Source organism: Dreissena polymorpha, chromosome 9 (assembly GCF_020536995.1).
Source record: "Dreissena polymorpha isolate Duluth1 chromosome 9, UMN_Dpol_1.0, whole genome shotgun sequence".
Taxonomy (NCBI): domain Eukaryota; kingdom Metazoa; phylum Mollusca; class Bivalvia; order Myida; family Dreissenidae; genus Dreissena; species Dreissena polymorpha.
The window spans coordinates 18,128,191-18,200,279 of record NC_068363.1 but is presented as its reverse complement, the minus strand read 5'-3'; the positions used below and the strand labels follow the sequence as shown (position 1 = coordinate 18,200,279).

At 33.8% G+C, this 72,089-nt stretch overlaps 3 protein-coding genes and 2 long non-coding RNA genes across 6 annotated transcripts in view; 3 read left to right on the top strand and 2 right to left on the bottom strand.

Moving 5' to 3' along the window:
• LOC127845890 (zonadhesin-like) overlaps positions 1–8,039 on the bottom strand; it is a 13,842-nt gene extending 5,803 nt beyond the window's left edge. Inside the window, exons 1-2 of the mRNA XM_052377066.1 lie at positions 7,948–8,039; positions 2,265–2,396 (exon numbers count right to left, since the gene is read on the bottom strand). Of these exons, the coding sequence (XP_052233026.1) occupies positions 2,265–2,396; positions 7,948–7,954 (139 nt within the window). The 5' untranslated portion in view covers positions 7,955–8,039. The remainder of the gene's footprint in view (positions 1–2,264; positions 2,397–7,947) is intronic.
• Positions 8,040–17,329: 9,290 nt separating this feature from the next.
• LOC127844134 (uncharacterized) lies at positions 17,330–18,310 on the top strand. The gene is made up of 2 exons (XM_052374151.1): positions 17,330–17,631; positions 17,856–18,310. The coding sequence occupies exons 1-2, from the start codon at positions 17,470–17,472 to the stop codon at positions 18,120–18,122; spliced, it is 429 nt and encodes a 142-aa protein (XP_052230111.1). The 5' UTR covers positions 17,330–17,469; the 3' UTR covers positions 18,123–18,310.
• A 13,709-nt stretch (positions 18,311–32,019) lies between these two features.
• LOC127844136 (uncharacterized) lies at positions 32,020–34,092 on the top strand. Its single transcript, XR_008032573.1, has 2 exons — positions 32,020–32,115; positions 33,559–34,092. It is a non-coding gene; the product is annotated as an uncharacterized LOC127844136 (long non-coding RNA).
• A 1,999-nt stretch (positions 34,093–36,091) lies between these two features.
• Positions 36,092–37,992, bottom strand: LOC127844138 (uncharacterized). 2 transcript variants are annotated; one of them, XR_008032576.1, is made up of 4 exons: positions 37,571–37,992; positions 37,111–37,269; positions 36,776–36,950; positions 36,092–36,385 (listed from the first exon to the last, which is right to left on the bottom strand). It is a non-coding gene; the product is annotated as an uncharacterized LOC127844138 (long non-coding RNA). The 2 variants fall into 2 exon arrangements; XR_008032575.1 differs by lacking the exon at positions 37,571–37,992 and having other exon boundaries at positions 37,111–37,336.
• Positions 37,993–39,150: 1,158 nt separating this feature from the next.
• LOC127844128 (syntaxin-16-like) lies at positions 39,151–60,916 on the top strand. The gene is made up of 8 exons (XM_052374142.1): positions 39,151–40,411; positions 45,327–45,421; positions 50,149–50,201; positions 51,248–51,354; positions 54,348–54,510; positions 55,115–55,215; positions 56,051–56,194; positions 57,989–60,916. The coding sequence occupies exons 1-8, from the start codon at positions 40,331–40,333 to the stop codon at positions 58,169–58,171; spliced, it is 927 nt and encodes a 308-aa protein (XP_052230102.1). The 5' UTR covers positions 39,151–40,330; the 3' UTR covers positions 58,172–60,916.
• The last annotated feature ends 11,173 nt before the right edge of the window (positions 60,917–72,089 follow it).

Below are 72,089 nucleotides of genomic sequence, written 5' to 3'. Positions count from 1 at the left end.
GTTCTTGGAGATATCGACGCAATCCTTTCGCGCGACCACACGGTCCCATGATGGTGAACAAATCAAAACCAAGTCAATTAAAAATCTAACAATAAATGAAATAGTTATGGTCCAGACAAACTTTGTGTTTAAAAGCACTAAGTGACCTTGTGACCTAGTTTTTTACCAGGCATGACCCATATTCAAAACTTGACCTAGACATCATCTAGATACAACTTGTGACCAAGTTTGGTGAAGATCGGATGAAATTTCGGGACAGACCGACAAAGTGACTTTTATATAGCCCCCCATTACACATAGGTAAGTGGGTATAATTACGCTTTATATTAATGCTAGCTTGTGTGATGTACTGCCTTTAGATATTGCATTTTTTGATACCATTTCGGTAAAAGAACTTAATTAATGAAAAGCTGGTCAGTGACCAAAATTCCCATTGAATAAATGAAGAAAAGCCACAATAATATAAAATAGTCAACAATGGCAACAAATTAGCAGAACAACACTAAACAGTATGACAATGAGGGCTAAATAGACAAAACAACAATAACATGAACTGGAGAGTTTCCACCTTGGCATGGACATTGGTTGTAGCACAAAACACACTCACAACAAGAGATGTGTTTGTAAGAAACACAATGCCCCTACTGTGCCGCTTTTTTTATTGACCTTTGACCTTGAAGGATGACATTGACCTTTCACCACTCAAAATGTGCAGGTCCATGAGATACGCATGTAATCCAAATATCAAGTTGCTGTTTTCAATATTTCAAAAGTTATGATCAAACGTTAAGTTTTGGTAAAAGTTTTGTACACACACACACACCTTGACACGCACACACATACAAAGAAGACAAGCCAAAAACCAATATACCCCCGTTCATTCGATCCAGGGGGCATAAAAAGCCATTAATGCAAAGCATACTAGTCAAGTCAACATCAGATATGGTCTTACTGTGGCTTGCCTGTTAAATTATTCTTTCTTTTAGCCCTCTTAGTTACAATATAGCATTTAGTTTTTCAAATATCTGTGTATGGAAAATTTAAAGATTTTTTATGAAATATATACCTTTGAGAGTTCCATGGTACTGGAAGACAACTGATAATATTCCTTGTGGGTCTTCACATCATGTCCCAGATGCTTTGCAAGCAATTTTAGTTCACCATGAGTCATGTCAAGAATCTATAAAGCATGTTAATTCTTGATTATATTCACAAATATGCAGTCATCATTCCAGTTTGCTGCCAATTTAACAAATTTGTTTTGCATCTTCTACAGAAAAGATGTACACAAGAAAGCTTTATCTGTATAGTTGTAGTCATTATGGTGCTCCAAATTCTTGTAATCACACCATGCATTACAGAGTCAAAAATTTTGTAATGTTTAATTCTGAAAAAGCCAACACGTGGTTTGGTATTTACATGATCCGCCATTTTGAAAATAGCTACTTCCTGTATATATGCCAAAATTTATGTTAAATATAACAATTGGGTCTAACAATTTAAAATCAATATTGGGTTCTCACAGATAACCATTTTCTGTCATACAAAAGCTGCCAAAATCAAAGGTCTCCATAAAAGTTTTTATTATAATTTATTCACAAATTGATGGCAAGCAAATTCAACATAATTACTTATTTCTGTATAAAGCCGAAGTATACATGTATGTATGTATGCCATTAACTGGAAGAGAATGTAGTATAATTGCTGAAAGTCTAAATAAATATTGTGCCATAATAAAGAAACCTTCAGGTCACAATATCTCATCTGTACAGGGATATGAAACAAAGACCATAATTCTTAAATGGCTTAAGCAATCCCATATTTGCACAACTAGACTTTAGAAGTAATTGTGAACGATTGTACCAGTTTGTAAAATAAAAAATACATACATATAAACAACACAACAATTTCTTGATTTAACAGCAAAGTTTAATATAAAATAACAATCTATGTATCAAAGACTAAAGTAAACAAAGGACTGCAATGGTCGCTCAAGGTATATTGACAGCAAGTAAGAAATGCTGAACCAATGATTGGCAAATCGCCATGACAAAGTAACCTTGGAACTTTTGAAGAATGTCTTATATGGTACCAGACAATATTTCTTACAATACTTCTTATATGAGACTCAACAGTATTTCTTATATGGGACCCAACAATATTACTTATATGAGACCCGAAAATTAGTGTAAACATGTTTATTTCTTATATGGGACCCTACGATGTTTATTACTTGTAAGAGGCCCAACAGATAACAGAAATACCATGGGTCAGACTGGCTGGCTCTTCACTTGGCTCCCTCCTATCATGGGTCAGACTGGCTGGCTCTTCACTTGGCTCCCTCCTATCATGGGTCAGACTGCCTGGCTCTTCACTGTCAGCAGTTGACATGGACTCTGAAAGAACCAAAGTGAAACCTGTAGATTGCATATGATCAGCACAGTCAACACTGGCATGTTGTATCATGAGAGGCTCTGACTCCTGTATAGATTCTAGACTGTGGGTGTCTTCAACAGTTGCCTCAATGACTGTAAACATATAATGTCAACAGTGGGGTCTTGTATGTCTATTATCCATTGGTGGGTCTTGCTGAAATCTATAGAAAATATATATTGGCTTGGATAACAGAAGGTTTTGCTATTATGTTTACGTGACATGGTTCAGAAAAAAAGGCCATATGAATGTGACAAAAATAAATTGAGTTTTTAAAATGTTCTTAAAGTTCGTTCTTTTCCTATTCAGATAATGTACACGTTTATATGATCAAATGAAAACTTGTTCAAACCTATAATTTTGAAGAGATGCTGTGTGAACTCTAAAAATGTTTTTATATCAATGCAACTATTTTGACGATATAATTTTGCAAGAAGTTTTGTCCGTTGTTTACTACTATACATGTAATATGGCCAATTTGTATTGTTACACGTTCTAAATTAAATGAATTAGCATAGTGATTAAATTTGTGTGATGTTTGTCTAAAATAATTTTTTAAACGTCGGAAAATAATGCATATCTTCACAACGTCATTTCTCCGTTATTTGACGTTCACACAAAAGGGGCCTTTTTCAGAAACGCGCCACATATATATAAGTATATAGTCAACAGTTGGGCCTTGATATTATTATCCATTGGTGGGTCTTACTGAAATCTACAGAAAAGTATATTGGACATTACAACTGAAGTTTTGCTGTTATGTATATCATAAGTTATAGTTTTTTGTTTACAGTGTATATTGGTTCCTCTACCCAAACAGTGCACGTATGACCAAGAAAAATTTGACGAGGAGTAATATGTGCACTGGAGGGGTAGAGGAACCCATATACACTGTGACAAAAACTTATAAACAATTTTATAATACTTCAAATTCTTTAAAACAGCCAAAAAATCCTTCATTTAACGGACAAAAATCCCTTTTTGCCATTCAAGATGTTAAAGACAATATCCACATGCCGCAACCCTTAATATGATGAGTAATAGAAGGGTGTCGTTTTTACGTACATATTATACGTGTATAAAAATGTATAACAACGGCAAATGCATTTCTGCAAAATATTTGAATGTCTGTGAACATGCCATAATTAGCTTTATGTTGTATTGTGTCATTGTATTCGTTGTGGATTCAGGGCTTTTTTTCCTTCTTTGCGATTGGCCATGGACGGACATTTCACAATTTTGACACGGCCAATTCACAATCCTTTCATGTCCGTGAATATTTACAAAAACGGCCGTTTTAAATCGTGAAAAACGGACTGTTCGTGCTCAAAACTGTGAAAAGAAGAAGAAGAAGATGTTTAAAGAAAAAGTTAACGCACGCATGGACACACGACGGACACAGGACCATGACATAAGCCCCGCTGGCCAGATGGAGCTAAAAATAAATATATATTTTTTTTTAGGTGGAATTTTTTTGACCAGAAAGGGGAAACAAACAGCCTAGTTCGGCGTCTGTTATAGAAGGTAAAAAACCCGTTTCTAAAATGGGACCCAGCAATACTTCTTATAGGACCCAACAATATTTCTTATATGGTACCTGACAATATTTCTTACAATGCTTATTATACATGGGACCCCAACAATGTTTCGTATATGGGACCCAACAATACTTCTAATATAGGACCCAACAATATTTCTTATAATACTTCTTATATGGGACTCAACAGTATTTCTTATATGGGACCCAACAATATTACTTATATGAGACCCGAAAATTAGTGTAAACATGTTATTTCTTATATGGGACCCTACGATGTTTATTACTTGTAAGAGGCCCAACAATTCTTATTACATGTATTTAGGCAGAAATATTGCAATAATAAAGCTTCAAACAAGGATACATCGTAAACAACCTAATAAATAAATATTCTGCCCATTGGGAATTGGCAAAAATGACTTCGCAAACTGGAAATCTGAAATTGGAAATTCTGCAATCTGGTACAAGATGGCGAAGATCACAGCTTAATTGCTTTATTCGTCCATTTAACAGATTTTAATGGCATAGAGGTTAAACGACTTTCGACAGCTCATTGGTGTTAATCTGTTGTGTAATGTCAATAAAGGTGTGAAAAACTCGCAAGTCATGTTTATAACATGTATTCCCTATCAGAGCAGTATGTGTAAGAAAAATAAATGAAATAATCCAGGCAATTTGTTTCATGCTTATGCAGTGCAACTGTTAACAGATATTCACTTTCATTTTAACCCATTATCAGAAAGTACCACTCAAAATGTGCAGCTCCATGAAAAACACATACATGCCAAATATGAAGTAGCTTTCTTCAATATAGCAAAAGTGATTGCAAAATGTTAAAGTTGGCAGAAACAGACCAACAGGGGAAAATCCATATGTCCCCCACTATAGTGAATGGGAACATAAAAAATAAAATGGGCTGGGTGGTGGTGGGGGGGGGGAGGGGGGTATAGTGTAAGGGTGTGGTGGTCATTTATAAGGTGGGGGGAGTCTATTGTGGTATGTCAGTTAAGAGTTGTTTTGTCAAATTATCAGTCAAATCTAATCATAAATAAAGAAGTTATGGCAATTTTAGCAAATTAAATAATTTGACCTTGAGAGTCAAGGTCATTCAAAGGTCAAGGTAAAATTCAACTTGCCAGGTACAGTACCCTCATGATAGCATGAAAGTATTTGAAGTTTAGAATCAATAACCTTGATACTTTAGAAGTAAAATGGATCTAAACACAAAATTCACATAACCAAATCTTCAATTTTCTAAGTATAAAGGGCCCATAATTCCGTCAGAATGCCAGTCAGAGTTGCATGACTTTGCCTGCACAGTCCCCTTATGATAGTTAATAAGTGTTGCAAGTATGAAAGCAATAGCTTTGATACTTACGGAATAAAGTGGACCTAAACACAAAACTTAACCAAATTTTCAATTTTCTAAGTATAAAAAGGGCACATAATTCTGTCAAAATGCACGCCAGAGTTATCTAACTTTGCCTGCCCAGTCCCCTCTTGATAGTTAGTAAGTGTACCAAGTTTGAATGCAAAAGCATTGATACTTAATGAGTAAAGTGGACCTAAATCAGGGGGTTTTCAGCACTGTCTGCGCCTCCGGAAAACGGAGGCACTCCCAAAGCAAACGGACCCGATCCCAAACCAAAATATTAAAAAAAAGTCCCAACTTCCAAAAAAAAAATTTTTTTTTTTCTTTAAAGAATGAAGTGTCTTATAACTTGTGTGACTAACCAGTGTTTGTTTTGGTAAAAAATATCTGCTATAAGGTTTTGACTGTTCAGTTCTTATCTCAGAGTGTAACTGTAACTAATAAACAAAAATGCAGTACTTGAATAAACGTTGAACACGCCCAATATTGCATCTGTTTATATAAAGAAGACAAAATAACAAATAAAAACAAATTTATTTGTTAAACTACTGAATTATTTAAGCATGATATATTCACTATTTTTTCCCAAATGAGCTGTTTAATCGAAGCAAAATTTCCCCAAATGGCCAATTGTGTCGATAAAAAATTCCCAATTTGGTCAGACTCCTTTTCCCAAAATAGACAGAAAAACCCCTGTAAATGCAAAACTTAATCGGACGCCTACGCCAAGGTGATGACAATAGCTCATAATTTTTTTTCAAAAAATAGATGAGCTAAAAATGAAATGATGCAAACTTACATGAAAATTAAATCTTAACAAGCAGGCTGTAATGATACCTTTGAATTTGATTTTGCCATTCACTGGATAATTCAAGTATCATATACATGTTTGCCCTAGGTGGCAGACCATTTAAAGCGGGGTATATACGATCTTGTCAAATATTTATTAATTAATATAAAATGTGCAAAAAACTTATTATACATATATTTCAAAATAAACTAAAATACAAGTAAAGAAGAACATTTGTCGGAAAATGCGAAATAAGCAGAATATTTAAAATTGAAATCGAAAAAGCCTGTACAGCCGAATTCGCCAGCATGTATATCATGCATGTAAGATGTGAATCTAAATTAGTTTAACGGTTCATTTTAAATTCCTGCAGCGATATTGATTCATACGACACACGAACACTTACTTAAAAGACGAATGCATCGGTTATTGTAGGAAAATATGTACGAATTATCTTCGTCACAATCAGCTTGGTGCGCAAGTTTGCATTTGCTGCATTTTATGAAATTCGTCTTAAATGTATCATTTTTCTTGCATATTGCGTGTTATTATAGCATATTTGTTTCAATATATTACAATTTAACGCATTTAAAAATCGAATATACCCGCTTAAAGTTATGTTGCTTTTTTCCTAAGAGATGTACATGAATATGTGTGCCAACTATCATTTGCATACTTTTGACAGTATTGAAATTATCATAACTATTTATCAGCCTTGAAAAAAACTGACAACCATGATGCGTAGTTGGCCATAAAAACTTATTTCTTTGAACGTTCTGCTAAATTGTATTTCACAAGATTGGCTTACTCAATAATTAGACAATTTAAACAAGAATATTTACCTACTTACTTCCCAATATTACCATTCAAAGTATCATTACATCCATTAAAAACTGTGAACTAAACATACCATTGGCTTTCTTTTCCTACAAATTATTGCAAAAGTAACTTAATATTGATTTTATAAAAGGTACCAGATAACACAAGACTAAACAAAAGGTCCAACAAGATGTGTTTGTGAAACACAATGTCCCCCTATATGACGTTTGACCTTGAAGGATGACCTTGACCCTTCACCACTCAAAATGTGCAGCTTCATGAGATACACATGCATGCCAAATATGAAGTTGCTATCTTCAATATAGCAAAAGTTATTGCAAAATGTTAAAGTTGGCGCAAACCAACCAGCAGACCAACCAACCAACCAACAGACCAACAGACAGGGCAAAAACAATATGTCCCCCACTACTATAGTGGGGGACATAAAAAAGCCCAATATTGCTCAACAGCTATAATAAAGATTGCTGAACTCTTATTGATTTGTGGGGTTGATTAACTTGGAACATAAGATGAATCTGATAGCTCATTAATTTTTGTAAAAGATGTGATCTCCAAGGAAGGAGCAAATTTTAACCAAAGGGGCATTATTTAAACAATCCTGATAGTGGACCAATTAGAGACGCTAGATACCAAATACAAATGTATAAATGCTCTTTCCTTTTTGTTACAGGGAAAAAATAAGAATGTGGCGTCTCATCAGGATCCAAACTGTTTGCTATTCTAATAATATTCTATGAAAAAAACTCGAAGAAAATGCTAATTTTTGAAATTCAGCAGATGAATTAGAGCAGGAGACACATTTCCCAGCATGCAAAGGGTTAACAGCTGTTTTTGAGGATACAATTATGTTAGCGAAAAGCCATAAGCTGTTTGATGACAAAAGTTATGTTAGTAGTTTGACATCCATTCATGTGTGCTTCTTCATGATAATGGCATCATCTATTTATTAAATATGATGTATATGATATAACTAACCTTCCATGGTAGATCAGACACACTATAGTCATAAAGAAGCTCCTCTCCTGTCTGAATGTCTCTTTGAGCAAATAAGCATAGGTATGGTTTTTGTGTGTTCATTTTCAGCACAAAATAATTGTAGATGTCACTATCTATTAATGTAGGAAAGTCCATTAAGTCACTACTCAAAAATACGTAATAGCCAATATGGCGGCGCCCTTATTATCGATTCTGGGATTGTCTATATTGCGGAGGATACTGGCAGTGGTCAATGTATAGTGATTGAGCATGCCTGTATTTACGTCATCGTCCAAGATGGTGGCAAGCAGAAAAGAAATTACGATGAACGGCAAAATGATAAATAACATTCGAATTAACAACGGATACCATATGGTTATAAGGAAATAATTTAATGGGTGTGTCAATTAACCCTCAAGACTAATTTTGAGATTAAAACAACACATATTTAGTAGAAATCTGCACAGTGAATGTGTGTCACTGAAACCAGTGTTAGAAAATTGCAGTTCAGTCTACTAGCAATACATTTTAATTATATGGGTCTCAACATTAGTCATTAAGTGTAAACATGTCTACTTCTAATAAAGGGCCAGGCCCAACAATTTTCATTACTTATATGGATACCTAAAGTGTTAATTATACATTTAATGTTAATTAAATTATAAGGGACCCTAGAATGTCAACTTGTATCTTTTATGTTGGACCCAACGATGCTTTTTACGTATATGGGACCCAACAATGTTTCTTATATGAGATCAAACAATATTTCTTACAATACTTTTTATATATGGGACCCAACAATGTTTCTTATATGGGACCCAACAATACTTCTTATATAGGACCCAACAATATTTCTTATATAATATGGTACCTGACAATATTTCTTGCAAAATTTCTTAAATATGGGACCCAACAATGTTTCTTATACGGGACCCAACAATACTTCTTATATAGGACCCAGCAATATTTCTTATATGGTACCTGACAATATACCTTATATGGGACCCCACAATATTACTTATATGGGACCCAACAGTATTTCATATATGAGACTCAACAATATGACTTATATGAAATCTGAAAATTAGTGTCAACATGTTTATTTCTTATATGGGACCCTACAATTTTTATAACTGATAAGAGGCCCAACAATGTTTATAACATGTATTTTGGCAGAGGAAGAAGTATTGCAATATTGCAATATCATCTGTTTACCACCACTGTTTCCCTTTGAAAGAAAGGAAGTATCTGAAGAGAAGGGGAATGGGAAGCTTGGTATTAGTTTATAGCCGTGTGGATACATAATTATGGCTGAATGTTACTGCTTCTGTTACTGATTATCATAAAAGCTTTAAAGCAACAATCAATATTCCATTAAAAATTTCCTCTGTATTTTGGCAAAGAAATATTAATCTTAGTCTTTTACAGATGACACAGAGGGAAAGTTTTGAAAAAAAATCGGTTAAAAATAATACAATATAAAGAAGTGAAACTCCAGCTGCTGGAGCAGTATTGAATTTTCATTAAAAACAATTAGTAGGTCCTTTATTTAAGGCAAGTGACCGATTGCCCAAACAGTACAAAACAGCACAATACAGCACAATACAAACCAACATAAACACAAAATATGAATAAAGCTGGGGTCACCGCCTTGGAACGGTCAATGCAAAGCATTGGGGGTTTAAACCTGGTTATAGAGCGCTCAACCTCACACTTGGCCCAGCAATATTCATAATACATTTAAGTGTAAATAAAATTTAACGTCATAGCATTGTTACTCAAGTTAAACAATAATAAAAGGGAATTAAAACGCATTCAATTTAATTGCTATTTAATTACTCAATTGCATTGAAGATACAAGAGTAACAGAATTACAACTTTTTGACGAACGATCAAATAAAACTATTAACAATTGTCAACTACATTCCTTCTTTATAGAAAAGATTTGAGAATACAGAATCATAGAGTTAATATCTCAGATAATCATCGCGCAAATACAGGAAGAAGCAGCAATAATGGGTGTAAAAATTCCATATTACATAGCTTGGTTGTTTATGTGACTGCTAAACAAATTACAAGGCATTTTTCCTGAACAATTCCAGGGAACAGTTAAGCATTTGAAACTTGAAATGTTTTATTTTATTCATAAACCCATGTGGGACAGACAGACACAGTGATTGCAGTATAGCTCCAATCACTTGTGGTAGGGGAAAGCCATATAAAAAGCTACAGCTTTTAAGTGGAGCAAATAATGGTTATTACATGTAATTAACCTTCGGTTTATGACAATTTATTGCAATTTTTCCCCAAAAGTGCCCGTCACATGGTATTTTCCCCTTTTGAAAGGTAAGGCCGTATCCCAGAGTCAATTGTTTGTTTGCTTAAAGGATTTGATGCCCATTTTATTTGTTCAAACATATAAAGGCAAAAACATGTAGTGCCAGCTGAAATTGAAATTAACAAACAAGATTAAATGACTTAAGGTCAAGGCTAAAAAGAGGAATCTTAAATGATGCACAGTACCAACTCCAGGGATTTTCTTAACTCTTTCAGTGCTGGAACCGAATTTTGAAGGCCTTTGCAAACAGTTTGGATCCAGATGAGACGCCACAGAATGTGGCGTCTCATCAGGATCCAAACTGTTTGCTATTCTTATAGTATTCTTTGAAAAAATTCAAAGAAAACGCTAATTTGAGAAATTCAGCAGACAACATTTTAGCAGACGACAAATTTCCCAGCATGCAAAGGTTTAAGAACTTGACTTCCACTTGCACAGATCCTAGGCCCAAGCGTTCTTGAGTTATCATCCGGAAACCACCTGGTGGACGGACCGACAGACCGACATGTGCAAAGCAATATACCCCCTCTTCTTTGAAGGGGGGCATAAAAATCAGTTACTTGTTTTATTTCTGCATAAACAAACTGTTGAGTGAAACATCTATCAGACATGAAAATCATGCAAGATTAATACATGGCTCTATATCTAACATAAATGATATTTAAATTTTCATAATATTTAATGATTAATCAAATAACTGTAGAGAATGAAATTTTGAAAGGCCTTATTACTCACTTAATGTCATAAAGACTAGTCACTTTAGGGAGAAGTTCTGCAAAATCTCAAACAGAAGAAGGAATAACGTTGGTCCAGTTCTTTAAGATTAATATTAAATTGTGTTTTGGAAACAGTCAATCTTTAGAAAATTGAAAACAGTTTAGACAAATGATCGTTGTTGGCAATGTTATTGAAACGACCATACTATTGACTGCTAGCCGCTGACAATCGAACTGGACGGGGCTTTATAATCAATAATCGAGGTGACTGCCAACAGCTGTTGTGTTGGAATGTATTTGAAACTCTGACCTTTGGGCAAAAGAATTTGGTTGAATTTAGATTGATCAGGTTTAATGCCTTCTTGAACCCAAATTAAGGTCATTTTGCAAGTGGTCAGGACATGAACCAGCTTTCCTACTTCTTGTGACCAGTATTAGCCAACCACAAGTGACCCACTTCTTCCCAACTTGATTCAGAGGTTGGGGAAGAATGACCTACAAATACAATGTTACAATGTTCGGGAACCAATCTCTATGAAGAAACTTTATCCTACCCCCAGATTCAAACCTAAAAATTGACAGTCTGGCGCTCTATCAACTGAGCCATCAACTCAGCTAGCTGGGCAGGCCCAAAACATTTTGGATTAAAAAAATCAATGCACAGAAAGCAGAAAGCATACTTCATTTTTAGCATATGATCATATAACCGGACATTACCTAACTTTTGGTTCCTAAACATCAGTAAATTACAGACTGCGCATTGCGATAAATAGTTGATATTTTAGATGATATTTAATATATAGCATCTTCAAGGTCTGTTCTTTAAAACGCACTGATTGAGTCGTAATGGGAAAGACTCTTTGTCAAACATTTCGGTATGTTTTGCTGACATTTATATACAATTTTGTTGATTTCTGTCTCGTTTCCAAATCGAGGTTAAACATTGTTCGCGGCCACATGCTAGTATAACTATGTTGGCAAGCAAGAAGTTTAAGCATTAATTTTAAGGCCATTTAGTAGTCCTGCCTGCAAAAGTCCATTTCAGTTTTGATTCGTGTTTAAAGATTTTGCAGCACCTTAAATGAAATAAAGAATAAGGACAATAACAGATCAAGCGTGATAATATGCGTATTGCTAATATATTATATTAAAATATATGAAAATCTTGTTGATTCTTACAATAAATGACATCAATCTTATAGTTTTATTTATGATCCATGTTTAATATCGATGATTATATATGATTCAAATAATTTCATGGTTTTTAACACGCCCATATCTTTCTGATCTATTTACGATTTTCATCAGATATTTCACACAAGAATACAAGATCACATATAGAAAACAATCAATAACAATAACAAAAACATGAATATTATTTATAACTGGCAATATAACTTGGTCCTTGTAAACAACAAAGTTCATGTTTCGACAGTTTAAATAATATGTTAAATGCCCCCCTCCTTGAGTGGTTTTGATCATGTGATCCGTTATAGCTACAACTGATCCGTTAATGCATGAATTCTGCGGCGAAAAAAAGGTAACACAAATACATTTTGGATTTGACAAGGCGGACAGTCGCTCCAACATTATTTTGCCAACCCGGCTAACATCTATAATTAACAGACAATTAAATTTGCCAACTTGTTAACAGAAAGCCAATTTAACATGAGCGGATCAATGTGATTTTAATAAATCAATTTACTTATTAAGAAACTATGTTACAGTTGGTCGATTCTTTAAATGTAATTTAGCAATCTGTGAAAACAATATGTATATATTGTAATGTCAATATTACGCCAATAATTTACTACCAACATGGAACTTCTAACAAACAAACGCAGTCAGTCTGTGCTATGCTTAGAGGGTCACTCGTACTCAAAGAAGCACATGTCTAAGTCAACCATATGATGGTTATGCAGTAAATCGAACATGTCTGTACAGTCGAATTTGCCTGCATGTTGCATTTTATGAATTTCGTCTTCAATGTATAATTTTTCTGGTATAACATTCTATCAATATATAACAATTTAATTCTTTGCTATTATATAAATATAATCGGTGATTATTGTGTATTTTGTGTATATATATGTTTATAAATGTCATATAAATGTCATATCATAAAAACAAATGAAATTAAGAACAACATATTTGCGGTTTTTATGTTTATCCCATTCGCAAAATGGCACTTACATGTATTCCAATAAATGTAATGTAGGAAATGTAATGTTTTGAATTGGCTAACTGTCAACAAGTTGGCAAAATTAATTGTCGGTTAATTATAGGTGTAAGTCTTTGATAGGCATATAGAACGTTTTGCCGTTGAATAAAAATAATGTAGGAGCGACTGTCCGGGTTGACAAAATAATGTAGAAGCGATTGTCCGAGTTGGCAAAATAATATAGGAGCTACTGTCCGCCCTATCAAAACATTGTAGGAGCGAATGTCCGCCCTGTCAAATTTAGCGTTAGCTAAAGAAACTTCAGCGTACAGTTTATATAGTATTGACATATCTGTACGCTGAAGTCAACCCTGTATCGAAAGTCAACCAGAGTGGTGACAGATTTATGTCACGCTATAAATCAAAGACAGTATGTTTTCTTGGATACATTCCTTCATATATTGGTGAATGAATATAAATTACTGCATCGGGGCATATTTTAAGATTCAAATGTTTCAAATGCATCTTACAATAGATGAAAATAACTCTCATCAGCCTGAAAGTCATAATTTTGCACCATTGTCGCTTTGTCATGTGACGAGTTTTCATTTGGATACTTTCGGATCGACCTTGACATTTTTTGCTGGAATTGTAAACATTACTTTCGTTTTCTGAAATCTATTATTTGTGATTAACAAGTTACGTCTGGTGGATTTAAACACTGATTTCAAAGTGAATTTGGTAATTTTGAATATTTTGTACATTGATTTTGTATTTACACTACAATTTGTTTACAAAACAAGCAAGAATAATTATAAAAAAAAAACGGGAAATGTCTTTCTGAATTTGTAAACAATTGAGCACATGGTTTGTTACTAAAAATAGAAATAACATCATATGACCGTGAAATCTCGGGAGATTCGCATTTCAATCATGTGTGTCACGTCACTGTTTTTCTCGATAGACCAGTTGAATGTTATTGTTTACATTCGGGATTTTCCGCGCATGCGCACTGGCTGGTTGGCAAAAAACACTGGTTACAGTAACGTAAAACATGTATACATGTCGTTTGTTTAGTCAATAAAACGATACAAAAATCCGAAATAAACATAAAAACTCTTAAATAATAGTGCAAAAATATAATATTTAGTACCAATAAATGTATTTTCATAAATATAATTACCTCTGTATAAAAATACATATTAATAATATTAATACATCAGACTAAAAACTGGCAATCCAACAAAACAAAACAATAAATATTCTTTCATATTTTTTGTGATTGTAAGATTTTGGTAAATTATATTTCAAAGATAATAACACATACATTAATTTGATTATAATTATAAGTGGTGCAGATATTGTTATTGTTCAAAAGCGAACGAAGGTGCAAGAGGGGCATTTAATCAATTATAAAACGAAGCCCTAAAAGCGGAATACATTACAATTAATAAACATTGTAGTAATTTTATTTTACATGGAATGAATTACCGTTTCGTTTCCATCGAATGACAATATCATAAAGTTTAGCATACATATGAAAAACAAGAACTGCATATTAAGCAAATTAAACTGTCTTTGCATGCACTCTCTTTACTGGTGGTAAGGAGTGATAACAATCTAGCATTTTATGATAAATATATCTATATATTAATTTATTTTACGCAAGTATTTTTTACCCTTTTGTTGTTTGCTTGTTTTCATGTCATTTCATACACTACAGAAACGTACAATCTTAACATGAATAGCCGAGTTTACATTTGCCGGTACTCGTTAAATACGTTAATTGTGTAGCAATGAAATTGCACAATATTTTTAATTTATAGTTATTAACACTCTATTATTATGATTAAACAGGCTAATATATACATACACTAATTCCTGTTAATCCATTTCGGACAAATATCTTCATTTTTTAATATGTTCAAATATTTTATTAAAGCAACTGTTTCGTATTTTGGCTTTACAATTTTGCTTAGATGATCGCTCAATATGCCAAGAGATGACATGGAGGTATCATAAATGATGTTTAATGACCAGACACTTGTATGCCACATGTGGTTTATGCAGTGGCCAAGAATAGGTCCCTGGATTTATCACACCATGTGTTCTTTGTAATTGTTTGGACAGTATCCGATCATAACGAGATAATCGCTTTATGATGAACAAAAGTGCAATAAAACACCGGGTTAAAAACGCTGAAACAAAGAGTGTCAAAATTGGTGTGAATAATTAAATAAAAACAATTACATTTATCAAGAGAATTTATTTAATGTGTAACAAGGCAAGTTTTTACAGGCATGTTCAAATCAGTTACTATATGTTGCGTACATAAAGTCGATCTATTTGCTGTTTGTTTACATCCTTATTTTTGTTCGTTCATTAAATTTGTTTTATTCTGAAAAAATTTCAATATCAGAGAATTTTTTATCTAAAAAATGGTCGCGAAGATGTGCCAAGTAGAGATTTTTATGGTAACTGCATACCGTGCTCGTATATTGTGTTCCACTCCAGATTTCGTTTATAGTAAAAACAAATAATAACAACAATATAATCGTTCCAAAAATGCATTTCCTTGCACGCTTATGTTTAATTCAGACATAGTTAGTAAAATTATATTTGATATAGTGCATGATTATCAATAAAAACGATTATTATTTCAACTTTCTCTATAAGCGCTTATATGAATTTCACCTCTTTTTGCCAACCAGTGGGCGGAGTGTAATATTTGCAGGTGCGCGTGACTTCACTGGTCAACTGGTCTATATGTTAGAGCAGAAAAGATAAATGTTAAATGTTTAAGATAGTATTTTGTAAAAAAACATATCAGTTAAATGTGAAAAATGTCAATCTTTCCAATAAAGACATAAAGTAGCTGATTTGGGCCAATAACTGCTTTTACAAGCTGTTTTGGAGCGGTCTTTGTTAACTGTCAACTTTTCGTATATTCCTGGTTGACTTTCCTACTGGGGTTGGTCCATAACTTTAATGTTGCGCCATTCAAAATTCATAGAAAGCGAATTTTAAAGTTATTGAAGCCAGAACTAATTTAGCGTAGGAGCGATTGTTTGTGGGAGCGTTTGTCTGGAAACCTTATCAAACTGATGTAAAAAAAGTCTTAAACCATTTATTGCTTTTCCCCAGAACAACTTTATTACGCTACTGATCCGGTAATAGTAACATGACTGTACCACTAAGGCTAGTCCAACTGTCTTGTGTGGTTAAAGATTCTGTTCTTTTATAATTTATTTCCCCAGTCTAACCATTGCAGTCAGCCTAAAACATATATTGAACTTGTATCGCATGGAAATGATCTGATGCTACAATCATGCTTGCTTTCATGAATGTCACTATATCTGCATTAAATGCAGATTATAGGTTACATTTGTTTGTTTGCGGTAACAAGGTTGTCACCTAAATTCGTGCCACGGCTTTACATGTTTGAAATATGTTTTCATTGTCAGCAAACGTTTCAGAAACTGTGTCCTAATTATTGGTTGCAGTTTCAGTTTAAATTCAGTCATTTGCAGAATAATTTTAATAACCAAAAATATAAATAAACCTAATAAATATTATCGCCACTTACCTTTTTAAGTTTAACCGCGAAAATTGGCAATTTTTATTACAGAGTTGTCGGGCGCCGAGTTGTCGTTCGTTGCTATGCTGGTTCCCGGTAAATCACTGCGCCGAGGTTGGTCAATCTCATACGCAGTGGCCTCCCTTATTCTAGAAAAAGACATTAATGATTGGCGAATGCCCAAGGGAAGTAACTGCTGTGTGGAGTTTGACCTAATGTGTGCTAATGGGAGATATAGGCCCGACAATTCGAGTAAAATTACACATGCAAATTTGAATTTAAAAATAGTCATGAGTATGTTAAGCAGCCTTTTTTTAAGTGGGTCTTCAACTGTCGGGTCCAAGTGCCCGATAATCGACTTTGGGACCCGACAATCGACTAAAGACCCAACAATACGGTCGTAAAATGGACGTTTGACCCACCATTTTACCCAATCTGAAACTATATATATATATATATATATATATATATATATATATATATATATATATATATGTGTCTGCAGGATGCCTTATTTCGTCGTTGTATTTGTACATATGGATGTATCATGGAATTTGGAATTTAAAACGATTTGTATACTTTTTAGGTGTAACACTTGCTCAGTACAACAGAATGGTGAAAGGCGTAATCGAACTCTCGTTTGTTTGTGTTCCATGTAGAGGACGGCCATCGATTGAGGTCATGGAAGTGTATCTCCGTGACGACAGTATCTCGGAATCCGAGTCCGACAATGAGTCTGTGCCCGTGTTCGATACATTGGTCGACCTGGCTTCAGAACACGTCATGCCGCTCATGGAGTATGTTCGTCGAACTTGGCTCGAGTCGGATGTGGGGCCCGTGCACAGTTGGTCTGTGTACGGACGCTCTGTCCGTACAAACAACGACGTCGAAGGTAAATATACATTTATTATTTCATTGTTAAAGATTAAATTCAATACACTTGAAAATTACAGCAGATCTTGAAATAACAGATGGATATAAACTGACGTTGTAAAATATAAAAGACGAATCCGTCATTGCGCAACCAATTTCAATTACTATGTACAAGATGGAGAAATATTATTATATTTTACTGCTTCTTTGATGTTATGACAATAGTTTGTTTCTTATTTTCAGGGTGGCTTCGACGCCTCAACCACGAGGCCAACGACAGTTCTATCTTCTGGCGAAGCTTTTGCACGATGGGGCCGTCACCGCTGTCAGAAACGCGGAGCTCGTTTCGGATATGAAACTTCGCCGATACCAAGATATGCGACTCCTCAGGGGAAGACTTTCGCCTTGAGGAAGAGATACAGAGAGGGCAACCAAACCTCCACGGGTCTGCTGAAGGCGTTCAGCTGCCTGTACAAGCCATCTGTGAGTGTCACAGACGCCGTCGAGTAATTGAACAATGTGTTGATCTGTGTGAACAAGTTTATGGTCTTTGAAAACAAGTGTTGGTTCTGTTTCTGTTTTAAATGTGAAACTTTGTTGCTGTACATAATCTATGTCGGTAGTTGTATTAAGTTTAATAAAAGTTCTTTTGTTTAATACATGTATGTAGTTTTTGTGTAAGATGGTTTGTTTGTTACCCTGTGTGAAATATAATGTTTTTTGTGTGTTATATGTGAATGTAGTATATGTTATTTGTGTGTTTTATAAATGCCAAAATAAAAACACAAGAGACAATAACTTGCATTCTTTTTATTTTAATGTTCAAATTATTCGAACATTATGACCGTTATTTCAAATTTACATGGAAATCTTATTATTTTATTGAAGAATGCTAAAACATCTAAATACTCATTAAATCCGTTTGTTTTACACAATAATCCTAATCTTTTTTAATTGATTGGTTAGTTGTTAGTTTGGATTCAAAGGTGTTCTTCGAAATTGACGATATTTTACTTATACTACTACTTTTTGCCGATGACATGGCTATTGTTGGTAAATCACCGAGGGAAATTCAGACTCAATTGGATAATTTATACGAGTATAGCAAAACTTGGGGGTTACAAGTAAACACAGACAAAACAAAGATTATGATTTTTCGTAAAAGAGGTGGACTATTGCGCTCCGAAAAATGGACATATAATGGCATACCAATAGAATCTGTAGATAACTTCAATTACCTTGGGCTGGTATTTAAATATACAGGAAACTTTAATCTAAATCAAGAGCATCTAGCCGGAAAGGCCCTTAAAGCGATGAACCTTTTATTACACAAATGTAAAATTTATGACCTAAAACCAAAAGTTCTATGTCAATTATCTGATGCATTCGTTGGTTCTATTTTAAGTTATGGGTCAGAGATATGGGGCTACACAAAAAGTAAAGAAATTGAAAGGATTCACTTAAAGTTTTGTAAGCGTTTACTAAATGTCCCCACAAATACATGCACTGCCGCAGTCTATGGAGAACTGGGTAGATACCCTCTGTTTATAAATCGCTACGTTCGCATTTTAAATTATTGGCTCAAGATTATTTCGACTGATAATATTATCTTAAAGCGTATCTATTCCCAGGCTGTAGCCGATTGTGACGATGGTAACCGAAATTGGGTACACAATATAAAAAATATGCTTAACGAATACGGACTTACTTTCTTATTTGATAATGCGCATTTTTTAGATGTAAATTCATGTGTATGTACCTTTAAAAACAGGGTAATAGATAGCTTCAAACAAGAATGGTCTCGTTCCCTTGAACGTAGCTCTGTGCTCGATATGTAGGCAGTTCAAAGTTACCTTAGAATATGAAACATAATTATTTAAATGAAGTCCCTAGTAGCCTACGATATTATTTTTGTAGATTGAGAATGTCTGCCAATCCTTTACTAATCCAGACTGGGAGACACATTAATAAACCTAGAAATGAAAGATATTGCTTGTACTGTTTAAATAACAACACATTTGATATAGAAGATGAATACCACTTTGTATGCATATGTCCTTGCTTTTCCGATTTAAGAAAAAAAGTATATAAATAAGAAATATCGTATACGACCATCAGTGTTTAAATATATACAGTTATTGAAAAGTGTAAATAGAATTGAACTTATCAAATTATCTTCATTAATAAAAGAAGCATTAGGTGTACGTTCTACCTTTTACAACAATATTGTGTAATTGTTCATCTCCACTGCCTATTGGCACTCATAAATAAACCGACTCTAATTAATTATTTTTACATGAATAATACCTACTTCTTTCTTACTCTTAATAAACTGTATGTTTATTCAATAACCATTGCCGCAATGTATTTCTTATACACCATTGGTGAAATGAAATGTTGTTAGTGTGTAAAATTCACGTTGTCACTTTGTAAACTATTTCTTGTGTTATAGACGATGTACCATGTACAAGACTGAAATAAACTATCTAACGACCCGTGTCAAGTAATGTGTTAATCAATATTTAACATAGGTGAAGATTAGGTAAATTACGATATTAACGACCCGTGTCACGTAGGTGTTAATAAGTATTTTAGGTGTTGATTAATTGATTAAATCATGGACTCAATTTTGAGACGAACCATAATTTGAGGCATATATATCAACAACAACATTTATTAACTAATACACAAGTGTAACGACATGTATGATAATTATTTTGCAATTTGGTAATATTTATAAAAATCATGCAATGGAAGAGGTTAACAAATATTTTACTGATCTATACCGTAAGATTTTTCTTTTAACATCTATAATGATAGTTGTTAATAAATATATATTTTGAAAGATAAATGATTTCTATATATTTCTTAGATAATATAATCTTTGTATTTTGGACATATTAATAAGAATAATATATATATATATACTTAGGTAATTACTTTAATTAGTTATATCGTACCCTGATAAAAAAAAACAATACAAGTTATGTTAGTCTATGCCAAAATATAACTTTAATTGGTCAACTCGTACCTGCATTAAACATAAAATACATCAAATGCATGCAAACACCCATCGCAATTTGTTTCCATAAAGAACAAATATTAAAAAGGTACGAGTTGACCAATCTGAAAAATGACTAAAGTACGAGTTGACCAATTCGGGTACGAGTTGACTAGGGTACAAGTTGACTTAGGTACGAGTTGACTGGCATTCTTTTTACCGGCTTTTTTCCAGTTGATGAGTGTTTCTCGCCAATTGTTAATGTCCAGTTTGTTTCAAACCTTAAAGAAAGACAACTAATTTATAGCACAGAAAAACGTTTTTCTACCTCATGCACACAGAAATTAAATAATAAAGTCATTGCAAGTGTCCATACAGAGAATTGTAATCTCTTGCACGACGGTTACATCACATTCACCTCTGTGATTTGTTCGGAAAGTAGTCCGTCCGAAGTCATGTGATTTTGAATCACATGATCAAAACATTCAAAATGGCGACGTCCATTAAAAAGTCAATACGGTCCGGCCATACAAGCAGTCGTGAATGAAGACGTAGTGGGACCTGTAAATAAACTCTGACTTAAAGCATTAGTATTGAACAAACCGACGATTTTATTGTCGAACTGTAGACTTCATCCACTAAATACATTATGTTCTTGAATAAGTCCGAAAGACGTCAGTGTGTACTGGCGACGAGTGAGAAGATGTGTAGATGTCTCTTCAACTAATAACACAGTGACTATTGCATGAACAATTTTCTTTTTAGAGAAGTTGATTTTTCGTTATAATTTGAATATTTTTCATTCAAAATGATGGTTTTACTAATAGACATCATAGCCACACGCTAACCACCTATGAAATAGAAAGGCATTTTTTATTCTGTATAATCAAACTGGTAACGTTGTGAGTTGTATATCCATGCCTTCGTATTTAAAAATTAATTATCATTCAAAGTGTCATTGACAATTGTCACATACTGACAATACAATTTATTTCACGATCTTAGTAGTGAGGAAAATACCATTGATGACAACGCGTCATTTTACTATAGCTCGATAAAAGAAATGTGATGTTTCCATTTCACTCTAGCTCGATTAAAGTGATGAGATGTTTCCATTTCAATATGTTTTGGAACACTTGTTTTTATTCTTTTTTTACAATAGGTGAATTACCTTATCGTCAAATTTAAAGTAAAATTCGACTTGTTAAACAAGATAAAACGAATCTTAGCGACAATGATTATTTAACTAAATCACTATTTCATATATTCTCTTCATCTTGCTAGGATAGAGAACATTCAAAAGCCAAACCTCCTTAATAATATGAAAATGATGTAACATAATTATAAACTAACGTTATGCAGCAATTACATGTTAAGCATGGTGAACGGACATTTGTCACTTCAGACATGATCCCTTTTCAAACTAAACAATAAAATAAAACCCTCCCTAAATAAAAAATCCTGTCTTTCAAATACAGACAAGACGCCTTTCCTCCATCAAACCTTTTAAATATAACACGATTTTCGTTTTTGCCAGCTCATCAGTGAATTTCATGTTAAACATTTCTGATACCACAATGGATATGACAATACAGTAATCAATATCTTTTTAGACAAACTTTTAGGTTCTGTCTAAGAATAGTTGAATTTGATAACTGTAATTACTCATTCAAACGTAGACAGTTGTCGTACATTACAAATGTTAATTTTACAAATAATATAAACCGCCTGATTAAATAATGCATGTTATGAATTTCACCGTGTTAACATGTCCTTGCAATTCATTTAAAACAATTTAAGTATCCAATAAATTTGAAAAATGCACTCACATATCATCATACATTCATAATTCAATAATCGTGTGATACAAAACAAGATATCCATGTTTAAGACATATCAGTGGTCAATAAAAAGCCTACTGCCGTACTGGCTATTTGCATTTGGCAATCTAATTAAACAGAAATAGCATTCATATGAGACCACGCACTTAAGAGAACTTAACAGATTTTGTATACAGGTAAATATGCAATAACATATAATACATTAAATAAAGAACATTGAAAAAAGCACGTAATTATATGTTTAAATCTGACATTATTTAAACAATCAAATTTAATTGTGTTGGTCTGAATTGTTATACGCCAACATCAAAACATAATTAATGAATGAATGATATACAACCTTGCATTGCTGCCACGAGTTGAATTTTTATTTAATGTGGAAAAAACAACACACTTTTAAGACGAAATTCACGTTTTCATGTTACTTTTATGTTACCACTTGAAAGTAAATCCTAAATGATTTATTGGTAAAATACACCGACTGTATTTAACGTGCGCTTTTGATTAGGGATGGCTTATTGCAGTCGCTGGTCGCTGCTTTTGACAAAGGTGAAGCAGTATTTGCTTCAAAATGTCACGTGCTCGTGTATTCACCAACATTTGGTGTATGTCCTCGCAAAACAGTGAAATGACGTCATCGCCCATAATGACGGGACTTCCTGTGAGCCACACTGGTAATTCACAACTGCTCAGAACAACGCAATTACTGCGTGCTCTTCTTTTTAAAACTTCTTGTACCATAGCAACCCTTTGTTCGAATTCTCTGGAAGTATTTCTATCTTTCAACGCAATAACGAAGTGCTTTGAAGAATTCATGACATCTGTTACTCCCTTAAATACAGTAAAGCCAGGCCGAACATCTGTTGAGTTTATGGTAACTGATATTCCGAGTAATTGTAAATGGTCTCGCAAATATCGGTAGTGATCTGTCAGCTTGTCGTCATTGTCATCGCACAACAGAAACACCTCGAATTCCTCGTGCATATCTTCACTGGCTATCTCATCTCTTCTATCCAAGCTGCTATCAGTTTTCTTCTCAATGAACCGCAAAGCGTTCTTGACTCTAACTTTGGCAACATCACATTCACCCTGTTCTAACGCTTGTAAGCAACCTTCTATATGTACCTCAATATATTCATTCTCCACAAGTTTTTGACGACCGTCGGGTAAACACGCTATCAAATTGAATGCAAGAATTGAACCGTCATAATCGCCTTGTTTGACCTGGGTTGATATCATTCTCAGAATTACATCCACTTTTTCCCTCGGTTCTTCTAAAATATTCAAAAGATCCTGGTAAACTTTAAAAGACTTGTCATAGGTTTGCAATTTGTCATAGAGAAATGCTAGATTATATTGTCTTTGTTTTGTTTGAGCCTCGCGTGTTAGTAAGCTTTTTAGTGTTGGGGCCGTTGTCCAGCACGATTCAAGAGACGGCATTTTCGCAACCAAGTCTGGAGATATTTCTAATGATCGTTTGAGGTAATGAAACATTTCCTCTTTATAATGCTCATTACTTTCGAATTCCATAATGCAGTTTGCTGCTTGTTCGTATGCATTTGCTAAATGCATTACGGAACACTTTCCATCGTTTTTGTCAAAGATAAGTTTTTTAAATGTGTCATATGCTTCTTTTATATCCCCGATTTGTCGCAAAAATAATCCTTTATTGTACAAAGCAGATCTATTTGGTGATTTCAATGCCTCGTTGAAATGATGAAAGATATCTTTTATAAGTCGTTTAAATTTTATTTTGTCAATTTGAAGCACCTCTTTCGGGCATTTAACAATGTGTAAATGATCATTTTTTGACTTACTGTCGTGAACCCGATTCTTGCTCTTTGTTTCTGATAATATGTCATTTTCTATTGTTCTTTTTAACAATAGAGCAATTTGCTCGTGTGCCGAAGAAGTCTGATTAAATTTCAACGCTTTCTTGTAAAGTTCGACTGCCCTATCGATGTCGTTGATATATCGAAAATATTTTCCACATTTTAACAAAACGTATGCGTCATTATCACATACCTTAAGGGCCAGTTCAATATAAGTGCGTGACGTGTAATTGAATTCTATCTCAGATTCTGGCAAAATGTCGTTTGGTCCATTCGGAAATTCTTTTTCATTTGTCTCCACAAATAAGGTCACGCTTCCAACTTCGGCGTAAGCTCGAGCTTTGTAAACAGTAACCCTGTCGACGTTCTCATTGTTTTCACTGTTTGTGATTTTATACAATATGTCAATAACACGCCTGTAATTCTTATGGGATAAATCAATTTCCTCTGAGGAAGTTAAATTTGACAAAGTCAACAATCGACGTTTTGCCAAAGCTAATCCAAAATTCCAAATGCAAATGCTTGTTTTCCAATCCGACGGTGGAGCAGTAAGTGTTTCAGCATCTGCAATAATCTTTTCCAAACGTGAGACCGAATTATGGTAAAATTTGGCACCCATTCTGCAATAACCATATTCAATTTCAGCATCTGCTTGAAGGACACGGTGCCGTTCTTCATTTAATTTGTGTAATTTCTTGAGGATTTTTTCCACTTCACTGAACTTTTCTTCGTATTCTAAATAAACATAAGCTTGACCCGTTAATGTTATAATGTTCCCTTTGTCAATGTTGAGAGCTCCTTTGATATGCTCATCAACCTTCGACCTATCGTTAATAAGGCAATACAGATATGAGAGAAGATTGTGATCCCTGCTATTCTCCATGACTGTTCTTCTCTTTTTATCACTATTAATTTCGTTATTTATTTTATCAATAATGATTTTGATATCACTTTCCGTTTTCAATACAGTTTTTCTCCATTCGTTTGAATGCTTGTGAAATGATGGGTAATGTTCTAGATCGCTTTGATATTTTTTAAGTATATCTATTTCAAAAAAATATAAATTAATGACCTGCAAAAAGTTAATCCTCCACAAACTTAATGTTACATAAATCTATGCGATCATTTTAAAATGCACACTGTTTAATGCCTATGGTGATTTATCTGAACATATTGTCTGTGTTTGGCAATCTTTCAGATAAAGCGGCCTTTTTATCTCTGATTACAGCTCGCGAAGATCAAAGCCAAGATAAGCGTAGGTTTCAAAACGTTTTATTTGTTCTTTATTAAAGCACCCTTAAATATCAACCTGTGTTTTGCCTTTCTAAAATCCGAAAAAAAAGAAATAGTTAGGTACTTAGAATCAATCGTTAGCCGGCAGACAGAATTTTGATTGTTGCAATGTCGGGTTAGGATTTGAAAATAATAGTGCCTCTAAACTTGACTTGTCGTTGGTCACTGTCTATTGGAGTATATCATGTATCGCGTGCTCCCACTCGTGACTTTCTTTTGTTTTCAGAGGGTTATTCGGCAACACATAAGTATATTAAATATAAATTCTTAATAACCTTTAACAACGCACACTTTGAGATCATAAACACATTTGACTTTTGAATAGCATTTTCTTCGATTCCATACCAACCAAACCAACTAGGATAACCATGGCGAATTTCGAATCGGACTAATATGATTTTTATGGCATACAATTTGTATTTTGTTTCTATTAAAATTTGTTTTATAAATGGTATTTATAAGATGTAAAGAATTTGTTCGTGTAATGGATGTACTAGTATTGATTTAATATTTAGGCGCATTTACCGATCAGATACTTTTGTTAAGTTTTAACACTTTCGATGTTCTTGTCGTTTTCAAGTCACATTAAAATCACCCAATATCAACACAATACCGTTTATGAGCATTTGGACCACAGTTTACTAGACCACTGGATTAGGCATATCTTATAAGGGGCTGCATTTACCCCTTCGTTTCTTTCATAAGCCGCCCTTGATATTGCATGTTTAACCTTAACCTTAAAACAGATTTATTTCTTTTGTCAAGTACATTACCGGGGTTATATCAAATTACCCAATACAATTGGTATCAGTAAAAGATTGATACGGAAGAAATAATTCTTATAGAGTTTCTCTCCTTAATAGGGCAATATTTACACATGATTGGCCGTGTGTTAAGAACACAATAACCTTAGGTAAATATTGATTTTACCAGTATTTCGCAATCGCATGATATAAGTGATCGAATTAATTATCTTCATTTTCAGAAAACCACTAGCTCGCGCGCACATGATGCAGTGTTTTAAAAAGGTACGACTATTTATAGTATAATAAATTGGTTTTATCTGAAAGCATATTGAAACTTAAGTGAAGAAGCACAGGTGGTTAGCGTGTGGCTATGATATTAATTAGTGAAAACATCATTTTGAATGATAAATAATCATATTATAACGAAAAATTAACTTTTCTGAAAAAAAATATTTCACTATCAAATATATATATAACAAGGTATGCAACTCAAAATCAGCCCCAAACGGGGTGCATCGCTTTGAACAGCCATATCTTCATCAATTTTGCAGCGATTTTCACGATCTCGGTCTTATTCAACGCAGAAATGAATTTCCTTTCTGGAAATGTATATGTCTTGCAATATTTTTACAAATGCTGGGTCAACTTTTAAGAAATAACACGATACACAACACGCATGACCCAGTTGACAGTGATCATGCTGTCTTTAAGACTGAAATCTTCACGGAGTAAAGGGCAACTTCCCTATAAAGTTCATGTAGTTCGATACCATAATTCAATAAAACGTATGAAAAAACATTATTACCGTTCTTGTCGTTACATTCTGCATCAAGACTAACTGTCCAGCGCCGTTTGAAACCTTTGTTTACATACATTTCAACTAACTGACATTTTAAACATACGAGTGATTTCATTGGTCCAATGCGGAGGTGTGTCTTTACAACTGGAAATTTCATTCATAAAGAATACATGATCACTGTCAACTGGGTCATGCGTGTTGTGTATCGTGTTATTTCTTAAAAGTTGACCCAGCATTTGTAAAAATATTGCAAGACATATACATTTCCAGAAAGGAAATTCATTTCTGCGTTGAATAAGACCGAGATCGTGAAAATCGCTGCAAAATTGATGAAGATATGGCTGTTCAAAGCGATGCACCCCGTTTTGGGCTGATTTTGAGTTGCATACCTTGTTATATATATATTTGATAGTGAAATATTTTTTTCAGAAAAGTTAATTTTTCGTTATAATATGATTATTTATCATTCAAAATGATGTTTTCACTAATTAATATCATAGCCACACGCTAACCACCTGTGTGAAGAAGCACTGTAAGCCTTATCTAAAATGTGGTGTCCATTTGATATATTTCTCATTTGTTTGTTTGAAAGCTTTTAAATTTAAACTCTCGACAATTGTTCTCGGTACAACATAGAATGGAAGAAAATTTACCAAATAGAATGCCAAACTGATTATCCTTTAATAAGGTTTTACTTAAATGCGTTAAGAAGAACGTTGGTTGAGGTTGCCATTTACTAGTGCGCATGCGCATAAAACCAACACGTAAAAAGTCTGCTATCGGTCCAGCATTTCTTGTCATACATGAAACCGATAACCGGTACGCGTCACTGTCAGTTATTTCCATTTATTATATTTTTTCAACTCCTGGCGATGACGGTTCTAGTTGGAGAAAGAGGAGCGCATGCGGCGTCTGCTGTATAATAGTACATGGAATATTATGCTTATTTCTTATGTTGGTGTAAGTTGAATTTAGCCTAACAATTGTTATCAATTTTAACATCAAATAGAAATTTAATGATTAGAATATGATTACGGAGGGTTACGAACTACTAATTGTCACAACCTCATTAGACGTGTTATGTTTCTGAATCAAAACGCCTTCACTTTCTAACATAATATCAAATTGTGTCTCCAATTAGAAACTTAAAAAAAATTAAAGCAAGTGCTAACCTTGCTAAAAAGTCCAAAAGTCGTTCCGCCGCATGTTTCATTGCTCCATCACACAATACTTTTTCCTTACTTGGTTCTCAAATACAACACTCTGATCTGATGATTAGAAGGTACGTGATGAGGATGTGACGAAAGGGCGAAATATATGTCGATAACCGGCTGTGCAAAGCCATCTCGAGCCACGTTACTACGTCAAAGAGGTCCTCACTAAGATTGTGCCACACACATATTGACGCTCGCAGTGCCGCTTTGGGTAGCAAGTACACAAGAACTACGTGACTATAACGTCAAAATGTGGATTTCACGTAAGCATTATGTATTGAAAACATCCATACGGTTTTTCTCTCGTGTAGATAGTTGTCTTCCACTTGCTTCCAGTGAATTGAATGTATCATGGCAGTAAAAATAGGTGATAGGATAATTAATAATTGGCCAGAGGATGTCGTCGCTGGAACCTTTAGAGCAAGAACACAAACAACAGTCTAGCGACATTGAAGCTTTTGGTGTAACAATGTCACTGAAAATTGATGAGCAGAAGCTAAATAAATCCAAGGTAATATCAGACACGAGGGCTTAGAACAGTCGTCTGTAGAGCGGTTAAAGGACTATCCTATCTTCTTACCACGAATAAGGACACCTCAAAGAGGAATAATACATTTCATTACAAATTATTCGGCTATACGACTCAACAAGTTAAGCATGAGTGGGCAGCTAATTACCGCTTTTTTACATCTGTCTTATAAATCTGAAATGAATTCGCATATGGTGCTTCGTGATACATGTACTCTTAACTTAAACTCATATCCTTCGGGAACATGTAACCCAAAGCAATATGTATGTATATCAAATCGCGATGACTGATGGCTATTTTAGGACAAGGCTTAAGAGATTTGTGACATTTCGTGTATTGCTTGAAAATATGTGACCATTACTGTGAACAGATGCGATGGTATCATTAGAAAATTTACAGATGCATTCGCATCCACAAATCTCAGCTGATCAATTTGACCCAACAAATGATAACATGTATACTGACGCCCGCTGCCAAAATACAACCATATACGGTCTCAGAAGACCTTGGCTATTTGCCCCTACAATAATGATTTGTTGTCTTTGTGTAAAGTACATTCCATTTTATTCGCTTATCATTTAACCGTTACTGTTCATCTATGTATACTTTTAAAAAGTACTTAAATTGCATCTAGGGCATGCCTAGAAATTACGCAGTACACATTTAAAAAATATGGTAAAACCCTGCCTAAACATAAGAAGAACCATAACAGTTTGCATAAAATCTTGGTGGGACGCGACATGAACAGGATAAACATGATACGCACGTTTTACAAATGTAGTGAGAACTCAACGCCAACTCGGCGAAAAGTCGACATGTAAGCAAATGTAAGCACTTTGAACAAGAATCTATAACTGTTCTGTGTTCTCTACAAGGTAAGGATCGCGTCCATTTTAATGCCAGGTCAAAACCACGTAAGGTTTCAGCATGCTGAAAACCTCTCCATGTCTTTCAATCCAAGATTCGCACCACGTTCGAGACAGTCTTCGCCACGTCCTATCAAGACGTGGAGGTCGTCATAAGGATTATTTCTGGTGCGATGGCTCTATCAAAAAAGGTGTAGAGATAAACTAAGTAGAAAGATGGACGATGTTATTAATGTATTAAATTATCTCGTATATTACAGTTGAAACCAGTTATAATGTAAATGTTATTACGGCATAAAATATAAATAGATTACAAATGTTACTAAAAATATAACAATTGTTCGTCACCTCTTTAACCGAAAATACATAGTCCGTACTACACGTTCACGAGATCATTGAGCGTCGCCGGAATCTGTTTCGACGCTTGATTTGTGATCGAAACAAGTTTAAGTACCGGTATTCCATAATTGAAATTAAGGAAACATTGAAAAATACAACAGCAGCATCTTTCGGTCAGATCGATAACAAGTTTAATCGCAAGTAATATTATTCGAGATTTTTTATGATAATCGGTTTCTGCCGTTTTTCGGCGTAAGCTGCATAAGCCAGCTTTTCACCTTAGCCTGACCTTTGTAAGTGTCCAATAAAATTCCAATAAAATTTCCCGCGGCTAGGTACGAATGAATACACTTCATTTATTCCATTGGCTGATTTGAGTATACCACCAGAACATTGGAAACATATCCGCGTCTTTGTAACACTTTTTTACTGTATGAAACAATTTTATCTCGAATGAAAAGGCTTAATAGATAGGACAGTTTTACACTCAATTCTCGACATCAATACAGTTTGTGCGTACACCTTTTATTTTCAGAGTATTACCAGCGCAAGAGCGTTTATACTTAAAAGGCTATATATGTTCTCATATTTAGTACTTACTTCCTTATTCCTGTCAACATGTTAACATGTAAAAGTATAAAGAGCAATGGAAGCGAGGCCTCACTTTAAAGCATTGCATTTCAACCCGCCAGGTATATCGGGTCAATTCGCGGACATTCAGAGTTTATATACAGCGCTAGGTCATCACCGGAGTTGGCGGCCAGTAAAATAATCGTTATATAATAAAGACGCTATCCGTGAACTAGGTGACCTGGAATTTTCTTTAGACCAGAAATATGTTAAATGAAGATATTCAGCAATATAATTATGGTATGTAAATAATAGATTCTTAATGTGTTTTCAACAATACAATGATAAATATTATTGTTGATAAATTTAACAATAATTATTCGTCCATATTGCCTAATGTACTAAAGTGATATTATGAGCATGTAACAGTTTATAGGTGTCTATTGCAACCGTTGATTATTTGTGATGTTTCTACTTCATATACACTTATATTAATTAATGCAGCATCATCATACTAAAACAATATACCAGAAAGAGAAAAATAATGCATTTGAATATCAACCGTACTTTCGTTTGACAACTGATCATGCGTTTACGAGTTGAACCTAAATTTAGTTTTAGTGCAGATTTGTTCATACGACACAAAGACACGAAGTTGTTTTACGGATCATTTCAGCTTACAGGACTGGGTGGGTCACGTAAGAATATCGAATATAAAATATATTTTTATAAACAACTGGTAGCAAGGTGAGTTGCAGATAATTAATCAGTAACAACATTTTAACTAACTATTTTGACCTGTTAATTCTTTTCAGCTCAATTCAACAATGCAAAATGCCCATAATATCACTTTAAGCATTAGCACGATGATAATTGATACTGTTAATAATCGAATCAAATAGCAATGCCCGACAAACCACTAAAACAGGTTTGTTCGAAGAACGCGCCTATAAATACGGATACTTCTCGTGTGGCCGGTTGACTCATATGTTTAAATTTTTTGTTTTCTGTTTTGTATCTATAGGTTTAGGACCGGCAATATGTTATAATGTAAAATAAGCCGCGAAAACTCCCCGTAACATCCCGTACTGCGTGTGATGCAGCTAAGAACTGCACAGAAAAAGACATTCGATATACTTGATCTCATTCATTAAACTATTTACGCCGTATATCTTTTTTAAAGATATTTCTTGTTTATTCTATGACTATCTAAGATATTTTCGTTAGTTAGTTTGTTAAGTTTATAAACATTATGTTATTATAACCATAATGTTTGAATATACCTTGCGGAAGAAATGTCGTGAGAGCTATGCTCAGAACCTGGTTCAACCATTAAGTCCACTGTACAGAGGTTGTGACAAATAGTGGTTCGTAACCCTCCATAGGTTACATTAAACCACATAATAACAACAACAACAACCTTCATAAAAAAACAGAAATCAATCAGATTCATTTACGCAACTTGGAAGTACAGTATGTCTATCCTTTTTCGCCAGTTTTATATTAATTGTTATACATGTAAAACTTACAAACAACAATACATTTACCGTATGATTTTACGTATAAATCGTGTTTGTGTGTTTTATAAATGCCAAAATAAAAACACAAGAGACAATAACTTGCATTCTTTTTATTTTAATGTTCAAATTATTCGAACATTATGACCGTTGTTTCAAATTTACATGGAAATCTTATTATTTTATTGAAGAATGCTAAAACATCTAAATACTCATTAAATCCGTTTGTTTTACACAATAATCCTAATCTTTTTTAATTGATTGGTTAGTTGTTAGTTTGGATTCAAAGGTGTTCTTCATTTTTACAAAGGTGCAGATTAAATCCATTTAGATATTAACGACCCGTGTCAAGTTATGTGTTAATCAATATTTAACAAAGGTGAAGATTAGGTAAATTACGATATTAACGACCCGTGTCACGTAGGTGTTAATAAGTATTTTAGGTGTTGATAAATTGATTAAATCATGGACTCAATTTTGAGACAAACCATAATTTGAGGCATATATATAGACAACAACAACAACATTTATTAACTAAAACACAAGTGTAACGACATGGATGATAATTATTTTGCAATTTGGTAATATTGATAAAAAATCATGCAATGGAAGAAGTTAACAAATATTTTACTGATTCATACCGAAAGATTTTTCCTTTTAACATCGATAATTATAGTTGTTAATAAATATATATTTTGAAAGACAAATGATTTCTATATATTTCTTAGATTATATAATCTTTGTATATTGGACATATTAATAAGAATAATATATATATACCTAGGTAATTACTTTAATTAGTCATATCGTACCCTGGTAAAAAAACCATACAAGTTATGTTAGTCTATGCCAAAATATAACTTTAATTGGTCAACTCGTACCTGCAATAAACATAAAAAACTTCTAATGCATGCAAACACCCATCGCAATTTGTTTCCATAAAGAACAAATATTAAAAAGCTACGAGTTGAACAATCTGAAAAATGACTAAAGTACGAGATGACCAATTCGGGTACGAGTTGACTAGGGTACAGGTTGACTGGTATTCCGGAATTGTAGGGGTAACAATAAGTTTATGGTATATTTTGGACGAAGCATCAAATGTATTTTAACATCTTTAAAATATAAATGGAAGCTGCAAATTTACTAAACTGATGTTACTGAATGGTTTGCAAAAAAGTGTGAGTTTCTACCGAGTAATTTTAATGCTATTTAAGTTGGAATGAGGGAATTATTTTATCCAAATGCACATTTTACAATTCAAAACAAAATTATGTTTACATCTATTAAAAATCCGTTTCATGATTTACAACAAGTTTACTCTTTACAAGTTGCATTTATGGATATTTTGTAAACCTTTTCACAAGATGGAAGATGATTATGTTACCTTACATTTCAGGTTGATGTTCACTTAACCATGCAGTGTTGACTTTACCGGAAGAATATTCAAAATGCTTTGTGCGAAGATGACCACGCATCCAAGAAATTGAAGCATAAGACCTGTCACATTCATCACATTGATACCATGTCTTCTTATGTGTCTTTGTATCATTTATCTCTGTATACCTACTAGACTTGATAGATTTAGATTTTGGTTCCTGTTCTTCTTCAAAGTCACTATCACTAAAACAGTATTCACTTTCTGTAAAATCACCTAATACCATTTCAAGCTTCTCAATATCTGAGAAATTAACCTGAGATTGTACATAAAAACTAATGAACATTATAATTAAGGTTACATTAACAAGATAATTGTTATTGTTTGAATTTGTAGTGCAATACCGAAAAATGAAAATGGCGTGAAAACAGTCAATGTCGGAACAATTTAAAGTACGCATGCTAATTATCATGATTAAAGCAATTTCTAAATTTATTGCAAAGATCTATCGTGATTGTACTTGTTTGTCAAATAAAGCGGACTATCAAAGGTCAATATGTGAGAAGTTGTTCATGTGTGTTGGATGTGTGACAAATTTATTTTGAGAATATTCCTGTACTGATTGAATAATGTAGGCTAAAGACTTCCCTTGTCAAAAAAGTGGGCAAAACCCGGTTTTAATCCGTGTTAAAACCGTGTTAAACCCTGCGGTATTGGCACCGGGTTAAAGCGTGTCTTTTAAACACACTTTTTGCTTACCGACTTGGTTTTTTGTAGGTAAAACCTGGATTTCACTCACATAAACCAACACGCTTATACCTTCTTATACCAACTTAAACCAACTAAAACTAACTTAAACCCACTTAAGTGGGTTAAAAGTGAGTGTGTTTTCCTTCTCTATGTTGGCTTTTAAACCCGCTTCTACACATCAAGTCGGTTTTTCCTGTTCTTAAGTGAGTTAAAAGTGGGTTTTTGTTTGAGTGTTAAGTGAGCTAAATGTGTGCTTAACTCAGATTAAACGCAGTTAAAACACGCTTTAAAACCGAGTTTTACCAACTTAAGTTGGTTAAAAGTTAGTGTGTTCTCCTTCTTTATGTTGGCTTTTACACCCGCTTCTACACATCAAGTCGGTTTTTCCTGTTCTTAAGCGAGTTAAAAGTGGGTTTTTATTTGAGCATTAAGTGAGCTAAATGTGTGCTTTTCACAGATTAAACGCAGTTAAAACTAGCTTTAAAACCTGTTAAATGCTCAGTAAAAACCCACTTTTCACCTACTTGAAAACTGAAAAACTTTTTTATGATAAGAACAAAAATATCATAAATTAAATTCTAATTACTTTTTTTAAACGATAAAACATAAAACTTTACATATATATCCATAAACACAGCATGATAAAACTATTTTGACAGACATGGCATTGTTATAATAAAATATAATAGTGTTATAACTAGGGCTGTCACGATACGCCGTGAGCGTACCGCGGTATATCGTGGTACGGCAACACTGTATCGCGGTACGTACCGCGATATTTTACAGAATATGTATCTGTGAAGAAAACAGCAGAATAGCAAGTTTTACAAACTTTATTAAACTCAATAACCAGAAAACACTGGTATCATAGTATGACTAGAAACTGTAAAAGAAAATGTAATAAACTTGATAGAAGTAGTCATTGTTATTGTTCGCGTCTTTTTCTAAAATGTCCGCCATGTTGTTTACAATAGCTGTGACTACGATCTGTGAAACATCGAACGCTTCAAGGGCATGTTCAATATGCGGAGTCAGCGGGCCCAGTATTAAAAATCCGTAGCGTTCTGACTCTTCCTCGACTTATTCAGAATCTTAAGATAACATGATTCGGAAGTGCCATGCTTTGAACGATCGATATACTAAAGAAAGAAAATAAGAAATAGAATAAACATCTTTTGGATAATTATGAACTTATTTGCAAAGGAAATCTGTCCCTTATTCCAAAAAAGGTACGGACCCATACATTGCCGTATTTTAAACGTGAAAGTTAAACATCTACAAGTGGAAGCGCTTGCTTGACCTGGATATTAACGGATTATTTATTTAGCCCTTTTGAACCGCTTCTACATTTTTCAAAACGATATCTATATCAAAATAATTATGTAATGTATTTATATCTGTGCAAATATAATAATATTAAAAAAAACGGTGCGGCAACGCCGTACCGCGGTGCGATTTTTTTCACGACATGCACCGCGATATACCGGTATACCGGTGAATCGTGACAGCCCTAGTTATAACATAACATTGAACACAAAGAAAGAACTGAAAAAAGTAAGATTGTATGGAACAAATACAAACAAGAGATGTGGATGTGTTCGTCAGAAACACAATGCCCCCTACTGCACCGCTTTGAAATAGAATTTCTATTTATCATTTGGCAGGTATAGAAATTATCTCTCTTTGCTTATTTCTTCCATTGGATTTTGATCTCTGACCTTGAAGGATGACCTTGACCATGCACCACTCAAAATGTGCAGCTCAATGAGATACACATGCATAATAAATATCAAGTTGCTTTCTTCAATATTGCAAAAGTTATGACCAATGCTAAAGTTTTCGGACGGATAGACAGACAGACGGACAGTTCAACTGCTATATGAGACCCTACTGGGAGCATAAAAATAAGTTAATGTTGTTGAAACAGGTGCAAATCTATATAACAAAGTGAAAACAATGGTTAAATAATCATTTTAACAGCACATTTTATTTACAAAGACTTCAGTCTACTTGTGCATCAGCCGCAGATGCCTTAAACAACCTCTCATCTTTTCTTCAACATCAACCGAAGGCTTGTCAAAGGTTTTGGCTATGACATCTGAAAAAATATGATAGACTATTCATTTTAAAAACATGCAAAAAAACAACAAAATCTGTTCTTAAATAGAAAATACTCTCGCCAGAAAAAGAGGTTAAATATTTGCATATTAAGGAAGTCAACACAAATGAGTTTATTACTGATTGTCCTGGAGACAGTGACTAAAGACACAGACAAAGTTTTTCAATCCCTCTCTTCATGAATGAAAAAAACAACTATTGTTAACTGTCACTTGGATTATAAAAACTCCCCCTTTTCACAAATGATGTAATAAAATGATCATTTATGTGACTGTAAACAGTAAGTGATCTGAAAAATATTTGTAGAATGTGTATTGAATTTCTATATGGATAATTGGTACTTCAAATTTTTATGATGAAGAAAAAGTACCAATGATTGCATTTCTCTCAGCAGCGGGGAGGCTTGGTCTTGGTGACCCCTTTGTAGTTGTTGCTCCCTTCATGGAGCAAGTCACAAGCTGGTGGAAAGTGAATATTCGGCACATGGCCTGTGCGATGGCCATCACCTCTCTGGTTTCATGCTGGATTTCAGCTTAAATGATACTCTGGAACCAAAAAATGAAAAGGAGTTTTGACAAAATATTTACAATTGGTAATTTTCCAAAGCTTGTAATTTACTTTCATCACATTTCACACTCTAAAAATCTTTGTCACATTGGTCAGAATTGTGACGCTTTTAAAATGCAATAACCTGTATAGTTTTACCTCTCAACAAATCCAGCTTTCTTGTTCAACGACAGGGCGAGGTTTGCCCACTTCAGTTCCCCTCAAGTTGGCCAGCTCGTGCAGGGTAAAAGCCTGGTGTAAAAGTCCATACATCAGGTAGTATGATTACCCCTTTTGCTCTTGGGGCAAGAGTTTAACCTTCAAAATTAAAATATGAGGGAAAGAAATCTGTTCAGTAGTAACCAGAAATATCTATAAATAACAATAAAGAGGACAATAATCATAAAACACAACCATAATAATTCACTGTACCCAACATTTACACTTTGTCATGTGTATGTTCATCTATTTTTGCTTCAAATTGTGTTGTTTTTCCTTTAAGTTGCAATACATTAACTTATCAATTTACATTTCCCAGTGACAATACATAAATATAATAATGATCATAATTAATTCAGTAAACTAAATAAAAAAAGGATGAAGAAATGACAATACAAACCTGTTAAAACTGTTCTTCAGTATTCCAAAAAAAAAACAGTTGAACTTCTTTTCCAACAAACTTCTTGTTGATTTCCAAATTGTAGTAAAATACACATTGTTTTCATCACACAATACTTCATGCTGACAGTATTTCAATACATTTTACAGAACAATTATAAGTCTTAATGTTAATTTAATTTAGCTCAATTCAATTGCTGAAACCAGCTTGTTTTTCAAAAGTTGTTGTTTTCAAATAATTTCCTGTGCAAAAAATTGAACCAATCAAAAGTCTTATACCTCATTCCAGCCTTATGTCTGGGCAAACCCTATCAGTAGCCTTATCTGCCCCTGATAATCAGTACCCTGTTAAGCTCTGAATGCCTGACAGATTGTTATCTGTTTATTGTTAGTGGTGTGAAAAGGGGTGTTTTTAGGTATTGTCTTGTTATTTTGTTGACTGTTTATGTAACACAGGTCATGTTTGGCATCTTATTATTTTATTGCAAATTAAGAAAATGGATACAATGGTATCATGTGAAAATATCAAAATCTTGCATAACTTATGTTCACAAATTAATAGATTATTTCCCAAATAATGTTTACAATACCATAATTATTTAAATATGCAGATTTAACAAGTAAATACTGTTTTAAACAAATATAAACAATCATATAAGATTGTTTTAAAATAAAAAAAATAAAAATTATAAGACATAAAACAATCATAAGATATTGTTTATAATAAAAACAAATATAAAGAAAAAAAATCAAAGCGAAACACAAACTCTTTCATTTTCAGGTATAAAACTAAGTTTTATCATTTTTATAGTTTTGGGCAGTGATACTTGTTGTCCATCTGTGAACCTGTGATGTTCTGAAAGAGCCATTTTCATCCAATATTCACTAAAAAATTATGGGGAGCACACACATTTACAATAGGGACAATGGCAAACAAGCTGTAAAAAAGCCCCTTTACAATTGACTTGTATTATATAATGGCTATAAACATGAAACAAAGACCTATTTGAAGAATTCTTGTTTTATTGATGAGTATTATTTATAAACAAAAGACCAACTTATTGAAAAGTGTGTTTAAGTGAGTCTTTTAGCCTGGTTTCAGCTCTCAAATTATTTACAAAAAGACCAATTTAAACTCGCTTAAACCCACTTCTGTTTAAAAAGGATCAACTTCTGTTGTAAAAGACTCGCTTATAAAACAAAAAGACACACTTAAACACACATACACCAACTCATAAATAAAAAGGCTCACTTTTGACACAAAAAAACTGACTCCTTACAGAAAAAAACTCGCTTAAACACACATCTTCTTAAAATAACAAACTTTAAACTCAGTTAAGCACAGTTTAGCGCACATAAAACTCGCTTTTAATAGCAAAAACCAACTTCCGCTGAGAAAAACTCAGAAAAAACACAGTTTTATGTTGGTTTAAGTGTGTTTTGGTATGAAAGTGGGTTATTATTTTGACAAGGGTTGTTAATACAGTAGACGCACGTGTATTTTTTATACACTTTAATATAATTAATCTTTTAAACAATTTAATTGATATTTGTATTACATAATTCATTTATATAAATAAACGTCTCTTTGTAAATAGTTTTTAGCAACTGATGGGAAATAACAGATGCAGCATCTGACGCGATTGAGAACACAACAAATCGGTATCGCGATTTCCGTATTATTTTTCAACTGTTGTCTAATTAAATTTCTTAATGTAAATAATCAATTTTTAAGCTTTCGTACGATGGTTACTTCTTAAATATTTAAATAAAAATGGTAAATATTTGATGATCTTAAATTGAATATCGCGTCTCGCAGCCGCTTTAATCGACCGCGGCTGCCAGTACTGTTGGTTTTAATTAACTCGGCTCAATAAATTGAATAGTTCAAATAAATAATTGAAAATAACAGAAAAAAACGCCAATGTATAAGCTTTCTAATGAATGTTATTTGTTAAATTTCTGACCAAAAATGACAGAGCAATAATATATATTTACAGTGAAGGTGACGAAATTTTTTACCCGAAACTCAGTCGCAGTTGGAAGACAAACCGTAATCACGTTGTGTTTAACTTGTCATCTCTTTTTTAATATGTTATGCATTGACATATAAATTAGATATTTAGAAAGAGCAACATTTCATCTTCCTAAAATGGGTAACATTATAAATATTGAATAACAAATGACGTGACCATCGGGATTTAAATTACCAAGGTAAACTATCATCTCGGTTAACAACGTGAAGCTATTACGCGTTATCGATAAAATCAATAATTATCTGCTTATCTGACTGGATTATCAGCCACGACAGCATATTTTCGCCGTTATTGGATTTATGCAATGAGTTGCGGATACCGTTAATACACATACCTGATGTCACGGTCTGAACTTGGTCAAGTGAGGGGAGAAGTGTTGTAGCGGCCCGGAGAGCTAACTGTGGTCACACTGCTGCGTCAAGGATCAATATACAGACAAATATGAAAAATAGTACTATATCGTTCATAAACAGATGAACTAACAAGTAATAAATAAAAATAAGTTATTTTTAAAGTTGATCAAGTCACTGAGAGGGATATCCGATGCAGATGTATCACATTCAACACAAAAATTCCGAATTGTCAGTTAAATACTGGCATGTAGCCTGTTTGCAAACTGCACGACATTATTATTTCTGACACACATAATTGATGACATCACAAAGATGGTGGTCAAAACATAGCCGGCTGGATAGATTTTCAGTGGATTTTCTCCATAAATAAAAATGGCAACGCGAAGTTTAACGGAAGTTTTCATATTGATGCGGAATAATGCACTTCAAAGTAGAAATATATTTTCGGATCATGTAAGAAATCGACAAAAGTTACAAATAATTTCCACAATATCATTACATTTCGCGACCTCAACTCGACTCTCCAAATGTATATTTGCAAAGAATAATTTGATACTTTATTAGTCCAAAAGTAGTTTAGATAATAATCAAAACCTTGTCATAAGATTGCAGACCTGCCAGACATAAAACATGTCAAAATGCCAACAAGGAAATCCACAATGCTGGACTTACAACCCTGTATTTTTATGTTCCTTAAGGATATATCACTTTCTGAAATGGTCAGAAGTGGTTGGGGTAATGTTAAAGAATAATTCCTTATATAAGCAATCTATATTAAGTTTGGAACAATATGCAGAACTAAAATAATATATACATCAGTGATACATGAGCCTGTTATAATGAAATCTTTCAAGAAGAGTAAATAATCACATGTTTTCACCTTATAAACCACTTTTCTTGGGCGTTGTAAGTCCTTATTTTCTTATTTTGTTCATAAATCCATTGACACCAGCTGGAACCTACACTACTGTAGAAGATAATGTTAGAGTATTATTAAATATAACACACTAGAAACACTGAAAAAAGGATCCTTTCTTGTAAGAAAAAATGTAAACAACTTGAGTCTAAAAATAGTAGGAAAAAGTATGATTGACCAGAAATATCAAATACAAATTTGATAGAAACTATTTGAAACAGTATAAAACATCACTTAAACAAACATATATATATATATCATTATCTATATATTATTAACATACGCTGTAAAAATAAAGGGATTTTATTAAAATGTTTTCAAAATTTCTGTATCTTTCATATTCATTTTTTATAATTATCATTTCTGGCCCACCATACTTTTTCAAGTTTACTATTTTTAGACTCAAGTTGTTTACATTTTTTCTTACAAGAAAGGATCCTTTTTTCAGTGTTTCTATTGTGCTATATTTAATAATACTCTAACATTATCTTCTACAGTAGTGTAGGTTCCAGCTGGTGTCAATGGATTTATGAACACAATAAGAAAATAAGGACTTACAACGCCCAAGAAAAAAGTGTTTTTTAAGGTGAAAACATGTGATTATTTACTATTTTTGAAAGATTTCATTACCACTGGCTCATGTATCACTGAAGTGTTTGTTATTTTAATTGTGCACATTGTTCCAAACTTTAAAATGAATGTTAATATAAGGCATTATTGTTTTACATTACCCCACCAACTTTTGACCATTTCAGAAAGTGATATGTCCTTAACTTTTCCTCATTTTGGTAATACAAACTGTACTTGTGAAATTGGTAATTTAAGTGTAAATTTACACTTAATTCACAGGTCGATTGAGAGGGCAACATGTTAATCCAAAATCTTCTAGATTTACTTATGGTCTCTATTACATAAAAAGTCAAAAAGTTAATTGGGAATTTTTGATTAGATTCGGGAGAAGAGATGCGTTAAGCCCTTGTGCACATTACCAATTAATAGCTATTCAATAATCATCCCCAAAAAGCCATGCATTCCTACTTGTAGTACATATATTTCAGACTCAATTTAGACTGCAGTGCTTTCCACAGGGCATTCAATGATTCAATGGTTCCTAGTCATAATCAGAGTCCGTGGGATGCTTGAAATTTATTGATTGGTGTATTTTTCAGTATTTGCAATTACCGGTAGTCATTCTTAAGATCAAAGGGATATCAACTTCGACAAATATTTAGAGAGCCAATTTACGATTCCCTGTTATTGACATGTATTAAATTTACCCAACTAAGGCCTGCTTAAAGGCAGAGTGTCATTATATTGAAAAAAATCAAAATTTGTCCAATGAGAGGGCACGCTTTGCATGAGCGACAGCACTCGTTGGCATTTATAAATACCTGCTGTAAAATTAGCCTAAGGCCTCAAAAATAAATGTTGTGGTTCTGGTAACATTGCCAAAATTTCTAGGTAGGGTAGGTCGATTATTTTATTTTTTTATTTTATTTTTTTATTTTCTCCAGACAAGATGCCTGTTTTTAAAAGTCATTTTATGCTGATGGCTTTCACATAAAACCTCTATGTACACCATAGAAAAGTGTTCCCATTATTGTGTAGTGATCTTCTGTGTATATTTATCATTTTAACAACTTTTTTTCCAGCCAGGTGAAATTCAACCTATGATAAAAACCAACAGAACAATCACCATGATTCCAGTTTATGCCCAAAAACTTAATTTAATACGGGTGTATAAATGTAATGAATGCAACTTGGTTAAAGAAAATATATCAACGTTATTGAATCACTTAATTGAAAGTGGTATCATGATTTGCACCTTCCATATGTTATTTTTATTACAATTGTAGAGTGAAATGAAGTTATTTGGTGCCTTATGACTCTTCAAGAAAAAAACAGCTGTGACGTCATTGATAACGACATTTTAAAAAATTGTTTTACCCTCTTGGCTTAGATACGCATAATCCCGTCTCGATTGATTCCTTAATACCTCCGTATCAACCATACTTTCTATCTATTACTGCATATACTTACTACTTTTCCCGTCGCTACTCATTACCCGATAATCCCGTATATTCCAGTTTTAAAGCAAATTCTGGTAAATTCGATAAAAGTGCCCAAGAAACACAGACATTCACCATTTTGCTTAAGTATCAAATGAATTTTGGCATTTGTTACTATTTAAAGATGTGATGAAATAACGTCCAATCGGGATAGTTTTTTTTGCACTGAACACACGTAAATCGCCTGACATGATGTTCATGTTTTATACAGCTCAAAATAGACCCACACTTTCCATGCAACGTTCTACATGTCTGAATAATTTTTAAGCGCTTTTTGTTGTGACAAAGGATAAAGCACTTTTTATTTAACACAGTCACACTAGAATGTGTTAATGTCACGTTAGTATTAAAATTTGGAAGCATGTTTCGGATTACACATTGAATAATGCTCATTTGAGAATCAATTGAAATATTTACAGTTGTGCGCAATTAATTCAACGATAATTTGTTAAAGCGCATTACGTGTCGAATAAATGTTTTGACCATATTATGCATGAAATGCACAATATCCACGAGGATTTCATCCGGTTGCCATCATCTGTCTTCTAAGTAAATGGCCGAGATTTCATCGTGGAGGTGTACACCGTAGGGACCGATGAGTGTGTTAGATAACAAAGCCAACAAACTGCCAATAAGTCACACACTTATTAAAATTACATCACTCGTCGTCTGCATGATTTTACAGCAGGCACAGGTATGACTGCTTACGAGTGTTGTCGCTCATTCAAAGTGTGCGCTCTCATTGGCCAATTACAAAGACGATCCGCCTTTAGGTGGGCTTTAGGTGAGTAAAGAGATACATGACGTAATTGACAGAGGATCATAAATCGGCTCTCACAATTTTCGGCTAAGTCGATATCGCTTTGATATTTATCCTACCGGAAAACGGTAAAAAAAGTTTAGGGTCGGCACGGTCAATAAAAACTTTAGGGTCGGCACATTTTCTTTCGTAGGGTCGATTGACCGGAACCACAACATTTATTTTTTTAGGACGAAGAGGAGTAATGTAATTGACAGAAGTGAATGGTTTTGTGACAGCTTCAGCTTGTTGGCTTTGTAACTTACAGTGTAGTTATCCTGGTAAGTCACTTAAATGACAAATGATGGCAACTGAGTGAAATCCTCATGAAAATTGGGCATTTCATGCAAAATATGGTCAGAACATTAATTCAACTCTTAAAGCGTTTTAACAAATTATTGTTGAATGCATTACACACAACTATAAATGTTTTGATTTATTCCCAAATGAGCATAATTAAATTTGTAATCTAAAATGCACTTCCGAATTTCAACGTTTATTCTAGCTTCAGATAGACAGTGCTTCATGTAATTCATGTATTTTGTTTTGTTCCTTTGTCTCAATAAAAAGAGTTAAACAATTATTCAGACATGTACAGGGTCAAGTGAAAAATGTGGATGTATTTATTGTTGTTTAAAAAGTCAAAGCGCACATGAGGTGATTTACGCTTTTTTAGATGGATAAATCCCTGTCCAGATTGGATGTTATTTAAATAGTCGCATACATGTATTAAAAAATTCATTTGATACTTAAGAAACATACTTGTATTTATGGTGTTTAAAAAAATTCCTGTGGAAAGCACAAGACTGGTGAAATTAACACATAGCCTTGCTGCAATATTTTACCTTTCAAAGGACAGAATGGCATATGAACTTGTTATGTTTTGCGCCATCATTGTTTGTAATTCCTTTTTGTGTATCCTCAACCATGAACAAAAATGAGAGATTCAAGCTTATTGGACAATTAAGTGATGTTTCACTTAGTAGCTTTTAAACAACCTGTCGGAGACTTGTAAAACCCTAGGTCCTTTTTTCACCTTCAATTACTCTGAGAGAAGCTATACTCTTCATCTAAAGTGGGTTAAAAAAACTTCCAAAATATTTATTTTTACCAATATTTACCAGGCTGCATGTAAAGTAATGGATTTACTATTATATTTTCGTTATCAAACAGTAGTGAGACACACTGAAATACTGTCTCAATAAACAAGGCATTTAGTATCTTGTTATATCTATGTTATCAGACCACATCTAGCGTTAAACTTTTTATGGGTTAACTTTATTTAACAAAATGTACGAAATATGCGTTGATCATGAGTTTTTTTTGTGGCTTTAATAGTAACATGTATTATTTATAATTTGAATAAATTGCATGGTGATATTAATTGAAGTTTATGGTACATATAGGGAATCTCAAAAAAGTATATTTTTTCTATATAATATAATATATATTTATATTATATATGATATAATAATATTGAACTATATGTTCCTAAAATATTTGAATTCACATAATGTAATTTTAGGAAGAAATTTACATAAATACCAGTATTTTCCTATGTCAATTTGTACACTGGATTTTCAGCTTGCTGATGACAGGATGGGGCTTATGACCAATGTTAATCTAGATCTTGAATCTGGATCAGTAAACACAAGATCTAATAGACTGCCTCCTGAATGGTGAGTAAAGACAGAGGGGGTTATCAAGATGGCGACGTCCATGCGGAGGCCTGTAATTTTCGCTGTTTTATACCCTTCATTAACTTGTATTATTTTTGAAATTCTGCCCGTTTTCCAGCCATATTAGCAAGAACGTTACTGGCGTTTATTTCATAGTAATATTCGCTGTATATCTGGACATAACTCGGTTCAAAATTTCTAAGCGGGATGACCTCATTAGGGCTCCATGCACTAAGAAAATTTGCGGGGAGTAAAGTCGAGATATAAAGCGAATTTACATACGAAATAAACGCTAATTTAATACATTTTTACTGATATGGCTGGAAAGTGAGCTTCGTTTAAATATTAAAAAAGAGTAATAAAGGGTATAAAACGGCGAAAAATAACTGTCTCGGCGTGGACGTCGCCATCTTGACTATCACGTGATTACCCCTTCTTAAACACGGCTTTATGGTGTTTTATTTACCTCAATTAATGTGTGATGGCCTATCAGCTGATGATGGTCAGCGATAAGAAAATCTGTACATTACCTCTGCAAAAAGGGGTTTAATGCATGTGCGTAAAGTGTCGTCCCAACGTAGCCTGTGCAGTCCGCACAGGCTAATCAGGGACGACACTTTCCGCCTAAACTAGATTATTGCTAAGAAGAGACTGTCCTTAAGTAGAAAATATCATGAAAGCAGACTGCACAGGCTTATCTGGGATGACACTTTATGCACATGCATAAAACCTCCTTTTCACAGAGCACTGTCCATATTAAAGGAATTTGTTAGCAATTTTGCAAATATAACTTTTTAAAATAATTATGCAGGTTCAAAAGATAATGGGTGCATAATATTCATATAAGTACAAAAATCACACAAGAAAAGAAAAATGGTTAAATTTTGTCTATTGATAATCATCAATCACAGTAGGAAAGACAAGAAAGCGTTACTTACACTTTTCATCATCAATTTACAAATGTGTATTACATAAATTGAGTTTAAACTACCACTCTAATTGAAAATTTCGCATGATGAAGTTTGTTGCCAGTTCAAACCCCAGTACAGGCACAATAAAAAATATATGTTTTTCTGTTTTAATAATCATTTAAAGAGAGACTATACGATTTTGTCAAATATTAATGAATTTATATAAAATGGGTAAAAATTTATTATACATATATTTCAATAAAAGTTCAAATAAAAGTTAAGAAGAACATGTGTCGAAAAATGCGAAATAAGCCATAGATATTAAGTTCTGAAATAAAAAATGGCTGACTGTCGAATTCGCCAGCATGTATATCATGCATGTACAACGTGAATCTAAATTTAGTTTAACGGTTTATAAGCTCATCTATTTTTTGAAAAAAAATTATGAGCTATTGTCTTAACCTTGGCGTCGGCGTCCATTTAAGTTTTGCGTTTAGGTACATTTTTCTCATAAAGTTTCAATGCTATTGCATTAAAACTTGGTACACTTACTTACTATCATGAGGGGACTGGGCAGGCAAAGTTAGATAATTCTGGCTTACATTTTGACAGAATTATGTGCTCTTTTTATACTTAGAAAATTGAAAATTTTGGTTAAGTTTTGTGTTTAGGTCCATTTTATTCCTTAAGTATCAAAGCTATTGCTTTTATACTTGCAACACTTACTAACTATCATAAGGGGACTGTGCAGGCAAAGTTATGTAACTCTGACTGGCATTTTGACAGAATTATGTGTCTTTATACTTAGAAAATTGAAAATTTGGTTAAGTTTTGTGTTTAGGTCCATTTTATTCCTGAAGTATCAAAGCTATTGCTTTCATACTTGCAACATTTACTAACTATCATAAGGGGACTGTGCAGGCAAAGTAATGTAACTCTGACTGGCATTTTGACGGAATTATGGGCCCTTTATTCTTGAAAATTTGGTTAAGTTGTGTGTTTTGGTCCACTACCCCTAAAGTATCATAGATATTGCTTTCAACACTCGCAAGCTATCATAAGGGGACAGTAAAGGACAAGTTGCATAACTCTGGTTGTCATTTTTACCGAATTATGGCCCTTTTTGACTTAGTAACTTTGAATATATGGTTACATTTTGTGTTTAGATCCACTTTACTTCTAAAGTATCAAGGCTATTGCTTTTGAACTTCAAATACTTTCATTCTACATGTATCATGAGGGTACTGTTCCTGGCAAGTTGAATTTTACCTTGACCTTTGAATGACCTTGACTCTCATGGTCAAATTATTAAAGTTTGCTAAAATTGCCTAACTTCTTTATTTATGATTAGATTTGTTTGATACTTTGACAAAACAACTCTTACCTGACATAACACAATAGACTCCACCCAAACCATTCCTTGTGCCCTCCCCCCATTTCCCCCCCCCCCCCCCCCCCGCATTCCCCCCCCTAATTTTTTTTTATTTTTTTTTAAGATCATCTCACGAATGACCACCACACCCTCACACTATACCCCCCCCCCAAAATTTTTTGAAACGGTTAAAAAACACAAATATTTATTTTTATTATTTTATTTTTGAAATACCGTCCAACCATCGCACCAAAGAATCCCCTCTCCCCCCCACCCCCCCCCCCCACCCCCGAATTTTTTTTTTTTTCATTTTTTTTCGCATTTTGATAGATAATGTAATAAATGTCCACACCCCCACACTATACACCCCTCTTCACTCCACCCCTCCCTCCTTTTTGATTGAAATTGAGAGTCCCTTCACCTTTAAAAAGACCTTTAAAAAGGAAATAGATGAGGGGTCTGCACCCGCAAGGCGGTGCTCTTGTTTTATTTTTAAAGATCATCTTATAAATGACCACACGCTACATGTACATTATACCTCCTCTCATCCCCCTAACCCCCCCCCCCCAAAAAAAATATTTTTTTTTCCTTTTTTTTTTTGAAAGATCGTCTAATAAATGACCACACCCCACATTATACCCCCTCTCAACCCCTCTACCCCCCTCCCCCCCTGCAAAAAGAATAAATATTTGTGCTTGTTCCCTTTTTATTTTTGAAAGATGGTCTAATAAATTATTGAATATGAACAATGTCCCCATGATGGCTTACGTTCTACTGTCAAGCACTCGAATAGTCGAGCTCGCTGTCCTCTGACAACTTTTGTTATACATGTATTACATGTGAATTTCCCATTACAATATGAGAACATTTACGAGGGAACGCAGGTTTGGCTTTGGGCAGCATCAGAAGCACGACATTGTTCTCATGAATAATCGTTATGTTATTAATAAGCAGAGCTCGAGTGAAGACGTCCTGTTCTTAACGATTCAGCAAGAAAAAAAAGTAACAAGAGCATGCACAAATGAAAGTGTTTGCGGGGTAATTCATAAGTTATAACGGTGTTTCTGGATCTTTTATCAATATCTTTAATTGGGAGCGCACTTGCCTGTGCTTTCTATTAGGTCAGAGCGTTTGCTCATAAATGTACAGATATCGTCGCGGGTAATTCACATGGAATTTATTGTCACAAAAAAAATTAAAGGGAGTATTTTGTATCTTGTTTAATCTATGTTACCATACCACATCTTGCGTTAAAATTTCGGCTATTTCTATAAGAAACACTGTTTTTTATAGGTTAAGTTTATTTTACGAAATATTTTATGAAACATTTGTTGATTTAGAGTGTTTATGGGGCTTTAACATGATTACAAATTTCTCTGACATTTACAAAAATATGAAAATCTGTGAACAAGTCCCTTTAATAAAATAAAAATTTAATTAAATGGACCATTAAATTTTATATGAGTTACGTTTTATGCATGTTGATGTAATTGGATTTTATCATGTAACAAATATTGTTGAACATACCCAGGCATTTTAGCCTATTTTCTGGTTGAAATTATATTTGTTATTACGTCTCAATACCAATAGTGTAAGGTATTTTTCCCAAACACACTCCTGCAGGTCACATTTGATGGCTGGTTTATCAAATAAAGGAGTTCAGTGTAGAAAAGTTTGAAGTTGTTAAAGCCATTTTACTATTTTTTTGTTAAGACTGATTTTTAGTGTTATCAAGAATTATTCAAATGTTATTACTAAAAAAAGTGTACCCACTTTCAAAAAAATTAACACTTACATTTCCGAATTCAAATTCAAAATCATAGTTTAAGTTAGATGAATATTGTACACAAGTAAGTGATAATTACGAGTGTTGAATATTACATGATGGTTTCGATTGGTAGTTACATACTTAAACTGTAAGGATATGTTATAATATTTAGCTTTTATGCCCCTGAATCGAAAGATCGGGGGTATATTGTTTTTGGCCTGTCTGTCATTGTATGTGTCCGTGTGTGTGTGTGTGTGTGTCCCAAAACTTTTACCAAAACTTTAAACCTTCTTCATAACTTTTGCAATATTGAAAGTAGCAACTTGATATTTGGCATGCATGTGTATCTAATGGAGCTGCACATTTTGAGTGGTGAAAGGTCAAGGTCATCCTTTAAGGTCAAAGGTCAAAAAAATTAAATAAAAAAATATAACCAAAACTTTAACCTTCTTCATAACTTTTGCAATATTGAACATAGCAACTTGATATTTGGCATGCATGTGTATCTCATGGAGCTGCACATTTCGAGTGGTGAAAGGTCAAGGTCATCCTTCAAGGTCAAAAGTCAAACAAAAAATTCAAAGCGGCGCATTAGGGGGCATTGTGTTTCTGACAAACACATCTCTTGTTTTTATCTGTGTTGATCTATATTCTTATGTATACCTTTTGTTTGCAGGGTTGATGGTGTAGAAGAAATTCAGTATGAAATGACAAGAATTAAGTTGAAAAGTGAGTACTCAACACTTACTGGGTTTGCTTTGCTGTTAGAATTTGAATCTTTTAAACCTATCATTTACAAACAAGCAGATCACATTCTATTGGTTAAACAAAGAGTCATGTTTTTATTCCTAAGATGCCAGCGAGGGGCAATAATGTTTTATCTTAGAGTTTCCAAAAATATGACATTTTATGTTAATATGCAAGCCTTCAAAATCACTATGGAGCAAGCAGAATATGATGTTTATGTAGATATTTATGACTTATATAAAGTGTTAATAAACTAGAATGACTAGAATGATAATTGTCAAGCTAAATTATAATTTGTTGCATATACTTTTATGACACATGTTATCTATCTCACTGTTCTATGAAAAGATTCTAAAAAAGAAATATGTTTAGGTGCAGCATAATGCTTAATGTTTTTGTTATGTTTATATTTGTCCATGCATGCCTACTCTTGCCTGCTCAACACAACAGTATCTTTTAAAATGCAGTTCAAATTTGATTGTTGCTTATGTTAGTTTATAGTTTAAAAACATCAATTTATGTATAAAAAGAGGTAAGTTAAGGTAATTCCAGGATCATCAATTTACCATTTGACCAGATTCAAAACTGTTACAGCTTCCACACTTCATTGCTGGAACGCAAGTTCAATCTAATACATTATGTTATATGATTGACTATGAGAGATTTGGTTAGAAAAATCTTGTTTTTATGAATAAGGTTCTGTGCACAATAATGCACAGAATTTTAACCTTCAACGCAACATGCTATATAATCAGTTACATCTAGGTGAGTTTCACCTTGTCACATTTAACGTAACCTGCTTGTTATTGTTGTAATTACCATCATCTATATGTTATATTTTTTCTCATTTATATTTATGAAAACAAAAGTTTTCAGCCTGTTCTCCCACAGATTAGTACCAATAGAATATTTTCGGTGGGACAGTGTGGAATAGATGGTGCTTTAAAGTTGATTGTTAGATTACTGTTCCCTATGATTGTCACAATATGTGGCGATATTTTACAAAATGTGTGCAAAACTTATTTCAGTGAAAGAGTTGAGCTCGCTACATGACAAACACCTGACCCGGCCTGCATTTGATGACAGTATTGACGAGGAACATTCCATTGAAATCATGACACAAGAAATTACACAGGTCATATATGTTGTGCCATATACGTTGGTTTGTTGTATATATACATTTCATAAGTTGAATGTGTAACAATTTAATCTGATAATCATAGAAATAGAAATTTTTATGGAAGAACACAAGAAGTCTTTTTGCTAAGGCACAGGGGAGCAAACTCTGTGTGTTGACCAAAAAAGGGGACAACAGTTAACAGTACTTCAGTTATAGAGCTTACATAAATACACCTAAATGCATTTTAATATGTTCCTTTTTTTCTTGTTGAAAAATATTTTTCTAGTATTAATTTTTAAGTCAGACACTTTTTAAGACTATGGGACTGATTTTAGCTTATCTGATCGCAATGTGATCATGTTGAGCTTCTGTGTTCGAATTTGTACATAATATGTTTTCAGTTGTGTTGCGACAAAAAAGACATGTGCACACATTAAAGGCCTTATGTGGAAATCATAATGAACTTTGTAAGAACATTTGTCCTAATGAAATCTTACACAATCTCAAAAATTTGACATGTTGAATCAGAAACTAGGTCACAAATAGAGAATAACAGGTTACTGCCTGATCTTTTTGTAATATATCAGGCAAGGCTTAGAATAATATAACGGTGAGGCTTGCCGGGCCATTATTTTATTCGTGCCAAGCCTGATATATTACAAAAAGATCAGGCATTAACCTGTTTTTCTGCTAATCATACCTCTATGTCCCCGAATATAATGAAATAATGAAAAAAATACCTAAAAAGCTGCAGTTTTAGCGGGAATATGACTTTTGTCGTTTGACGTGTTAATAATGACGTCATGAACATGCATGCTTAATATTTGTAAAAAAAGTTTTTTGCTGTTTGTGTTGCATTTTGTGTTTAAAATATATTACATATTGGTATCAAATTATTTGTTTTGTTGAATCTGATTCGATTTTACTAAAAATTATAACTTCATAGTTGATTCTGAGTAATATGACCATTCTACACACATGACTGATATAAGAACTTCCTGATGACCATGATATAAAAAATATATCAGGCAACACTATATCAGGCAGATATCAAAGCAATAATTGTTTTAATAAGAAAAAGGTGGTGAATACTATAATGTGCCAGAAAATCATGAAACTTGCTCAGATTTTTTTTTTAATGACATCTTGGTTGAGATTGAAAGCAGCTCCTGTCATTTATTAAACATGGCTTTTAAGCAATGGGGCATCTTTCTTTGATGGTTAATGAAACCTTGATAGTGCTCTTAAAGTCACTTCTTTTGCCCAATCTTCATAAATTTTGCTTGGAAAACGTAGCATCCAAGAGGTGGCGTAGCTTTCATTATATGGATATGGTGGACACTCTAGATGTCACTTTTTATGCCCCCGAAGGAGGGCATATAGTGACCGCACTTCCCATCTGTCTGTCCGTCTGTCTTTCCGTCACACTTTTGCGTTTAGGTTTCGAAAAATGCTCATAACTTCTATATTGCTTCAGATGTAACCTTCATATTTGGTATGCATGTGAATATGGACAAGGCCTTTCCATACGCTTAAAAATTTTGACCTTCAACTTAGGGTCCGCGTTTAGGTTTCAAAATCTGCGTTTAGGTTTCGAAAAAGCTTTTTTGGGGGGCATATGTCTTCGGATGGAGACAGCTCTTGTTTTTTCAAATCTTTATGAAATTTCCTCAGAAAATTGTTCTAATGATATCTTGGTGGAGTTAGAAAATGATTCTAGTCCATTTCCAATCTGGACCAGGGGGCTGTGCAATTTTTACCTTAGATCATATATGTTTGTTGTGAAACATTTTACATCTCTTACTTTTGTATAAAAAACATTTCATGTAAACTGATGAAATTAATTTTAGGGTTGTGGTAAAAAAAGACCATGCCTCTTGCATCTTTAACCCTTTTTTTTCCCACTCAGAAGCACAATGAAAATGGCTATGTGCAAACAGCATAAAACCAGAACAGCCTGCGAGTAACTCACAGTCTGTACAGGTTTTATGCTATATGCTGCTAATCAGTATTTAAGGGTTGGAAATTTTAATCTAGTAAGAAAGGCCTTTATTGTCCCCTACCAGTGAAACCGGAGGGGACTTATGGTTTGCACTCTGTCCGTCTGTCTGTCTGTCAGTCTGTCTGTTAGTCTGTCTGTCAGTCTGTCTGTCAGTCTGTCTGTCTGTCTGTCTGTCTGTCTGTCTGTCTGTCTGTCTGTCTGTCTGTCTGTCTGTCTGTCTGTCTGTCTGTCTGTCTGTCTGTCTGTCAGTCTTTCACACTTTTGAAACATGGATAGATGGCAATATGGAGAATATGCACGTCATTTCATTTTGTTCCTACGTCAAAAATTCCTGTTGTTATGGCAACAAATATATATATATTTTTTTTTTTTTTTTACTGACAATGGTTGAGTTTCACCGGAAGGGGACCAAATTGCTTGGCAATCTCTTGTTAAATTTAACTTTTTTAGGGACTACAATTCGTTAATACGTATCTAATGGGTAAAGGTTTAAATTTATATCATGTAATGATGAAGTGCTTATGGTCACTCCTGGTCTGGTGTGGATTGTTGTCAAATTTAGTGTCATTACCACTCTAGAGGCTCATGTTTCATCTTATTGTGATCAAACGTTGCGAGAATGATTATTTTGACACTACCAATTCCAAATTTGAATATGGATCACTGGCATCCAAAAACTTTGTCAAAGGTCAAATCTTGGTAGAACCTTGTTACTATGTAACTATAGAGCCAACTTTTATGACTCAATCTTGATGAAAACTGGTCAGAATGTTTATCTTGACAATATTAAGGCCCAGTTCAAATCTGGGTCATGTACTTCCAAAAACTAGGTCACCTGGTCAATGCTCAGAAATTTAACCACTCTATATGCGACATTTATTACTCAATCTTGACTATTTTCTCTGACAATTGGTGTGTCTTGAACTAAGGTAAGAGCTTGACGGCCATACTTGTCCTCTTGTCTTATTTTGTATTTATTTCAATATGATGAATAAATGTGTTGTAGATGTTCGCCCATTGCCAAAGGTTGATACAGCAGATAACAGCCCGTAGTAAAAGGGGAACCGATCAGGAGCGGAAACTTTCACAGAATATGCTTGCCTCCCTTGTGAGAACCATCCAGGAAATGTCAAATAACTTCAGAACGAGCCAGTCCACATACTTGAAAAGTAGTTATTGGTTGTTCTGTTGAATTCTCATAATATGAAGTTTAGACATTCCTGTATTACTAAAACCTGATTTTTGTGTTTTAAGCTAAAGAAACAGCTTGAGTTCTACATAAAATTTTATCAGTTTGAAAGGTAAACACCTTACTTTGTACTAACTTAGAATAAAATTATTGAACACGTCTTATCTTCTATTAGATTCATGATTGCAGTAATAAAGTTTAAAAGTGATTTTTTTAAAGAAAAAAACTGGCATTTTCACTACATGTGTAGATATTTGTATTAAATATTTACCGAAATAAATCTTAAATTTTACATGTTTGAGCAAAAACATCTATGTGATTGACTTAACAGAATTAATTTAATAATTATCTCAAGATTTGTAAAAAAAAAGTGTCAAAAATATATAAATATGGGTGTGGCTGAATATTAAGGGATTAACGAACAAGTTGGATATTTAACAAGTAACATTGTTTGGATGTTAATACATGACTTATAATTTATTTATAAAATATTAAAATCCGGGATGACACTTTAAACTTAAGCATTTAGCCCAGTTTTTCAAGAACATGTCTCATTTGACCCTGTTTGGTTGTTCTGCTTTCAGAGATGAGGAGTCGTCAGGAGCGGTCCCAGTTCTTTGACAATGCCATTGGGTCAGACTCAGGATTCATGCAGGAAGATGAGGTGTATGCCAGCTATGACAAGGTAGTAGGAGTCAGAGTCATAGACAGTATGTTAATGATAACGTGTCCCAGGGACCTATTTGTTTGTATAGGTCCCTGCGTGTCCTGTGAGACTTATGGCATGTTTATTGTGACAGATAAAGATCTTGCCAAAAAAAGATGATATGTAAGCATTTAGGAAGGCTTCAATAATTAAAACATTAAAAGGTATGAGATATTTTCTCATTTTTTGGCAATATTTGTTAAAGATAAATGATAATTATATAAAGAGAATAAAGGTAGTGTAGAATACAAATATATTTTTAGGAAGGCGTTGAAAAAAACATGCCAAAGAAATGCTTACTTTGGATTCTTTTTATACAATCATTTTCTGCCTATTTTTTAAATTAATTAAAAAAACTACAACAACGCTCTAAACAACAAGAAAAACAATCAATGCCGTCTCAATAATCAACCAAAATTGCCTCATGAATATTCTGCATATCCCATAGGGAGAAAATAGAGGAAAGTAAAACCTTGGAATGTTAATTTTGCAATTAGTGGAAATATATGAGCCTCTTTCTGGACTATCTGGTCTTAATGCATGTGTGTTAAGTGTTGGTCCAGATTAATATGCACAGGCTGCATAGGCTAATCCATAACAACATTTTCCGCCTATAGTGAATTTTTGTTTAGAATTGACTACTTAATACTAAAGATTCTGTACAAGTGGAAATTGTCGTCTCTTTTTAGCCTTTGCGTATTTCATAGGCTAATGTGGGACGGCACTTTCACTTATGCATTAAGCCCAGTTTTCTCAGAACACTGCTCATATGTATATGTGTATATTGTAATCTAATTTTGAGCATGTCTTGCAGGGTTTCTCACAAGAGCAGGTGAGTCTGGTGGCAGACAACACGACGGCCGTGCAGCAGAGAGACAAGGAGATCGCAAACATAGTACGCTCCATACAGGATCTCAACGACATCTTCAAGGACCTCTCCCAGATGGTGGTAGATCAGGTAACACTTCAGTGGACTCCCTGGCCATTGCTTACACGCCTTAGTTTGCGAAACGCATGTTAGATACGGTCACCTAATATTGATGGGCTCGCTAGCTCAGTTGGTAAACCTCTGGAATACAAATTAGATGATTGTGTTTTTTTATCGGCAGTCTGGTCATATAATTTATGTGGCAATATGTCATGAAATCCTTTCAACAGCCACTCCCTCTACCTCTGATTCAAGTTGGGAAGTTGTTCGTTACTGGCTTAAAAGCCCTATAAAGGTGACAAATCCAATTATTATGCATATAAACTTGCCTAATTTTTACCGGATTTCAGTTACTCTTGCATAAAAAATGCTAATAACACAGCTGAGGTGCAACGTTGTCAAGAAGAATTGAAGATATACCGGGCTACCCGTTTCATAATTGGAAGAAATGTTTACAACTTTGCAACTAACGTGATGTGTAGACCCAAAGCGGTGACGTATGCTAAAAATAGCCAAAAGAACATTCACTTTTAATTCTATTTAAAACAACTTATTTACCAGCAAAAAAGTAACCAATTAGATCACTACAAACGTTTTGACCATTATTAGAAGAGACATACTTTGTGAGTGATACCGGAAAACATTGAAAATCAACGATATATTTTTGGTGACCTGAGTCACTTTCACTTTCACTTTTCCGAGTAAACAGCGATGTAAATAAACTGATTGTTTGTAAACACAATTGACTTGGAGGACACTGTATTTTGAGCTGAAAACAAGTTGTATTGCTCATATTTTTATGGTAATGTCCAATAGCATATACATATTGTTTTTTGATAACTTTTATATATAAAATACGAAAAAAATATTTAAAAATCGGTAAATAATTACGGATCTTCACCTTTATAGAGCCTTTAAGTATGGGTATGCTTTCACATACTGTACAACCATTTATTTATGTCAGCACGAAATATTATCCGTTTTTAAAGAGAAGACTGTTTTGTCAGTTCTTAAATTGCCAATGTCTGATGTTGAAAAAAATGGGTCAGTCAATATCCAATTTGTTTGTACCACATGTCTGCGATAAATCGCGATTTTGCGGTTGCGACAAATTGTGGTGGGGAAAAAGAAGGACACTTGCGAGTCCAGTTTTTCACATGCCAATTAAATAGTCTTTTGTTATCAGGTGATAGTAATGGGCCCTTATTATTATATGCCATTGACAAGTTCACTGTTATGATTAACGGATTAGCGGGACCGAATAACTCTAAACGTGTGTTTGAAACAATTAAGCCAATTGCCAATTAGTCAATACCCTTGAAAAACACAGTACACACAATGGGCAATAAAATTGTTAACAGTTAGCACTAATCATTACTATTCTACCTAAATGAAGTCAACGCATTCCATACAACTTGCGCTTTTTTGTATCACACTTGAGGCTCCGCCTCTCGTGAGATACGTCGTCACACAAGTCACTCGACTGATACAAACACACGGAACAATTGACTAGCTTAATATTCCGCATGATCTTTATACAACCCATGCTCTGGGAAGACGTAACCTAATGCATGTGCAAAAGTGTGGACCCAGATAAGCCTGTGAGTCCACAAAGGCTTGTCAGGGTTTGTGGTTTATTTTAATTAAACATTGTCTTTTCTTAGCAAAAATCCAGTTTAGGCAGAAAGTGTCATCCCTAGTAATTAGCCTGGGAAGATGCATATGCTAATCTGGGAAGACACTTTACACACATGAATTAAGCCCCATTTTTCCAGAGCAAGGGCCATAAGTAATGCAGTCCTTGAATGATCATGTATTTTCCAGGGTACAATACTGGACCGAATAGACTACAACATAGAGCATGCATCGGTGCAGGTAGAGAAAGGCCTACAACAACTGCAGAAGGCTGAAAAGTATCAGAAAAAGAACAGAAAGATGTACTTTATTTTTATACTCGCGCTGGTGATAATTGTACTTATTGTGATTCTGATCGGTGTCAAGAGTTAGCATTGAATGAAGTTTTAGGTAATATAAATTTATGTTAATTTATTGAATGACTGGTTTTATGAATGTAAAGGAAGTATAGTTTCATCTCTGAAGAGGCAGATTGTCATATATGACACATAGTGATGCCAATGACACCATGTTGTATACAAGAGATGATTTATGAATGAACATATGAGTCGTGTTCTGGGAAAACTGGGCATAATGCATGTGTCTAAAGTGTCATCCCAGATTAGCCTGTGCAATCCGCACAGGCTAATCAGGGCGACACTTTCCGCTTGTATGACATTTGTTAAAATAGAGTCTCTTCATAGCAATAAGCTAGTTTACGCGGCATTGTGCCCAGTTTTCTCAGAACACAACTCAAATGTTATGATGAAGATCAGATGTTTCCATGTTGATACGGATCTTCTTAATATTTTGAAAATCAAAAACTACTTTCTTTTGTATGAAGTTCTTGCTTCATCCAAATCCACAGTACATAGTCCATTGTCACTACATAATTTACTGTGCGGAAAAAAGGTGGCTACATTTTGTTTTCATAAAAACTAGTATTGGTGAGCCAACTTAGATCCTCTCAAATACGACTTTTTTAATACTTATAATCTTTGACTATGGTTTGGTAAGCAATGATCTTTTATTCAATTAATTGAAATTATAAAAAACGTCACAGTGAATGTGACAATTCAAAACCCCATAGTCAGTTAAGAGGCATAGTGTTTTTGATATTAATGTGGGTTCTTACAATAGGCACCATGTTTAATAATGTGAACTTTATTTAAGGCAAAAGGAAATTGAAAGAAATACTTCATAACTGTTCTTTCGAAATATCTTACTAGAAGGGTTATATTGAAAACACTGTTGTACATTATTCATTTTAATGTTTGTTTAGCTCATTGTTAGCTATTGTGATTGTCTTTTCACTTATGTGTTTTGTCTTTCATTCATTGTAAAGTTTTTATGCCTGCGTCATCTACTTATGCCAGTAGGATTATAACGATTAACCTGTCTGTTATTGAGTTCATCTGCGTGTTGTATAACATAAATACTGCCTGCTACAAAGCTCTGGTACTTGCTGGATGTTATATTTTAGCACTCTCATCACAACCACATCGACTCACCTCGATAAAATTTTGACATTCACCTTACTTTTGTCTAATTTTGATGGTTCAAGTTGTTGGTTGGTTAACTCAAAATAACGCATTTTGTCTAACATCAATACAGCATTCTACACCCATTGATACTTGCATGGATGTTATATATGAACACTATAAATACACCTCATGTTTACCCTGACATTCATCTTCTTTAGGACTTAGACCAATTCATAAGGTCCAAACCCTTTCCCACTGAGAAGCGAAGTGAAAATGGCTATGTGCAAACAGCATAAAACCAGAAGAGCCTGCGAGTAACTCCCAGTCTGTTCAGGTTTTATGTTGTTTGTTCCTCAACAGTATCTTAGGGTTGGAAATAAAGCCTTTCAAACTTGAATGTATTAAGAAAGAACTTAAATAGAATTTCATTTTCTTTTGTTAACCAAAAACTTTGCTTTTATTCTAACATCAGTAATGCTTCCCACAAAGCTTTCATAGTCACATGGATGATTTTTTTTTACACTTTCCATCCGCCCCCATCACCTGACCTCAAGTTGACCTTGAGATTGATCTTCTTTCAGACTCATTCCAGATACTTGGATAACCCAAATGACTCATTTACTGTAACCTCAAAAAGTTTTCTACAAAGCTTTGATATGTGCATGGATGTTATGTGAACACTCTCAACTCACTTCATTTTGACCTTGGAATTGAGCTACTTTTGGACGTAAAATAATTGAGAAGGTCAACATTCTTTGTGAACCTTTATTGGCTGTTAAATTAACATTATACAACTTATTCTTAAAAGCTTTGATACTTCCATCAAACACTCACATCACTTGACCTCATTTTGACCTTGACATTTAACTAATAATGGACTAAGATATAAACATATGGGCCAATGAATTGATACTGATCAGCTTTTATTGCACACAGGGTCTTGTACTTTTTGTTAATACTCTGAAGACAACATCATTTGCCCAATCTTCATGAAATTTGCCTATGATGGTAGAATGGATGAGTTTGAAACTGAGTCATACGGTGTGCCAATTGTGGTCATTAAAAAAAATGCTTGTGAAAAATCTTAGAGGCCATACTTGTTTGTGCAATCAACCTCACACGTTAGTGTCACATTGGGCTGTGAGTCTCTTAAGCTTTTTTCACAAAGGCAACTTAATGAGATAGCTTTGGACACATAAGATGCATTTTTTAACCAGGTTTTCCGAAGGAAAAAACTGGTTATTAGATTGGCGAATGCGGGCGGGCTGGCTGGCGGGCGGGCGGAACAAGCTTGTCCGAGCCATAACTATGTCGTTCATTGTCAGATTTTAAAATCATTTGGCACATTTGTTCACCATCATTGGACGGTGTGTCGCGCGAAATAATTATGTCGATATCTCCAAGGTCAAGGTCACACTTTGAGTTCAAAGGTCAAAAATGGCCATAAATGAGCTTGTCCTGGCCATAACTATGTCATTCATTGTGAGATTTTAAAATCATTTGGCACATTTGTTCACCATCATGGGACGGTGTGTCGCACGAAAGAATCACGTCAATATCTCCAATGTCAAGGTCGCCACGACTAAAAATAGATTTAAAAAAAAAAAAAAACTTACAAAGGGGGTTAATTTTGTTTGTTCATTTCAAAAGTTCAGTTTGAGTTTTCTCCCTTTATCAGATTTTTTTTTCACAATGAAAACCTGGTTTTGTGACAATTTTGTCCCTTGTTTCCCTATAGATGTGTGACCTATGGCATTATGAGCCTATTGTTTATTAATTGATTTTACTTGGTGTGTGTATATTGGCAGTATTATAATTATTGTCATCAAACACATGTTGTAGCACTTATGTTAATTTACACAATGCTGGTCATTGTTTATATTTCTCATATACTGTAAATTTGTCCTTATTGGTCAATATACAATACAATGGTATATATATTGTCCCATTTATAAGGACATGATTATAATTGATTCATCTTATAATTGTATGTGAAATCAATAAAACCATAGATTTTTGCTTATGCGTTGTATTTCAAGGCAAGCATGTTGCAAATAGATATAATATAATTGTGAAAGCATACAACAAAATGTCAAATTTATTATTTTTGGACAACACACATAAGCTTAAAATATTAAGCTATTATTAAAACAATATATAACTGATAAATCACTCCTTTAAGGTTGCTGTTTAGTTTTAGTGTTGAAGATCTTTTCCAGTTGGCTTCTAAAGTTCTGACATTATTTGTATTTTAACAGTTGTTGAGACAGATATTGATATAGTTGTGCATATGTATAAAACAAATAATGACAGATTGAGTGTGACACCGACTGGTCATGTGCTGGGCACATCCCAAGAGTTTTCTGTTTGTGTTATAAGTCAATATATTATTGAACTCACTAATTTTTAGATCACATGTGTGAAACCATATATATCATCGTATTTCAGATGATCATTGGTATGTGTGTGTGTGTGTTTTACTCATAAATGAGAATTCTCTGTAAAGGCTTACTGAATCAGCATATTTGTATGTATCTGTATACGTATATTGAACTGATTTTTGGGATGAGTCAAAAACTTTTCTGAAGGAGAGAGTGATATTTTAAATGTTCAAAATATTTCCTTTCAAACTGATTAAAATATTTCCTTTCACCAAAGGGCAAGAATCTGAGTGTTCCCATTGTCCAAAGATATATCTGTTGATGACCTACTTAACAAATGAATGAAACTTCATTTTGTGTAATAATATACTAAAATAATTATATTACAAACTATTATAATTATATTGATTATTAGCAGTTACTGTAGTAGAAGTAGTTATTGTAAAAGTAATAGAATAATAATAATAATGATAATAATTATTATAAAATTTATATTATTATTTTTTAATTGACTACCCACTCTGAAATTAAACACTCATTTTCCTGGGACTTGCTTTTAAAAGTAATTGACCAGAATGCTTCAGTGGGCAACGTTCTGCGCATTTGAATATTGATTAAAGAAACATATCCATATCAGAACCAGTGATTTTCACAATATATAGCTTGTTTGAATGAAGTGGTAAAAAATATAAAATGTGTAATTACTATATATATGGTGAAGTAAGTAATAATATGTATACTATGTATAATGATGACAATTATGTCATAATTAAGCATGTGCTTATAAGTGCAATAGTAGGTAAACCTTTTTAGGTAATCTGTGATCAATGTCAAACTCTGTTCTTGCAACCCATACAAAAATCTTTTAGTGTCTAATACATGTACATCATCTGCTATTTATTAAAGCGCATCATACGAAATGTGTCGTATAATGGAGTCCTCCTGTCAGTTTGTTGGTCAGTCAGTTAGTTTATACGTAGTAGATATGTTGTTTATACTATGTAAAAATGCGAGACATTATGTTCGTCTGTGGTGAAACTCTTAGCAGAGTAATGTGCCCTTGAACTAGGCAAATTTTGACTTAAATCATTTGTACACATGTACTTTGTGTTTAGAAATCTCAGTTTGCTTTCAACATGAATCTTTATAGATATAAACATGTATGTAGGAGTAGAAGACGTTATTTTCGAGTATGTCGCAATATTCTTTTTAGAAGGATGTACCAAGAACTAAGGCAAATTTGAGATACCTACAAAATTGTACATGTGTACTGTGTGTCGCGATCTGGTCTCTCAGTTTTTTGTGTTTCTGCATCAAACTGTATGGAAGTGTTGTTTATACAAAAAAAATCTATTTAAAGTTGCAAGACGTTATTTTTTGTGCATGTTGCATCATTTTTGCAGAGTTATTTTCCCTTGAACTTATGTGACTTTTGGATGCTTAACATGATAGTACATGTGCACTTTGTGTCGCCAACTAGTCTCCTAGTTTTCTGGGTATCAACGTGACATTGTATAGATGTGTCGTTTACTATGAAGAAGTGCAAGAGCAATGCACCCTTGAACCTTCTCAATTGATTCATAAAATCAACATGATTTTTTAGCTCATCTATTTTTTGAAAAAAAATTATGAGCTATTGTCATCACCTTGGCGTCGGCGTCGGCGTCGGCGTTGGCGTTGGCGTTGGCGTCGGCGTCCGGTTAAGTTTTGCGTTTAGGTCCACTTTTCTCAGAAAGTATCAATGCTATTGCATTCAAACTTGGTACACTTACTTACTATCATGAGGGGACTGGGCAGGCAAAGTTAGATAACTCTGGCGTGCATTTTGACAGAATTATGTGCCCTTTTTATACTTAAAAAATTGAAAATTTTGGTTAAGTTTTGCGTTTAGTTCCACTTTTCTCAGTAAGTATCAATGCTATTGCATTCAAACTTGGTACACTTACTTACTATCATGAGGGGACTGGGCAGGCAAAGTTAGATAACTCTGGCATGCATTTTGACAGAATTATGTGCCCTTTTTATACTTAGAAAATTGACAATTTTGGTTAAGTTTTGTGTTTAGGTCCATTTTATTCCTTAAGCATCAAAGCTATTGCTTTCATACTTGCAACACTTACTAACTATCATAAGGGGACTGTGCAGGCAAAGTAATGTAACTCTGGCTGGCATTTTGACAGAATTATGTGCCCTTTTTATACTTAGAAAATTGAAAATTTGATTAAGTTTTGTGTTTAGGTCCACTTTATTCCTACAGTATCAAAGCTATTGCTTTCATACTTGCAAGATTTATGAACTATCATAAGGGGACGGTGCAGGCAAAGTTATGTAGCTCTGACTGGCATTTGGACGGAATTATGGGCCCTTTATACTTAGAAAATTGAAAATTTGGTTAAGATTTATGTTTTGGTCCACTTTACCCCTAAAGTATCATAGATATTGCTTTCATACTTGGAACACTCACAAACTATCATAAGGGTACAGTAAAAGGACAAGTTGCATAACTCTGGTTGTCATTGTTACGGAATTATGGCCCTTTTTTGACTTAGTAACTTTTAATATATGGTTAAATTTTGTGTTTCGATCCACTCGAAGTATCAAGGCTATTGCTTTCAAACTTCAAATACTTACATGCTATCATGAGGTTACTGTACCTGGCAACTTGAATTTTACTTTGACCTTTGAATGACCTTGACTCTCAAGGTCAAATTATTAAATTTTGCTAAAATTGCCATAACTTCTTTATTTATGATTAGATTTGATTGATACTTTGATGAAACTACTCTTACCTGACATACCACAATAGACTTCACCCAAACCATCCCCCGTGCCCTCCCCCCCCTCCCCCCTCCCCCCCTCCCCCCCCTAATTTTTTTTTTTTTTTTTTTTTTTTAAGATCATCTCACAAATGACCACCACACCCTCACACTATACCCCCCCCCCACCCCCCCCCCCCCCAACTTTTTTTTTATATATTTTTTTTTTTTTTTTTTTTTTAAGATCATCTCACAAATTATCACCACACCCTCACACTATACCCCCCCCCCCCAATTTTTTTTTAAAACGGTTATGTTTGAAATACCGTCCAACCATCGCACCCAAACCCCCCCCCCCCGATTTTTTTTTTTTTTTTTTCGATTTTTTGGAAGGTAATGTAATAAATGTCCACAACCCCACACTATACACCCCTCTTCACTCCACTCCTTCCTCCTTTGTGATTGAAAATGAGAGTCCCTTCACCTTTAAAAAGAAAATAGATGAGCGGTCTGAACCCGGAAGGCGGTGCTCTTGTTTTATCTTTGTGTGAGATCAATGTTAAGTTGCAAACAAAATGATTTTTTGAATTAATTTTACTTATATTAACGTTTTGCACCTTTTTTAAATGAGCAACTGCAACGAGTATTTCTCATCTCCAATTGATGATCTAGTTTAATTCATATTAAATATCTTGAAGTTGTGATCTTTTAATCAACAAATCTCTTGCTATCATAAACCATAAATATACTGCTTAATGTTGACATTTTTCAAAATTGTTGACTGGACAATGACATTTTATCAAGTATTACAAATATGATCAGTTTTCAGTGAAACATTTTTTGTAACAATACCAGGCAAAAAACCCAGATCATGGTATTTCCATAACTGCACTGTGAAACAATTGCACTGTGTTAACACAAGGACTGTTACATTTATCTAGACTTTGGACATATTCTTGGTTATCATCTATCTGCTATTCCTTTAAATAAGAATAAAGTGTTACTTTGTAACTGTTCCCTTGTTGTATTGTGTTATAGGTTCATAGTTTAGCAAAGGGTTTAAGGAAGGAGTTGTCTGTACATATTGTATGCTTAGAAACATGTCAATTTAGTATTGGTCATAATTGTTGGGTCATAAATTAGTTATGGGTTAATTTTTGTAGCCTTAGTAAATTCTGGGGAATCACATGTTAATGAATAGGAATTCTATTCCGCATATAAATACTTAGTATAATCTATGTATTGCCATATTTTAAAATGATATTTTATGTATGAAGCATAACTTACAATCGTTTATTAAAGAATAATTGTATGTGTTGAATATTGTCATTCCATAATATACATAAAATTATATATTACTAAACAAATTGTCTTCTTTCATTCTTTAAAATGAGCCGCGTTCTGGAAAAACTGGGCTTAATGCATTTCCACACAGGCTAATCTTGTAAACCGTTGAATGTCTACACTGAATTTTTGTTTTGAAAAGACCTCATTTAAACGAACAATACCATATAAGCATACAGTTTCGTCCCTTATTGACCGGTGTGGACTGCTCCTCCACTATACACAATCCCCGCCCTGTTACGAAGAAGGCGGCATATAAAGAAGTTGCACTGCATGTCTTTACGTTCTTCCCAGTGTCCGTATTACCGTACGAAAATTCATGTCTCTGCAAAAAATGGCCATATATTGATGCATTAAAAAATAACTTTGCATAATGTTAACCAACATAAGACGAGTTGTAGAGTGTAAAACGCATCTAGGCTCCTTAAGTCAAAATCAATATCATGTTGAGAGGTCAAAAGTAAATTATGGCCATTTAACAGTCTGAAAATTCATCCCCCAACCATATCTTTGCTCATATATATAAGCACAAATGTTCTACATCATAACACGACGGGTCACACTTTGAGGTCAAAGATCAAATTTGGTCATTAAACACTTTGTCCGGACTGTAACTTTGTCATTCCTCATGCCATATTGAAATAACCCAACACAAAGAACCATCATCAGGAGACTAAGTGTTCCTACCTCAAAGGTCAATTACACACTTAGAGGTCAAACGTCAAATTCTACCATAAAAAGCTTGTAGCTTGTCTTTGACATTTAATAGAGAAAAGTTGAGTGGGTGGGATCTCGTGCAAATTACTATTTGTCGGACGTTTTGCTTATTTGTTTCAATTAAAATTTCATTTTGTAATATATTATGCTTGATTTATTTAATGAATATGATATTTTAGTGCATTTGTTTAAATAATAGCATTTACATTGCATAAGAAATTTAGTCCCATTAACTTTATTTTTATTTTATTGTTAAAATAGCATTTTACTGGTTAAATCAAAGTCTGAAGCCAAAAAACTGTCTGTGTGTAATTCTCAATATTTTAACTTTACTGATTGCTTGCTTTATTATATTTTATTAATAAAATATAAATCTACGATAAAAGTGTTCAACATGACACATATGAAGCCTTAAGTAAATTTAAATAGTTACACTTATGTTCGATACACTCAATAAACGTATTAATGTCTTTATTAAATTTTCATTTTAAAGTTTAGATTAAAATTAACACTTAAAACTAGAACAAAAGAAGTGATTTTTTTCTTCGTAAATTACGGATTGTCAACTTTAAGCAAGATAAATGGTGTTGAAAAAAACATCTGCGATCGACGCGTGAAAGCATTCACTGAGTGGGAGACGATGTCCCAAGGGTGGATTAAAACAGTTAGCTGGTATGTATGTAACACCACATTCTTCACATGTGTAGATGCCGTTATTAAGATAAGATACCATGCGTCACATTCAAATAACATGTTAAATGACAATCAGGGCCTTATTCACGCTGAGTTTAATTACTCTTAAAAATGCAGATGAACCTTGTTTCCATTAATCACCAAATAACTGATAAAAATATATATTTAACAATACGAACTATTATGCGATGATCAATTCGATAAGATAAACTATTTAAATCATCATATATATTAAATATAATTGCTTCACTTCCTTTAATTGTTCAGGTACCTTTATAAATATATAGGTATCCGTATCGTTATTCAGTACCGTCATGGCGGCGCATGCGATTATTCAGGGGCGGTAGTTCGGGAGTTATCGATTTATGGGATTGTCTATACATGTCCACCATGTAAAACCCGTGTTTAAATAAGAGCGCGAAATATTGCTGTCGTCTGTTTCCACGCATGGAAAGCGTGCATGTTACAATAGACCATGCACTTTAACTAAATAAAGACGCGACGCGCAAATCAATACATGTACTATTTTATAATGAATATTTTAAATCGGAATTAATTCATTAAATGGAAAAGTATTGACCCATTGAAAAACTTACGTCAAATCACGATTGAGGCATTGCAATAGATTTATTTTAAAGAGCAAAAAAGCACCAGACTACGTGTTTGACAAAATTATTGGTGAGACGGGAGGGGGGAGAGGATTACTCACTATTGTTTTGTTGATAATTTAATACAATTCTCATTGAAACCAATATATTTTTGATAATAATTATGTTGTACATTCGTTGTTAGTCACACACATAGAGACAGGTACTCTCATGAATAGAGACCTCATAATCATATGACTGTAATTTTAATTATCTTTCTTAATCAAGTATAATTTTAATGTGTTAAATTGTAATGTATTGATAAAAATATGTTACAATAACACACAATAGGAAAGAAAAATTATACATTGAAGACGAATTTCATAAAATGCAGCAAAGAAAAATTAGCGCCCTGAGCCGATTGTGACAAAGATATTTCTTAAATATTTTCCTACAATAACCGAAGTATTCGTCTTTTTATTCGGATCAGAGTTAGTGTGCGTGTATCGTATGAATATATAGAGAATACTAAGTTAGCGTTGAATACAGAGAAGTTTATGTTGCGAGGCTTAGAACGCAGGGAGCGCGAGCCTGGCGAGCGCTTTCGGTGTTCGAGCCGAGCAACATAAATTTCTCTGTATTCAACGCTAATCCTGGTATTCTTTTTATCCCATGTGATTTATTTTTTCAACGTGACATTTAACATACATAGATCTAATAACCTTAACAATAATTTTAATTCAGTCTTAAAAGCGCTTAAAATCTAACGAATGTAACCATGCGTAGTGATATAAATGTATTTGTTCTGGTACGCAAAATAGTCTTTAAAAATTCACACACAAACTGTAAAACAAGTAAAAATATCACCATGTGCCTCGATTCAATTTTACGCAGTTTGCGAATTGTAACACATTACGACCGCAAAAAGAAGATTTTACTTTCCTATAATTCATTTTATTTTCGAAAGAAAATGATCAAAATCCAATATGGCGGCGATTGCTCCTGACAAAATGATGTCGATGTCCACATTATGATACATGTACACCATCGACGACAATTGACAATTTCGACAAGTAAACAGACAATTGCAGCGACTGACACTTTATTTGAATTAATATACAGGGCAATACGTTTTCCGACTTCGGACGACGAATTTAAGGATGCGCAGAACGTGTTTTTATAAAATGTTATGGGTATGCCGTGTGTGATCCGATGGATCAATGACGCCCATGTTAAAATCATTTCCCCGACAACAGGGAACGACACAAGTACAAACAAAAACCAAAACACGTTCGAACTAGTTTCTTACCTTTAATTATCCTTTAAAATCCATCTAATAATCCATTTAACTCAATAATTGACGATTTTGCATCTAGGGTCTTTAATAATTATGTTAGCATAGTTAAATAAAGACCCTTATGCCATCCTATCACTATATTCAAAAGAGTTTACGAACTCAATAAACTTTCTTCTTCATCACACGCTACGTCATGTACTATATGTACATTACTGCTGTTTAAATGAACCGGAGCAGTTTATCAAATAATAGACGTTGGTAAACTCGGTTGCATTTGCAGATTTCTGCAAACAAACATAATTATGTTTAAACTTGCACAATGTTTTATTTCTCTATGGTAAATGCCCATATTGTACAAAATAATTTAATATATAAATACACAAAGAATGGAAAACATTCTATTACACAACAGATAAATGAGTGGATAATACCCGTGTACAAAATGGGACGTTCCGAATTCCAGTGTGGTGCTATTTTTACCATCTTATACTTGACACAGCTCTATGCCTAACGTGAATTTAACCGGAAAGGAAATATATTGCAGATTATTTATGAATTGTGCGATATTTGTATGGCTTGTTGTACATTCTTAAATGTCAAAAGTATATTGCACATTACACGAAATAAGGAAAATGTGATAAATTGACAATTATGTGGATATACAGTACATGTGAAATTAGTCGCGTTTATAATAATGCGTCAAAAAAAAATTGGGGAAAATGACGCAATTAGTATGTCATTTTATGACGCCATCAATCAGCTAATTCATTATACGGATGGCGAAAAATTATGTCATATGACTAGATTTAAAGGTTCAAGGTCTCATACTTTTGAAGCTAAAGTGTTCTCGACTTTATTTCTTATGAAAAATCATTCAGTGGTAAAGTAAAAAAGTAGTCCGTGCACGCGACAGGTATATCCCACAAGGTTGAATACAGGTTAGTATATTCCATATGGTGTTATACCGTCAATGTCGCGTTGAAAATGGGATAAACACCGTTGCAGGAATTTAAAATGAACCGTTAAATTAAATTTAGATTCACATCGTACATGCAAAATTTATCCCATTTTCAACGCGACATTGAAGTGAAGACAAATTCTTAAACATAGTGTGAATCATGTGCATTGAAATGCACTTTTATTATGTTTAAAACAAAGGCAGTAATGAATTAAACATGTACAATCACATCTACATTTCTACACAGAATATAAACAGACTGTTATTTTAACTTTTTATTGTATCAGTAATGTACCACTTGCTCTGTGGTAACAAGAATCATCGCGTCGCGTTCCTTGATTTACATTACTGAGTCTGAAGTATTTTACGATTTAGGAGCGAAATCGACATCATTTTGTTGATTTTAATAATCCATACAAGGGAACATAAAGGCTCCTGCGAAACATTCTATTTTAAAGATGAGTGTAACATAAACAAATATAGTTGTCATTTAATTTTTAACTCTCGCGGGAAATTCTGGAACACATTATGCAAGCACATTGTGTTATCTTAATTTCATGCATGGAACACAATCAACATCACAAAACACATAATGTTAAAAAGTCTCGATTTTTACAAAGTATCACATACAACTGAAGACATGAATATACTTGTGTTATATTAGTATAATGTCCATAAAACAACATAATTTACATTATCAGATTGAGTATGGACAAATCTGAAGTTGTATTAAAATTCGATTAATTTTGCTGGTATTCATGCGTTTAGCAAATCTTTCGTAGACATCATTCTAAACGCTAAAGGCAACTTGACTAGCGTCATCAACATCACCAAGGTCACGTACAGGCATGACAGAACCGACAGATTGGTACATTGACAAAATTAACAAAAGTTGTTTCAGATTCGCAAATTTTCGGTTTTGTTATGATATTTTTGAGGAAATAGTAAAATTGACCATTTACCATGCTCTTAAATGTCCATTATATGCATCTTTTGACGATTTGAAACCCTGAAAATAATAAAGCGTCGTGCGACGCGAAAAGATCGAATAATTTGGAAAGTTCGGTTGTTGTAGTTTTATTTTTGGAAACTACGAGGATTGCTTATATAGGTAAAAAATACATCCGCTCTAAGCATGAGCATGGGTGGTCGAGTGGTTTAGGCGGATACTTTTTACTCCAGGACTCCAGGGGTCAGTGTTCGAGCCCTGTTGAGGGTTACTTTTTTCCTTTTTTTTAAATTGTATTCTTGTTTTTTTTACTGGAGACATTTAGGTCAAATGTTTAAAGCATTTAATGACATGCTTCAATACATGCCGATAGAAGGCTCCAGCGGTCCCGAACCAGCGCATTAAAAACATACTCTGGCTCGGACCAATCTGGACCTGCTGGCGCTTCGTTTCGCTGTCTTCAACTGCCAAACACTCCATTCAATAAGTTATATCAAACATGTCCGCTACTATTTTTGACACTATTTGGCGCGTTTTCCCTACTTGAGAGTTCGCTTAGTCGTGACGTCATTAAAAAAACACAATCTTATTGAAGTCTATTTCCAAATGCGTTCGTGAATACGAATCCTGAGTCTGTCTTTAGTAAGTCTAAGTCTGAGTCAAAGTCTGAGTTTGAGTCCAAGTTTGAGTTTATTATTGATGAATACGGCTCCAGGTCTGTTGGAGGCTCTTTATGGTCTGAATATCAAGACTCTGAGTCTGAGCGGTTATTGGAGAGGTTTGAGAGTGGGGCATGCAGAGACGTTCATCGGTCGATATGTCTACATAAATCGTGTGATCCATATGATGTGGCAAAATTTTTCCTCATGTGCGTGGCTTGAAAACTCTTTGTGGAAGATCACAAACTTATTAAACACACAAATATTAAACATGGTTAACTTAAGGTTGTAGAGACGATTTATTAAATTATTTTCAATTTTTTAAGTTTATATAGTGCCCACTGCGAAGTGATCAATTTTGACTTCAGGGGCATTTTTCAAACCAATTTAGTCGAGGACCATTTCAGAGGGGGTAATCACGTGATAGCCAAGATGGCGACGTCCATACCGAGACGGTTATTTTCCGCCGTTTTATACCCTTTATTA

Coding starts and splice junctions, on each gene's coding strand:
- LOC127844128 (XM_052374142.1), top strand. CDS start 40,331: ATGGCAACGCGAAGTTTAACGGAAGTTTTCATATTGATGCGGAATAAT. Junction 50,202..51,247: donor GACAAGAATTAAGTTGAAAA/GTGAGTACTCAA, acceptor AACTTATTTCAG/TGAAAGAGTTGAGCTCGCTA. Junction 54,511..55,114: donor CCAGTCCACATACTTGAAAA/GTAGTTATTGGT, acceptor TTCTGCTTTCAG/AGATGAGGAGTCGTCAGGAG.
- LOC127844134 (XM_052374151.1), top strand. CDS start 17,470: ATGAGTCTGTGCCCGTGTTCGATACATTGGTCGACCTGGCTTCAGAAC. Junction 17,632..17,855: donor TACAAACAACGACGTCGAAG/GTAAATATACAT, acceptor TCTTATTTTCAG/GGTGGCTTCGACGCCTCAAC.